The sequence below is a fragment of the Hordeum vulgare genome, chromosome 7H (assembly GCF_904849725.1).
Source record: "Hordeum vulgare subsp. vulgare chromosome 7H, MorexV3_pseudomolecules_assembly, whole genome shotgun sequence".
In the NCBI taxonomy this organism is placed as follows: Eukaryota; Viridiplantae; Streptophyta; class Magnoliopsida; order Poales; family Poaceae; genus Hordeum; species Hordeum vulgare.
Window position 1 is genome coordinate 1,678,126 of NC_058524.1, and position 72,089 is coordinate 1,750,214.

The following is a 72,089-nucleotide window of genomic DNA, read 5'->3' on the forward strand; positions in this document are numbered from 1 at the left end:
ACAACCAAAAGAAACCAACTCTGAATGCTTTGGCGACAATTGCTCTTGAGGTGGCATGATGGCCGCAGGTTCCCGAGTGAATTTCTTCCAAGATCAATTGTCCCTCCTTAGGGGAGATGCACCGCTGAAGGACGCCTGAAACACTTTCCTTGTACAACTGGCCATCGATGACAGTGAAGGACTTCGATCTGCGGACGATCTGCCTAGCTTGGACTTTGTCTTCTGGTAACTCTTGCCTCGGGATGTACGCAATGAACGGCACAGTCCATTCGGGCGTGAGAGCAAGAATCTCCATGATCAAATCAACCACGACAGGGACCTCGACTTCAGTCGGATCTGTTGAGCTTTTCGGTTGTACTGGTTCCTCTGTAAAAGGATCTTCTTTCACCGAGGGGAGATGTAGGTGCTCGAGGCAGACATCACTCGGGACTGGTCTCCGAGTGGATCCAAGTTTTGCCAATTCATCAGCTGCTTGGTTTTTCAGTCGTGGAACATGGTGAAGTTCCAGACCTTCAAACTTCTTCTCGAGCTTCCTTACTGCATTGCAGTATGCAGTCATGGTGGGGTTCCTTACATCCCACTCCTTCATCACTTGATTAGCCACCAAATCTGAATCGCCATAGACCATCACGCGACGGACGCCGAGTGTGATCGCCATACGCAACCCGTAAAGGAGAGCTTCATACTCTGCCTCACTGTTGGAAGAATCAAAATGTATCTGCAACACATACTTGAGTTTATCACCTTTTGGCGATATGATCACTACGCCAGCACCTGAGCCATTCAACATCTTGGACCCATCGAAGAACATGGTCCAATGAGCCGAGTAGATGTGAGTCGGTTGCTGTTGTTCTACCCATTCTGCTATGAAGTCAGACAGAGCTTGAGACTTTATACCCTTCTTGGCTTCGAACTTGATGGCGCAGTATAACATCTCCATTGCCCAGTTCGCCACTCGGCCTGATGCGTCTCGATTGTGGAGGATTTCCGACAACGGAGCATCAGAAATAACAGACACTGAGTGGTCTTGGAAATAATGAGCCACCTTCTTGGCAGTCATGTAGATCCCATAAATAAGCTTTTGATAATGGGGATACCTCTTCTTGGAAGGAGTGAGGACTTCGGAGACATAATATACTGGCCGCTGAACCTTGTACGCTTTGCCTTCTTCTTCGCGTTCGACTGTGAGAACAATGCTGACGACTTGATTTGTAGCCGCGATGTACAGAAGAAGAGGTTCTTTACTGAGCGGGGCAGTAAGAACCGGCTGGGTGGAAAGCAGGGCTTTGAGGTCGTCGAATGCAATTTGGGCTTCGTCTGTCCACTCGAAAGTATCTGACTTCTTCATGAGTCGGTACAGAGGTAGCGCCTTCTCGCTGAGTCGAGCGATAAACCTGCTCAAAGCCGCTAGGCAACCTGTGAGCCTTTGAACATCATGTATTCTGACTGGCGGCTCCATTCGGACAATGGTCCCGATCTTTTCGGGGTTGACATCGATCCCTCATTCAGAAACAAAGAAACCGAGTAACTTTCCGCTGGGAATACCGAATGAACACTTGGCAGGGTTAAGCTTGATATCGTACCTACGAAGGTTGGCGAATGTTTCTGCCAAGTCAGTCAGCAGGTCGGAACCTTTGCGTGACTTGACCACGATATCGTCCATATATGCCTCCACATTTCGACCTATCTTATCAAGGGGGCATTTTTGGATCATGCGCATAAAAGTTGCTCCTGCATTCTTCAAACCGAATGGCATAGTGATGTAGCAGAAACACCCAAATGGGGTGATGAAGGCTGTTTTTAATTCATCCGGACCATACAGACGGATCTGATGATAGCCCGAATAGGCATCAAGGAATGATAAACGCTCACAGCCCGCAGTCGAATCAACAATTTTATCAATGCGGGGGAGCGGGAAATGATCTTTCGGGCAGACCTTATTGAGATGCTTGAAGTCGATGCACATACGGAGAGACTTGTCCTTCTTGGGTACCATGACAACATTGGCGAGCCACTCGGAGTGGTTTACCTCGCGAATGAAGTTGGCTGCCAAAAGTTTAGCCACCTCCTCTCCGATTGCCTTCCTTTTGTGCGCGGCGGACCGACACAAGCGTTCTCGGATGGGCCGAGCAGCAGGATCCACATGCAGTCGGTGCTCAGCCAACTCCCTGGGTACACCTGGCATGTCAGCGGGCTTCCATGCGAAAATGTCCCAGTTCTCACGGAGGAATTGGATGAGCTCGGCTTCCTATTTTGGATCAAGGGTGGTGGAGATATTCGTCGGGGCAGCAGCTCGTCCGTCGGGTGGATGCTGACTTTCTTCGTGTCTCCCGCCGACTGGAATGCGGATTCCGAAGCTGGTTTCTTCGAACGCATCAAGTCAGCGGGGTCGGCTGTCTTCTTGTACTCATCCAGCTCAAGGATAGCCATCTACTAATCGGCAATCCTCGACCCCTGCTGCAGACACTCCTCGGCTCGCTGCCGATTACCTGTGACCGTGATCACACCTTTGGGACCCGGCATCTTCAGCTTCAAATACACGTAACATGGACGGGCCATGAAACGCGCATACGCCAGACGGCCCAGAATCGCATGGTATGCACTCTGGAAGTCTACCACCTCGAATGTCAGCTTTTCCTTGCGGAAGTTCTTGTCGGAGCCGAAAACGACGTCCAACGCGATCTGGCCGAGTGACTTGGCCTTTCGTCCAGGGACGACTCCGTGGAACTGCATGCGGCTCTCGCTAAGTTTGGACATCGGAATGCCCATCCCCTTGAGAGTGTCGGTGTACATGATGTTCAAGCCGCTGCCGCCTTCCATGAGGACTTTGCGCAGTCGGACTCCTTCCACCATCGGGTCGACGACCAGAGCCTGCCTCCCTGGGGTGCGCACGTGTGCTGGATGGTCCGACTGATCAAACGTGATCGCAGTCTGAGACCATTTCAGGAACGTGGGGTTGGTTGGGGTTGCCATGTTCACCTCCCTGTTCACCAATTTCAGTCGACTCTTGCTTTCTACGTCAGCAAAAATCATCAATGTTGCATGGACTTGGGGGAACGGATCCTCCTTGTCCTCATCATCCTGCTCGTTGTCCTTTTCACTCGGCTGCCCTTCGCCGAACCCTTGGATCAGGAGGCGACATTGCCGAGTGGTGTGCTTTGGGAATATGGCGTTGCCTTCTTCGTCCATCTTCGTGTGGATTAGACATGGCTGATCCAGGATGGAATTCCCGAACTGCTTCTTCTTGGGGGTGTACTGAGCTTTCCCCTGGCCCTTGAACTTGGCATTTGTAACGGCTGCTGCCTCTCCCTGCGGATTGGATGGAGCCTTCTGCTTTTGCTTCCGATTGCTGTTCCCATCTCCGTCGACGACTGCCTTATGCTTGCCGCTACGTATGCGGTCCTCTTCTTCGCCATTTTCATAGTGTGTGGCTATCTCCATCATCTTGCTCCTAGAGATGTTGCCTGTCCGACCGAACTTCAGGTACAGATCTCTGTACTGCATGCATGCCTTGAAGGCGCAGACTGCTTGGTGTTCTGTGACATTCTCCACCATGTGGTAGAGGGTCGTCCAGCGCTGGATGAAATCGCGCAGGGGCTCATTCTTCTTCTGGACACAGTGCTGGAGCTCTACGAGACCAACAGGGCGTTTGCACGTGCCCTCGAAGGTCCTGATGAAGACTCGGGATAGATCTGCCCAGCTGTAGATGCTTGATGGTGCTTGATGGAGCCAACTGGTTCAGCCACGCTCGTGCCGAGCCTTCGAGCATCAGGGGGAGATGCTTCATGGCGACCTGGTCATCTCCGCCACCGATCTGGACCACCACTCGATAGTCGTCCAGCCATGTTTCTGGCTTGGACTCTCCTGTGAACTTGCTGATTCCTGTCGCCAATCGGAAGTTGGGAGGGATGTCAGCCGAACGGATGGCCGGACTGAAGCACTCGGGACCAGAGACGACGGTCCTGCTTCCACTCGAACGGTCTCTATCGTGACCATCACGGTGGGCTCGACTCCTGTCGACCTTCCTCTGGGCGATGTACCCTCTTGCGTCGGGCCTTGGATCATAAGCGTCACCGACCGAACGCCGATCATCATGATGTCGGGGCCCGTAAGGCCCACCCCGCGGAGGGGTGCGTGAACGGCGACGATCTTCAGGGTTCATGGAACGGATGCCCCCTCCGCGTCGCTGATGAGAGTCGCGGCTGAAAACCGACCGATGCGTGTTCGCATGAACAGAACTGTTGTGGATCCTGTTGTGTGACTGGGAGACCTCCGAATTCTGCTGCTGCACCGTATGCAACATGACGCGGATCTGCTCGATCCCCCTACCAGCCTCTGAATCAGTCGGTTGGAGGGAATCGGCTATCTTGGCGGCGGCAGCCAGGTTGAGGACGGGTGTGCGGAACACCTCGATGTTGCTCTAACGAGTGCGCCGACTGGCAGAACGACGGTGTTGACGACGAGTGCCGGATGATTCGCCGACCTCATGCCCGTACCGACCAGTTCGGAGGGGACTTTCATGGGAATCAGCCATGAGAACTTCGGCTGCAGGCCCGCGACCCAAGTACTCGGAAGGCAACTCAGTCGGAACTGAGTCCAAGCACTGGGACGGCGGCGCGACCACAACCGACTCGAGGATCGCCACTTGAGAGGACAAGTTCTGTCGCACCTAGGCGTTTCGCACCCAACGCTGGAGCCGCGGACGGCGGGACCGCTTGTTGCGGCACGCGACGGGGGCGAAGATCGACACCGGGGCCGATTGCTGGAGAAGAAGGACGCCGCGGGCACCGGCACGGAAGTGCGTAGCCCCGCGACTGGGGAACGCCTCGACGTCGAGAGGCGCATCCCGAAGCCATGCCGAATCGTCGATGATGAAGGAGAGAGGGCCGAAGAGGATCTCACGACCCATGCACAAATCTCCGCCGGACGACATGATGAAAAGATGAAGTTGCAAACTCGCCGAAAGTCGCTTAGACGCCTGCCCCACGGTGGGTGCCAACTGTCATGGGTATAAGCCTGACAGTAGATGTGCAGGGTACGAAAGGATGGGCAGAGCCTTAGTTACGGTGAGGTTGTATGAGTTCAGGCCCCTCTACGGTGGAGGTAAAAGCCCTACGTCTCAGTGCTCTTGAGAGCTTAGTGTCGAGTGGAATATAGGATTACAGTAAAAGCCAACCCATGCACCAGTGGGGAAGGGCGGCTTATATAGAGTGCGCTGCCCTTCACAACGGCCCGGTGGACACGGGTGGAATAGTGGCGAATAAATGCCTACGTTACAGGTAACGTATGCCTTAAATGCTAATAATGGTGTATGAAAACGTATGACCATTGCCCTCCTGGGAGGTTACGATGTACAGAGTGGAATCCAGTCGGTACGTTAAATACGCTCCGAATGCTCGTCGCCGACTGGATGATGGGGGAGTCCTTAGTTCAGTCGGAACTGACTAAGGGCCTTGTCTTCTATGAAGGGTAGTCCTTGGGTAGGACCTATAGGGTAGGCCTATGACCCTACCCTGGGACTATAACCCCATCAGAGGGCCTCGTCAAGTCCAGAGTACCTGCGCAAACAAAAACAAGCTTGCACCCAACGCTTCAAAGGGGTTGTCAATCCCTTCAAGATTGTTTGCAAAGTGAGATCTGAAGGCGGAAAGTGCAACGAAGTAAAAAGTGTAAGGCTGAAAATATGGTGTGGAGTAGACCCTGGGGGCCATAGTGTTCACTAGAGGCTTCTCTCATAATAGCAAATATCATGGTGGGTGAACAAATTACTGTCGAGCAATTAATAGAACCGCGCAAAGTCATGACGATATCTAAGGCAATGATCATACATATAGGCATCGCGTCCGAGACAAGTAGACCGATACTTTCTGCATCTACTACTATTACTCCACACATAGACCGCTATCCAGCATGCATCTAGTGTATTGAGTTCATGACGAACAAAGTAACGCCTTAAGCAAGATGACATGGGCAGGTGGGAGCTTGACAGGCGGCCAGCGACCGACGACGGCGGGAGGGGGCAGGGCAGAACCCTAGTCGCCTGTCGCAGGAGTGAGCCCTCGCGCTCGATTCTTTTCGCTCTTCCCGGCTCAAAAAACCCTGATCTACCAGCTTCCGTATCACTTGCCACTTGAATATATTTATTCATCTCGGTTCTACTAGTTACCTCGATAGTAGAGCCGAGCCGGTCCCTCCCCCTCCTCTCCCCGAGGCGCTCCCACGGGCGCCCCCGAGAGGAACCCTAGCGCCCCCCGCCCCCTCTCCCCTGTCCCTCCCCGCTCATCGCCCCGGGGGGCATCGCCGACCGAAGGCCGCGTGGCGTTAGCGGTGACGGGGTGCTTTCTCGTGTGCATAGATGGGGGGCTTCATGGGGCGCCTCCCCTCTGCCCTGTGGCGTCGGGCGTTGGGCCGACCCTGCCCCGCCTCCCTCCCTTCTCTCGACGCTTGGTGGCCACCGGCGCCGCCCCTCCCCTCTATCGAGCGCGGCTCGGGGCTCCGTGTCCTGGGGCGGGCTGGTGGACGATCTCGCTTCCTGTCATGTTCAGGTTGGAGGTGGTTAGTGGGGGTGTGGGTCTGGGATCCCCTGCTCAGATCCGGTGGATGGTGTTGGTATGCGATGGTTGGGGTGGCCGGCGGCCCTCATAAGGTAGTGGTGATGTGGCTGGTATCATCGCTACTCCGGTGCGGGATGGCGGAGCTTCGGGTGGATCTGGCCAGGGCGTTGGTGCTGTGGTGGTAGCAGATCGGCTGCGGCGACGGCTAGCTTATCCTAGCATCGGCTCGTCTGTAGGCGGTCTATGTCGGCCTTCAACCCCTTCCCTTGTCGTTCGGCCTTTTCTTTCGTCGAAGGGCTGGCCCTCTCCCAACTGCGGTCCATCGCTCGTCTCACGCCCCGTGCAGCAGGACCGAGGTCGTCTCGCGCATCGTGCGGCTAAATCGAGCTCGTCTCGCGTATGGTGTAGCAGGACTGACCTCGTCCCCCTGATGTTGCAGCAGGATCGAGCTCGTCTCGTGCTCCGGGCTACAGGACGGGTCGATGGAGGCCAGCGCTGGCCGACCTAATGGGTCTCGGCGCTGGGGGTTTCCCAGGGGTGCGAAAGGTGGGACATTTCGCCCGTCTCTTTGGTTGGGAGTTGCGGCGTGTCTCTAGTGAGGTGGTGTCGAGACGTCTTGGATGTCGGGGTGGTGGCTCTAGTGGCGGTAGCGTGGTGCTCTTTGGCGGAGGCCGTGACTTAGTGCTGCCCGGTGGCCATGGTCGTGTGGGCGACGTGGTAGCCGAGGTGTGGCGTTCGGTGACGGTGAGTGTTGGCTGGGGTGAAAACCTGTTCTATCTTCGATGGATCGGCGGCGGCGAAGATCGTTCCCTTCTTGAATGCATTGTCGCAGCTATCAGTGCCCGTCGTGTGGCTTCAGGGGAAACTCTGATTCTTAAATCGGGCGGCGGCGGCGTTACGGCATCGTAACCTTCCTGAAGGTGTCGCCTTCGAGCCGAGAGTTCACCGTAGGCGGCTTCATCTCTTCACGGTGGCGTGTTTACGGTTGAAATCCCTGGTTACCCTCATAGTGCTAGGGTGATGTTGCTGCGCTCAGCGCCTTTGTATCCTGCCTTGGATGTGTGTGCTGTGGTGAAACGCGTTTGTATCGGATTGATGACGATCGATGCTTTATATACCTTTTAAGAGAGACTTACAAGAAATTAAGACAGTTATTAGCTTGTGTAAATTACCTTTTAAAACTTTCAATGTTGGTGATTGGACCAAATTCTTCTTGTGCACTAGCAAAGGCGACGTGATTCACCGACAACGTTGTATTATATATCAGTAGTAGCTAGCACCACATGGATTTTGGCAGCCACCACACTTCCCATCTCGAAAGTAACAAGCTGTAGTGCACGACTAAAAGTTAAACAAAAATTGGCAGGTGCCCGCTGAAGAGAGAGCATATATACAACTTAACACACCCCAAGAGTTAACCAATGTATCAATTAAGAAAAATGAGACGCACATACAACACTTAATAACCAGATATTCTTGTGTATTAGCAAAAGTTTCATGATTCACCAGCAGCAACGTATTATCAATAGTAGCTGGTGCCATAGGGATTTCCGCACGAAGCTCAATTCCCATTTCAAAAGTATCAACCGGTTCTGCAGAGTAAGAAATAAAAAATGTCACCTGCCTTTGTGTAGAGAGAGTTTATTTACAACGCAACACACCACAAGAAATAACCAAAGTAGAATAATATGCACATATATGCCAGTCAAAATGGCACCAGGATGCGGTGTCACTAATAATGTCGTATCAGTCAGTAGGCGGTGTCGCGGCTCTTAAAATTCTCTGCATTTTCTTAGTACAAGAAAATTATCTGTAAGTTCATTTTCTGCCTTTCCAACAAACCTCTTGGGCCTTCGTATGAGTAACAGTTGCCGTAGGGCTAATTTTCACAGCAGACTCATTTTAACCCAGAAGATATGTTTAACAATCCGCAAAACAGGCACCGGGCACGACGGAGTGTTTTTCCCGATGCTTGCTTAAAATACTTGTACACCTTTGTTTACTTAATGTATGGAGATTGAAGACGCTTGTAGTGCTTTAGTTTACATATATAGGTTAATTAAGCATGACACGGTACTCTAAGCCGCATCTGAGTATTTTTCTCCCCTCCCAAGGTCCCATCTCAGTCTTTGCTTGCTTAAAATATGTTTCTTATATTTTATCGTACTTGTTGTATTTTGGATTGCGTCAAGTTTTAAGATTCTGTCCATATGTACTCCCTTGCAATTAGTCACTTTCGAGCATCCATTTCAGTACAAAAATGTTGGAAGATTGATCAAAGTCTAGAAACACTTTTTAGAAACACCGAGAGTGACAAACGCCCCCATCGTGTTTCTTATTTTTAATTTGCTCCTCTACTCATCAAGATATCGTCCACTCCTTGCTACTATTGAGTTTTCTTGTCACTCCCTCTTTTTCCTTCTCCTCATTACTATTTTGCCTTGAAGCTCCCCGTGTTTATGTTCCTACACCAGTCCTGATCAGAGGGCTCATGATTCTTTTTAATTCGGTGAAATTGTTGCTTTGGATGACTAGCGTGTAAGACTTATGTGAGTTCATTCATCCTGTGTTTGCCTTGAGTGAATGCAAAGTTAAAGTAAACTGATGCAACGCTAACTGCTTGGATGATTAGGCAAAAAGGCATGAAATATTTAATGTTGATCAATTCAACTAATATAAGAGCTTTTATGTCAAACGGGCAGTTGGGCACGGGTCGAAAGTGTGCCAAACTGTCAGGTTCAACTAATGGACACTGTTGGCTGCTAACTGGATCGAGGAGGTGAAGAAACGGGAGATAACTTCAACAATTTCACAGCATGTGACCGGGCATGACAGTGTGTTTGCTGATGCTTAAAAGCCTATGAACACGCACGGCAGCAGTGGAGAAGAACTATAGAGGCATCTTATGAATGTACATGGAGATTGACGATGCATGTAGTGCTTTCGCATTACCATGAACCCCCGACAAGCACAGTACTGTAAGCCGACCGCATTTGGTGCAATTTTTCTCCCCTCCCAATCTCAACCTTGGTTATTTGGCAAGCTGATCCAGCTTGAACATTTCATTTCTAAAGTGATATGACAGGAAAAAGTGTTATGCATGAAAGTGTGCTTTTAATTCCTTGCTTCCCTGCAATCGCTTGATGTAAGAAAAAGAGGAAAGTCCACATTTCAACCCTCAACTAACCACGTGGTTTGATTTTCAACCCTGAACTCTAAAAAAATCAGATTCGACCCTTAACTTGTCACAGGGTCTAGATTACAATCCTTGACTCAGTTTCGGGTTGGTCAAGCGGTTTTGACCGAGTCAAAGCTGACTAGGCAGCCCAGTCAGCATGCTACACACACATCAATCCAATCCTATCCCCAACAGTAGGTCGGCTAGGGTTAGCAGCATCAACAATAGGTCGGCTAGGGTTAGCAGCAGCAGCTAGCCAACGGCGCCACCACCAACAGCTTGCCGGCGGGGGCGACAGAAGCAGCAGGAGCTAGTCAGCGGCAACAACAAGTAGCAACAAGGCGCTAGGGTTAGCAGCAGTAGAAGCCTAACGGGAAGAGAGTGAGTAAAGAGAGAAGTACCTACCGGAGGTGTGGCGGCGCCGCCCATTGCCGGCAGTGGAGTTGGTGGGCACAGGCGGCAGCGTTCCTCACAACTAAGGCGGCGGCGGGGTGGACTGGGTCGGGTGTGACTGTGAATGAAACAGAGAGATGGGGATTGGGTTTGATTTGATGTGTGCGTGGCTTACTGACTGGGCTGTCCAGTCAGCTTTGACTGGGTCAAAACCGCTTGACCAGCTGGAAACTAAGTCGAGGGTTGTCATCTGGACCCTGTGACAAGTTGAGGGTTGAATCCGACCGGTTTTGAAGTTCATGGTTGAGAATCAAACCACGTGGTTAGTTGAGGGTAGAAATGTGGACTTTTCTCGAAGAAAAACTGTCATTTGGTGTTGGCAAATTGTGGCACGAAAACCTTTCTGTATCATTTATACACTAAGTTGATTCAACCATTTGACATCTTTAATTTACAGAGTCACACTTCCACAATCCATATAAAATCTATAGATGGCTGCATGCATCGATTGATGCGAAGCCGGAGGTTTAACCTCCTTTTTTCAAAAATAAATCTATACTTATACTAATTCTAGACTCCTTAGAAATTACCACGTTAATTAGATTTTACTAGCCAAAAAACAGTTTTCTCAGATCGTGTAAACAGAAGAAAAAAAATCCCATGTCAAAAAAGCTTCACGTCCCTCCACCCAATAAACAGATGCTTGTCCTGCACAGCCTCTTCCAAAACTAAAACAGAGTGGCATCGTATCTATACAACTGTAGATCCGTTTCTAATTTCTCAACCCTACCTCTATGTACTTCTAATCAGAGATGTCTCCATGACGCTCACAATGCTCCAACCCAGGCTTTCTAATGTCTTGGTCGTGTCCTCCATCGGATCTTCAATGTGCTATCAACTCTCGCCATAGCCAATACAGGCCAATACAGCAGCACCTACAATCACACGTAATTTTCAGGCACTAGCTAGGCAATGGTTTTCTCCTCCCACACATCTCCAGATTTTTCATGGCGACCAAGGTGGAATGCATGGTCCGATTGGAGAAGAATCCCATGTTTGATGGAATATACACTAGCTAGCAATGGTTTTCTCCTCCCACACATCTCCAGATTTTTCATGGCGACCATGGTGGAATGCATGGTCCGATTGGAGAAGAATCCCATGTTTGATGGAATATACACTGGCTAGCTATGGTTTTCTCCTCCCACGCATCTCCAGATTTTTCATGGTGACCAAGTGGCATGCATGGTCCGATTGCAGAAGAATCCCATGTTTGATGGAATATAGGTTAGATGGGTTTCCTCTCCTGTTTTGTTTGTGTTGACACTAAGTTGGGTGGTACATGCCTTTACCCTATCCCCCTAAGATTGGATGGAACACATCCGATGTACTCCCTCCGTCCGGTGAAGAGTGTACGTTTGGCCTTACAATTTTTCCACAAAAGAGTGTATTTTATCTTTCGAATGCACTTTAAAATAGAAAAAACGCTTCTTTCTTATCACACGGTAATCAAGAACAATAACATTTTACACATAGTCTTCTTAATTTTTACATGCGGTTAGTTCACTGGGGTTGGGTAATTAAAGAGGAGATGATGGCTTGCACCTTTCCAATGCATTTTTTACTCCACTTCATAATTTGTCCTAAAATGTCAGTATGTAAAATTTTCACCGGACGGAGGGAGTATTTTTGTTAGGCAAGAATTTACATTCAGGCTAACCTCTATAGGACAGAAATTTTGGCCATACGTACTGTCATTAGGTGTGATAACTAAAATTTGTATGAAGAAACGATATGTTGTAGTTGTCCTGCTGCAATAAAATCCATGATTCTATTGTCGATGTTTCAAATGACACTTGCTGTACATATCTAGAACAACCCTGCAGTGCAAACCATAGTTTTGTGATTTCTATGGTGTTCTGGTGGTGATAATTTTACCATAAATTTCCACTTAATCAAACAATCCAATCATTGGATAGACAAGAAAAACATAGAAAGATAACTCAATTTGGTCTTAATTTACTGCAGTTCCAGACATAAAAAACCATTCCCTGGTAAATGCATCATAATCTTGAATTAAAACTATGTTTAACGTGAGAGGAAATAACATTATTGCTATGATACCGATGGTTAATGTTAGGTATAATAGTTGGATTGCATTTTGTTGCCCATCGTGTCCTTCTTAAAAGATTAATATTCTCAAAAACATAGATTGCTAAGTTTGTACAAGCTCTCCCCTAACAACTTCTTTGAGAACTGTTAGTTATGCTTTGTTTAACAAACTTGCATCCTGTTGCAACTAAAGAGTGAATAAATTACAAGGTATCTTGCTGTAGTATATATACATAGTACGGTGATCATATTTCTCTTTTCATTCCTTCATCTGCTTGAAATTAGCCGATGTAATATGTTCCCATAACATAAACCCTTAACACTGAGGAAAGACCAAAATTAATTTTGTGCGTATGCCGTGTAATTTACATTCCTAAAAGAACAAAACAAGTATAAAAATATATGAAAGGAACATAACGACAAGTATAGAAAGACAATGCTCATAAAATATAGATTTCAAACCACCTTTTGCCGAGTCAAACATAATATGGAAAATAAATACCAGTTAAGATTCTAGAATTCTCCCAGATGACTCATGTATATTCACCACTGAACGACATCCTCCACCCATCTGATTTGCAACATGATAAAGATGGACACAACAACATAGAGTTCCAAAAGTAGCTTTGTTTCCAAAAGTACTATCCTATTCAATCTTATGCTCATATAGAGAGAGAAGATTGGATTTGGAATCCACTGAAACATCTTCCGTAAGTAAGATCTTCAAATGGCTTTCTAGAATTGGCCACACTATCGAGCAAGAAGAAGTGGACCTACATAGGCGAATTAAAATGCAGACTGAGATGGACTGATATAACAATCCGATCGATATAAACGGAAAACTCAGCAAAGGATATGACACCTATTTTAGCCCCTGGAGAAAATAGCAAGTAAACTTCCCATGATAAAAATATATTAATGTTTTCAGCATATCCTAGAGTTCGGCCACATTTCAAATAGTACACTAAATCTAACTTTTATATGCAAGTTTACCTGCTGTGAACAATTCTAACACCGAATATCTAAATCGATTGGTGTGTGTGCTGCCACAAACGGGTAAACGAAAAACAGTGGCATGCCATAAATAAATAAATAAATATTTGGCCCTGAAATAAAATGGTAAAGTAACTGCAAAGCCGTCAATTAATATCATCTTAATTATATTCATTATTTAAATTTGTATAAAGTTAGTATTGTGAATATACTAGCCCGTGCGAATGCACGGGTTGACGACTAGTAAATATAAAATCTGTAGAATCTTTGATATGGACGTCCTATAGACTTTAAACATCATCAACCAGTTCTTTCGTGAAAAACAAGAGCTTGGGAAATCCGGAGTCACACTTTCACTCCTTTTTTGTTTGATCGCTCACTCCATCATGGATCGACCTCTTTAATTAAGACATACCAGGGACTTGAGACGCGGGAGAGATCCCTCTTGGATTTCCATCTCAGTTATCACTTTTACCATGATGCATAGGGAAGTTGAGTTGCGATCGGCTTCAGGAGCTCCTTCCGAAGCGCCATGACCATAACAGCTACCCTAGTTAGCAGCAATGGCTGGATCAAGGCCAGGCCAGGAGATGGGTACAGCTTTATTAGCAAAAGCTGATGAAGCCAACATACCCCTCCGTTTCAAAATATAAGTCTTTTTAGAGATTTTACTAGTGGACTACATACGAATGTATATAGACATATTTTAAAGTATAGATTAATTAATTTTGCTTTGTATATAGTCACTTAATGAAATCTCTTAAAGACTTATATTTAGGAACGAAGGAGGGAGTAGATTATAATATCGAAAGAACGAAACATCTAGTCGAGAGTACAATTTAAATTATACATCCCCGAGTCGAGTCATGAGCCAAACCGGCCCTGCGGATTACTATATTTATTATCCTCTTGCAGTTGTACAGTCTACTAAGAATCTCTTTATTTCTTAGCCTCGTGCAGTGCAGTCCACTCCATCGAGAATCTCTTTAATTTTTTTATTCTAGCATCTGTTTGCGTTAATTAATTGCATTCCCCCAAATACTCTGTCCCCCTGCTTCTCACATGCCCCGATCTGATGCAGGCTACCTTTGGCAGAGCTAGCTGTGAGAAGAGTGGGATCTGATTAATTCTTGATTGATTGATGCTGCGAGAGTTGAAGGAGGAGGTGCAGATCAAACCTCTCCTTGAGCAGCAGGTGGAGGTACCATCTCCTCCTAAGCACGAGGAAGATGAGGAGGAGGAGGCCGAGGAATTTCCTCAAGTGGACAACATCGCCTTCTCTGATCCAGGTCCTTCTACCAGAGGTTAGCCCAAGATGAGGCTCATCTCACTTGACTTGCTAATGACTGCTTACAGCTAAAAAGGATGTACTATTATTAATTGCTTACAGTTTCTCCTGCAAAATGAAAAATGAGGACACAGCTTCTAATCTCTCCCCTTCTTATATATGGTGTTTACTTGATGTAAGGATGGTCTTTACCTTCTAATCTCTCCCCTTGTGGTCTTGATGTAACGCACATTATTTGTTGATTAGTTTTACCTTTGCTTGTGTATGTTTAGATGTTTCGATCCGAGACAGAGAGATTGGGGCCCCAATCAGTGCTTCAATGGGCGCCATGAGACCCCTTGTTGGGAAGCTGGATATGCTGCTGCAAGCTCCTCTTTTACAACGATGCTCCAACTCCAAGAGGTTCAAGAGGGTCGAGGACGGGATAGGCCTCCTCAAAGATGACGTTCAAAAGATGGGCTCCTACCTTGATCAGCTGTCAGAGGTGGAGGACCCTCCCCTGGCGGCCAATTGCTGGATGAATGAGGCACGTAATCTGTCTTATGACATGGAGGATTACATTGACAGCTTAATATTTGTGGGGCCTGAGAATCCATCCCTTGTTCCCAACAACATCAAGACCACAAGGTCCAACCTCAAATTCAGATTCTGCCTCAAATTCTTGGTTTATGCCAAGACTCCCAAGACTCAGGTTGTTAGCATTGCGGAAACGCTATCAGAATTCAGGATGTATGTCCTTGAGGCAATTGAACGGCACCAGAGATACAATCTCCTTTCTTACAGCACGTTGAAGCGTAGGCTTGTGCCCGTTGGCCCTACGCTGCCAATTCCAACACAGTATGATGAAGAAGCATCGCACATCGTGATCGATGGCTGGATGAGTAAGTTTATCAATTCATTGGTGGATGACGTTGGGGCGGATCAGCAGCTCAAGGTGGTATCTATTCTTGGACCTTCATGTCTGGGTAAAACTACACTTGCCAACGTGTTGTACAGCAGAATTGGGAAGCAATATCATTGTTGTGCTTTCGTTCGGGTGTCGAAGAAACCCGATATGAAGAGGATTTTCTGTGACATTTTCTCGCAACTCCAGCTTCCGGACCACCCATGGGATTTTAGGGAGACTGACCTCATTGATAGTATCAAGAAATACCTACAAAACAAAAGGTACTACTGTTTTTCCTTCTACGGAATGTCGCCATAAAACCCTAATTAGTATGCCCCCTCAATTTTGGCATGTTGCAGGTATCTGATTATTATTGATGATTTGTGGGAAACATCAGTATGGGATTTAATTAATCAAGCTTTCCCCAAGGGTAGTCAAGGCAGCAGAATAGTAACAACTACACAGATTGAAAACGTAGCAATAGCTTGCTGTTGTTATCAGTCGGAGCATGTCTTTGAAATGCAACCTCTGGATGATGATCACTCAAAAAAGCTATTTTTTAACAGACTCTTTGGCTCTGAAAGTGATTGTCCTGATGAACTGAAACAAGTTTGTGATGAAATTACTGAAATATGTGATGGTTTGCCGCTAGCCACAATCTGCATAGCTAGTCTTCTACGAAGCCAGCCTGTCATGTCAAATGATCTCTTCACATACATCCATCAGTCTTTAATCTCTTGTTTCTCTGCAGTGCCTACTTCTGAAAGAACTAGACAAGCACTGAATCTGAGCTACAATAATCTTCCTCGTTACTTGAAGACATGCCTGCTCTACCTTAATATGTACCCAGAGGGCTACACATTCTTAAAGGACGATTTGGTGAAGCAATGGGTGGCCGAAGGTCTGATTTATGCAATAGAAGGGCAAGACATCGAGAAAGTTGCAGAAAGCTATCTCTATCAACTTATTGGAAGAAGCTTCATCCAGCCGATATCTGTCAGCTACAACAAGGAGGTGTTGTCCTGTCAAGTGCATGGCATGATACATGACCTTATTGCGCACAAGTCTGCAGAAGAGAATTTCATCGTGGCAATAGACTATAGATGTCGAAAGAATGTGTCACTTTCTCACAAAGTCCGTCGACTCTCGCTTGTCTTTGGGGACGCAAGGTATGCCAAGACACCAACAAACATCAGAAACTCGCAAGTTCGGTCAGTTCGATTTTCTGGATTGCTTGAGTCTATGCCTTGTCTTACAGAATTTAAACTTGTTCGTGTCCTAAACCTTCAACTATCTGGTCAAGGCTGCCATGATGATGATATAGCAGACCTCACTGGGATTTCAGAAATGTTTCAACTGAGATATTTGAAGATTGCATGTGATGTCTGCGTCAAACTACCGAGCCATGTGCTACAGTACCTGGGAACACTGGATATTACAGATGCAAGACTTGCTCCTGTTCCATGGGATGTCAATTTCCCACGCTTGCTGCACCTGCACCTGAGTCTTCCTGTCCAGAGAGATCTCCTGGATGGGATAGACAGAATAAGGTCCCCCAGTTTAATGAGCATTGGCAAGCTAAACAACCTGCAGGAGCTTCATCTTACCATTTCTTCACTGTCTACTTTCCAGCATGTGGCGAAAAACATAGAAGCTCTGGGTTCTTTACTCGGAGGTCATGGCAACCTGAAAACTATCGCAGTGGCTCATGCCTCATCGGTTATAAATACCGCAGCTTCAAAATCAAACATTTTATGGGATTGCATGGAACCTCCCCCCCTTCTCCAGAGATTTGAATTCTCCCCGCACAGCAGCTGCATTTTCTCACAGGTACCTCTGTGGGTTGGTAAACTTGGCAACCTATGCATTTTGAAGATTGCAGTGAGGGAACTGATGATGAATTCTGTCGATATTCTCAGAGGATTGCCTGCCCTGACTGCTCTATCGCTGTATGTGCAAACGCCGCCTGATGACAATATCATCTTTGATACGGCTGGGTTCTCAGTTCTCAAGTACTTCAAGTTTACATTCATGCGAGGTATAGCTTGCGTAAAATTTGAGGCGGATGCAATGCCTAATCTCTGGAAGCTCAAGCTAGTTTTCAATATAATCCCCCCAATGGACCAACAACTTATTCTCTGTTCAAACCATCCCCAGTGGAAAACATATGGACATGGTACGGCATTAATCAGCATCGATTATATGCCAGGCCTTAGAGAGATCTTCACAAAATTTGGGGGTGCAGCTGCTGATCTGGAGTATGTCTCGAGGACTGGCGTAATTAGTAATCATCCAAGCAATCCTATAATTGACGTGCAATTAGCGGATTCTGGCTCCTATGCTGATGAAAGCACCGAGACCGAAATAACAAGCACAAATGAGATTCTAGAAGAAAGACCAGATGAGATAATTAAATCTGGTTCTAGGAATACTAGTCCAGGTCGGTGATTAAGTCTTTGTATTCAGGTGCTATAAATAAATTGATAATCAATATGGCGGAGCAGAAATTGTTGTCCTAGCTTTCGCTTGCATAAAGGAAATGGTAAGACCCATGCATAGATCAGTTTGTGGGGGGAATATCTTTTCTTGCAAGGCGTATTGTCGTTAACCCGTCAGCTTCGGCATTCTTGTAATTCACAACTGTATTTCGGGAAGAAAGTTTTTTCTCGATGTTATTACAATACACATATTCCGCGTTGTGACTTAATACACTAACTTATTCCTGTGTTCATGCAAGTGCAAAGGAGCATACAAGATCTCAGTCTACCGCTAATTCGGAGAATGAAGACCTGAACGGCATTATCATCTGCATGTTATTATTCGTCTGAACTGTTATATTATTGATAACATATCTTTCTTAGCTGCTTTTTCCAAAGAAATGTAGACCTTATGAACATCATCATTCAACTATAAGTCTACCAAAAGACATGCTTCGGCATGGATGCTCTCCGTGTCTCCATCACAGAGCATGTCCTCTACTGAAACTCCATCCTAAGATCCGCTGCGCCTTGGGGGGCGATGAAAACTCCATGCTTTTTCCAAGTCTCTGCTTCATCCTGGTTCAGGAAAAACCGCACCCCTGTCCTCTCAGTCCATGGTGCTGATCTTACCTCGCATACTGACAAGGCGTTGTTAGAGTCGTGTCGAATATTGTGTACGAGTTGGGTTACATATGGACTTGGTGTTGTAGTGTGGATAGGATACATGTAGTGTCGTAGTCGTACACGTCGTACCCTTGGCCTTTTATATATAAGGAGACACCCCACGTTGTAACCTATGACGACTAGATAGCGACAGGATCGCAAGGAGGAGCCAGCGGCTTGTGCCTGCGCCCGGGTGACCGATGTTGCGGTATCTCGGGGAGGAGCGCCCGTAGTCATTGCCCCGGGGAGTAGGCGAGTTCGCCGAACCTCATTAACAAATCTTGATGTCGTCATCGTGTTATAATTGCTTGTTCCTTGGTGGATCGACCACGTACCTCGAATTTATTCCAAAAATGGTATCATGAGCTAGGTTATGAGGTTGTTGTTGGATTGATCCAGTGGTGGAGATGTCGTGGAAGAATCGGGCGTCGGCAAGATCGGAAAGAAATTGCTTCATTTCACGTATGCGTCGACGAGCACGAGACATGGCCTGAGGCAGCCCGAGCAACAGAAGGATGCATGCACGGGCAGCTGGGCGTGGACTCGATCTCTTGGTGCAGAAGCAATCAGACACACCATGGTAACCGGGTTTTTGTTTGGAAGCAAAAGTGCACAGGACTGAGTCCTGGACAACCTCGTGTTGGACACGGAAACCTGGAGGCGCGCTATTATATATATAGGGGCTGCTATTATATATATATAGGGGTTGTTTGGATTGTGACTATCTTTGTCATATCTTACCACATTATTTTTGCCGCACTTGCCACACTTGCCTTACTTGAGCTGCTCAAATTGTTAGCCACACATTGGCTTGCCTAAGGGAATCTTGCCACACTTTTTGTGTCTATGACATGTGGGGTTTAGTACTCATTAAAAAATGCTTGCCTTAGGTGTGGCTAGAACCAAACACCCACCTAACTTGGTCAAACTTGCCTAAGGTAAGTTGTGGCAAAGTGTGGCAAGGTGTGACTAGGAACCAAACAGCCCCATAGCCACAATGTCCGGGCACGAGACGTGACGAGGTAACAGCAGATCAATCGGCAAAAGAAAAAAGTCCATTGATACACAGTAGTACATTGGAAAGCATCAGGTTTTGGCAAAGCAATTAGCATCAAGGGTCCAAATTTGTGCTTACGAGTAGATCACGTGGAAGGCCAATTTATTTTGGTGGATTGCTACTAGTGCACGAAGGCGAGACCACGTGTGTTTTGCTAGTGTACTTCGGCATCGCGGGATAACTTGGGTATTTTTTCACACAGTCAAACGTACAAAGAACCAAGGCGCCGGTGGGTAACAGGTTTGAGGTGGAGAAGTCCGACGGGACTGGAAGCTTTGGGTTATGGCAGACAAGGGTGAAAGATTTGTTGGCACAACAGGGATGCTTGAAGGCGTTGTTGCAGGAAGCCAAGCCAGTTAAGATGGAGGCTGAGGACTGGGAGGAGTTACAGTTGAGGACAGCCGGAACTATACGGTTGTGTCTGTCGGACCAGGTTATTTATCATGTGATGGATGAGAATTCGCCGAAGAAGATCTGAGAGAAGCTGGAGAGTCAATTTATGTCCAAGATTGCGACGATCAAGGTGTATCTGAAGCAAAAGTTGTATGGTATGAAATGCAGGAGGGGTCGGATCTTGTGGAGTATATGAACGCCTTTAATCAAGTCGTGACGGATCTAGCACGTTTGGGTGCAACGATTGACGACGAGGATAGGGCAATTCTGCTTCTTTGTTCATTGCCACCATCCTATGACCATTTGATCACTACTTTGACGCACGGCAAGGAGACCGTCAAGAATGAGGATATTACTGCGGCCTTGCTATATTATCATATGAGAAAGAAGAATGTGGTGGAAGTCTCTCATGGTGAAGGTTTGCTAGTCAAGGGTGAAGAGTGGCGGAAGGGATATGAGGCACGGAAGAACAAGAAAAAGAAAAAGAAAAAGAAAATATAGTGTCACAAGTGTAAGCAGAGGGGGTATATTAAAAAGGACTATCCAGAGCTCAATGGTGGGTCAAGTGCTAATATGGCAATTCATGGTGATGAGTCAGACAACAGTAGTGATGCCCTTGTAGTATCAGACAAGCGGTCAATCAAAAGTGAAGCGGGGATGTTGGATTCAGCTTGCACTTTTCATGCGACTCCCAACAAGGAGTGATTCTCTTTGTACAAGTATGGTGATTTTGGTTTAGCCTATATGGGCGATGACACTGGTTATCGTGTTGCTGGAGTAGGTGACATCAAAATCAAGATGTTTGACGGAGTTGAGCGGATGCTTCGGGGAGTCAGGCATGTTCCGGGGCTAAGGAGAAATCTAATTTCGCTTGGAGTTCTTCATGATGATGGTATGGTATTCCGTTGTGATCGGGATAAGAATACCATGGAAATCATGGAAGATGAGGTGACCGTGATGATTGGAGAGAGGACGGCTTCGCATCTTTACAAGCTGCAAGGAACCACTATTGCAGGTGGAGTCACGGAGACTGGAGTTCCAGGAGTAGCATCGGGATCCCACGGAGGCGGCGGGTCTAAGGCAGACTCGTCGGGTAGTTCTCGGTAAGCTACGAAGAAGACAACGCAAGTGCGGAGTACATGAAAGTTTGACGCATGGACAAATTCAAAGTGGAGAAGAATATTCGTCAAGGTGGAGTTTGTTAGAGTTGTGTCGAATATTGTGTACGAGTTGGATTACATATGGGCTTGGTGTTGTAGTATGGGTAGGATACATGTAGTGTCGTAGTTGGACACGTCGTACCCTTGGCCTCTTATATATGCGGAGGCATCCCACATTGTAACCTATGACGACTAGATAGTGACAGGATCGCAAGGAGGGAGCCGGCAGCTTGTGCCGGTGCCCGGGTGATCGGTGTTGCGGTATCTCGGGGAGGAGCGCCCGTAGTCATTGCCCCGGGGAGTAGGCGAGTTCGCCGAACCTCATTAACAAATCTCGGTGTCGTCATCGTGTTGTGATTGCTTGTTTTTCGATGGATCGACCGCGTGCCTCGAATTTATTCTAACAGGCGTTCGCGCTCCGGGAGTATTACAAGTTGCTTCTTGGCACTACCTCGCCGTGGCATTGGGGTTTCTCTCTTTGACGACCTGTACTCTGACGCGGCTCCTCTCCCGGCTGACCGCTCGTCCTCTTTCACCTCTAGGGAGATTCACAATGTTTTTCTGGATATGAACAAGCTCTCCAACCCCGATGGTTTTGGCCTGGCCTTTTTACGTCAAGTTTTGGGGCATTGTCATTGATGACATTGAGCCAGTTTCCCGCTATTTCTTCTCTGGATCTACTGATCTCACTGGCATTAACTGTTCCATTCTTGTGCTTCTCCCTAAACATGAATCTGCCAGCAAACCCATCCGAATTTCGTCCCATCTTGGTTCATAATTGCACTATGAAGCTCTTCAATTAAGCCTTGTGTTCCTACCTCCAACATAATATCCACTCGTTGATGGACTCTGATCAAACTGGTTTCCGATACGTGTACACATGACTCCGCCGCCTGCAGCCCTGCTTCTTCCGCCACGCTTGCTTCCGCAAAGTCAAGGACCCCATCTTGCCGCAGCGCTGCTCTTACTTCTCTTTGACGCAACACTGAGTCACTGACTTGAACAAAACAGGTCGCCATGGCTGCCTCCCACACCGACCGAAACTTCTACTGTATGCATGACGATATCGACGACCACTGAATGAAGATTGAAGCGCCCCTGAAAAACACAGACGTAAAGGGCTGGTTTGATCTATTCATGCAGGCACCAACAAGGCGACCCGACCTGACCCTGTACGACATACTCATCACACATCAGGACATCATCCCAAGGCGAGCCCAAGATCGGTTTGGGAGTGAATTCACGAGGAAGAGATTGGGAAAGGAGATGTATATGACAGGTGGATGCAAAGGCCCGGGGTGACCCTCTTAACAAAAAATGACAGGTGGGTCCATGTTGTAAGTTATTGTAGGAGTCAATCCCGGCTGGGATCGCGACTTTCCTATTACAACAAACAAGATTTTACTCACACAGGTTTCGGATTGACTGGGATCTGCAAATACAGGGTATCAATTTCAGAGATTTAAAGGTGAGGGTTCATTTCAGTCGACCTCTACGACGTCAGGGTTTATTTTAAACTTCACTCGATGCCTGCCTGGGCGCGTTGTGCCGCCGCCTGATCAATCCGTGATCGCTGCACGTCTAGCCCGCACATGCCTCTTCTTCCTCTAAATCAACAATCCAAGACCTTGATAAGCCTAGCTCATGATATAACTTGTTAAAATAAATCTGGGGCGCTGAGTTGATCATTTAAGGACCAATCAATCACACAATCATGACACCAAGATTTGTTAAGAAGGTTCGTCGATATGGTTACATCCCCGGGGCCTGACTACGGGTGCTCCTTTCCATGACACTGTCATAATACTGCACCCCAGCCGCCCGGGAGCCGGCTCCCCCTGCGTGCTTGTGCTATTATGTTGGCATAAGTTACATTGTGTGTCTACCCTCTCATTACATAAGAGGCCAAGGGTACAAGTATCCTATTAGAACATAAATCCGTTTAGTACAACTATAAGTCTAACTGTAACCTACCTTGTACACAATATTCGACACAATTCTAACAATCTCTACATGTCATACGTCTATCCTCCTCAACAACATTTTGGGGGATTGGATACTCTGCTGTAATGGCCTCTGCTCTCGGAATTGACGAGGAGCTCCGGAATGGTCCGGACGTAAAGATTCATATATGGGAAGTTGATATTCGGGTTTCGGAATTGTTTCTGGACTTGTCGGTTTTTGTCGGGAGTGCCGGAAGGGGTTCCACCGGGGAGGTCCACCTGTCCCGGAGGACCCCATGGGCTAAGAGAGGTGGCGCACCAGCCCCTGGTGGGCTGGGCGCCCAACCTCCCAAGGCCCAAGGCGCCCTAGGGTTTGGGGGAAACCCTAGAGGGGGGCGGCCCACTTGGCTTGAGGGCCAAGTTGCCCCCCTTGGTCGCTGCCCCTCCTTGGAGGAGGCCCTAGGGCCAGCGCACCTCCCCCCTCCACCCTATATATATATGGGATGAGAGGGAGGGCGGCCACACCACAAGCCCTGGTGCGCAGCCCGCCCTCTCTCTGGTGTTTACTGGTATGTCTCAACCGGTGTACGATGACGCGAATAGGAAGATGATGGGCATGATGCACGACGAAGGAGGAGGCGGGGGCTGTTTTGAGGACGGGCAGCTGGATGACTCTGAGCCAGAGGTGCACGGCCAGCAATCAGGCACGTCCACAGAGTCCGACACACACACCCAGCCGGACATGTACATCTAGCAGCCGGGCACGTACACCGGCCAGCCGGAGTAGGACAAAGTCGTTCGTCCATCAATGGTACATCATCCAAGAGGCCATGATCTGGGGCAGGCGTTATTGCTACGTACGCATTTGAAATTCAAATTGACCAGACGTTTAGGGGATGCCAGATTCTACATTCCTGTCGACGGACTGATCCGGACCTGTCCATGAATAAATATAGTAGTATCTGTTTTGGACGGTCAGTCGTTGGAGATGCCCTAATATCTCTGGTGGAAAATAAAAGAAGAAGTGCAGCAAAAATAAAATGATAATGATTTGACCTCGGGAGCCAAAGTTCCAAACAGACCATGTATACTCCTATTCCTACAAGAGAAAAGAAAACAGAGATCTATTAAGTAGTACGTATAATTTTAGTAGACTAGAGAGAAGAAGAGTAACCTTGCTTTTGCCTTCCTGCTCAGCGTTGCTTCTCCTCCTCCTTGCGATTGGATTGGGTGGCGCATCAATTGGATCCAACGGTAACACTATCCGTTTCGAGTCAATGGGAAGTCGACCAGCATCACTTTGTCTCACTGCTAGCTGTAGTAAAACAATGCACCGCCCCTAGCTTTGCAAACAGGGTTACAGGGAGATAAGTTTAACAACCGGCAAAGCAGGTTGCCAAGCACGAATCGACAAGATGGTGTGTTTCCTCATGCTTGCTTGCTTGCTTAATACACTTTTTTTTTAACTAAACCCCAAACGCGCAGTCCTCTAATTAAGTTCGCCAGTATCGATGCAAATGCATGCTGGAGCTAGCTAGCCATTAGGGAAGGGCAACCACTATCTTGTCTACTCTGCACACTAACTGGGCACCCATGGATTTCATTTATTTTTCTCCCCACCCAAGGTTGCATCTGAGGCATGGCATGCTAGCCCAGGATCGATGCATGCCATGCCTTAGGAGTAGCGTTGAAAATTTTAAGGACCCTACTGTTAAGTGAGACCCAACAAACCCACCGACGCTATCTGCAGTAGCAGCACGGCCCAAAATACAGTGCAACTGTTAAGATTTTAGCAGTATCGCGTACTGCTAGAACACCACTATTGCTATTGGACCCCACTTAGTAGTAGCGATGCTCCTGACAAGCCCTACTACTACGGCCCATAGCGGTAGTGCCCTGAGGAATCTAGCGCTACCGCTAATCATGGCTGGTCCCACCTTTCCATCCACACCCCCCCTTTGCCCTCTCCCCTCCTTTCTCATATCCCCTCTCTAAGTTACTTCTCCACCATTATTGCCCTTCTTCTCTCTTTCTTCTACCTCTCTTCTCTTCCCATTAATGCCCCATCCATCATAATTCTCCTCCATAAATGGCCTCTAGCTCTATCTTCTATATTTATTTGTCTCTCCTTCCTTCCATACATATAGATCTAGATAGATCATCTCTCTCCCTCTCCATTAGTTAGCTAGAGTCATCTCTCCTCCCAACAACTAGATCTAGCTAGCTATTTATCCATTCATTTTCGATCCCTACAAAAATTATACATACGTTTGAGACGTATCAAGCATCCCCAAGTTTAACTCCTGCTCGTCCTCGAGTAGGGAAGTGATAAAGAATGAATTTTTGATGCTTTCATGCTGTCTAACATAGATGTCCTTTGTAACGCCTCTTATGTGACGTGAATGTTCAGATCCATTAGATTCAAAACAATAGTTTGCTATTGACGTGGAGATAATAATAATTCAAGAAAACTAGCAATGTAATCATGAACTTTCAAAATAACAAGGCCAAAAGAAAGTTATCCCTACAAAATCATATAGTCTGGCTATGCTCTATCATCATTGCACAACGAATTTAAATCATGCACAACCCCGGTATTGGCCAAGTAATTGTTTTCACAGCTTTATTTTCTTAAACTTTTTCAACTCTCACGCAATACATGAGCGTGAGCCATGGTTTTAGCACTATAAGTGGTGTGGAGTGTGGTGGAGGTTGCAAGACAAACACAAGGAGAAGATGATCACATTGACTAGGCATATCAATGAGCTGTGGAGATGCTCATCAATAGATATCAACGTGAATGAGTAGGGATTGCCATACAAATGATGCACTAGAGCTAAGAGTATGTGAAAGCTCTTAAAGAAAACTAGTGGGTGTGCATCCAATTTGCTTGCTCACGAAGACCTAAGGCAATTATGAGGAAGCCTATCATTGGAATATACAAGCCAAGTTATATAATGAAAATTTCCCACTAGCTATATGGTGGTGACAAAACGAGAGACTCTCAATCATGAAGATCATGGTGCTTAATATGCACAAGTGTGGAAAGGTGGTAGCATTGTCCCTTCTCTCTTTTTCTCTCATTTTTTTGGATGGGCTCTTTGGCCTCTTTTTTTTTGTGGGCATCTTTGGCCTCTTTTATTTCCTCACATGGGACAATGCTCCATCAATGATGATCATCACACTTAAAACTCAAAACTTAGAGCAATGATGACTCTATATGGAATGCCTTCGGTAGTGTACCGTGATAATGATCTAGCATGACATGGACATTAATGGAAACATCATGCTAGCTATCTTACGATCATGCAATGGCAATGTAGACGTGGTGGCACATGTCATGGTGGTAGTGGCATGGCAATATATTTCGGAATGACTTTGAAAAAGCCATAGTAGGTAGGTATGGTGGCTGTTTTGAGGGAGGCCAACGGTGGGTTTTGTGCACCGGTGAAAGTTGCACGGCACTAAAGAAGATAGTGATGGTGGAAGGTGAAAGTGCATCTAAACCATGGACTCAACATTAGTCATGAAGAACTCATATACTTGTTGCAAAAGTTTTATTAGTAATCGAAACAAAGCATTCAACGCATACTCCTACAGGAAGGGTTGGTAGGTATAAACCATCGCACGATCCCGACCGCCACACGAAGGATGACAATCAATAGACTAATCATGCTCAGACTTCATCACATAGCGGTTCACCATACGTGCATGCTACGGGAATCACTAACTTCAACACAAGTATTTCTAGATCCACAACACCTTACTAGCATAACTTCAATATTACCATAACCACAACTCAAAACTAGTTAAGATGAATCAAACTTCTCTAACTATTCAATGCACATGAAGGTGGAAGTTTTCGTATCCCTTTGGATAACTACCCCTTTTGAGACTACTTTCATATTATAGATCAACTACCAAGCCATGCACCGTCGTGCTCTAAAAGATATAACTGAAGCACAAAGAGCAAAATCAACTAGCTCAAAAGATATAAGTGAAGCACATGTGAGCTGAATTGTCTACCAAAGGATATAAGTGAAGCTCGACAAAATCACGGTGAGTGCATGTCTCTCTCTCTAGGTGTGCAGCAAGGATGATTGTGACACAACAAAAATAAAATATTCCTATGATACAAGACGCTCCAAGCAAAACACATAACATGTAGTGAATAAAAATATAGCCCCAAGTAACGTTATCGATGGATTGAAGACGAAAGAGGGGATGCCTTCCCGGGGCATCCCCAAGCTTAGGCTTTTACGGCATCCTTGAATCATCTTGGGGTGCCTTGGGCATCCCCAAGCTTGAGCCCTTGCCACTCTTTATCTTTTTGTCCATAAGAACTTCACCCAAAACTTGAAAACTTCACAATACGAAACTTAAACAGAAACTCGTGATAAAATTAGTATAAGAAAGCAAACCACCACTTCCTTAGGTACTGTAGCAAACTTAAATTGTACTTATGTTGATGTTGGGTTACTGTATTTTCAATCTTCCATGGCTAATACCCCCCGATACTATCCATAGTTTCATCAAACTAAGCAACCAACACAACAAAAACATAATCTGTTAACAGCAGACCAGTCTGTAGCTATCTGTATACTTAGTATACTTATGGTACTCCAAAAATTCTGAAAAATTACGACAGTCTGAAGAATTTGCGTAGAAATCAGCAGAAAAAAGAATCAACTCAAAATCTCTTACAGAAGAAAAAAAATGAAAATTATTTTCGTGAGCAGAAAGTTTCTGTCTTTTCCAGCATGACCAAACGATCATCCCCAAGACTAATCATAACGGTTTTGCTTGGCACAAACGCAAAAAGAAACACAAAAAACACAATCATAACAGAATTATGAAAGTGTGGAAAACACAAAACAGAAAGAAAAATGATAGATTCGTTGGGTTGCCTCCCAACAAGCGCTGTTGTTTAACGCCCTTAGCTAGGCATAAGGTGATGGAATCACGTATAGTCATCTTTGGTTCTCAAACCATAAGTAGCCCTCATCATAGATTCATAAGGGAATCTTATTTTCTTTCTAGAAAAATGCTCCATGCCTTCTTTAGGAGAAATTGAAATCTAATATTCCCTTCCTACATATCGATGATAGCACCAATAGTCCTTCGGAAAGGTCTATCAAGAATAATGGGACATGAAGGATTGCAATATATGTCAAGTACAATGAAATCCACGGCTACATAGTTCTTATTTGCAACAATAAGAACATCATCGATCCTTCCCATAAGTTTCTTGACAGTAGAATCCGCAAGATACAAATTAAGAGAACACTCTTCAATCTCATGAAAACCAAGAATGTCACATAAAGACTTTCGAATCGCGGAAACACTAGCACCCAAATCACACAAAGCATTGCACTCATAGTTTTTTATCTTGATTTTAATAATAGGTTCCCATTCATCATGAAGTTTTATAGGTATAGAGACTTCTAGTTCGAGCTTCTCTTGAAGAGATTTCATCATAGCATCTACGATATGGGCGGTAAAGGCTTTGCTTTGGCTATAAGCATGTGGAGAGTTTGCAATGGATTGCATCAAAGAAATGCATTCAAACAAGGAGCAACTATCATAACTGAATTTCTTGAAATCCAAAGTGGGAGTTTCATTACTACCCAAAATTTTGATTTCTTCTACTCCACTCTCCACTCCTTTATCATCAAGATAGGTGGACTCCGAATCATTGGGGCGTTTTTCAACCAAAGTGGATTCATATCCAGCCCCTTCATCAATAGGTTTGACAAGCAAAAATAAAGATTCAAGAGGAGTCACACCAAACACTTTAAGATCTTCGTGATTTGCATCACTAGAACGCACCCTTTTAAACCATTCATGCCTAGCGCGAATTTGGGCGGTTCTTTCTTTGCTCTCATTCATGGAGACACGCATAGCTTTCAAAGTTTCATCCAAGTTGACCATGGGAGGAGCACATGTAACTTTCAAAGCATCAATATCACAAGACATCCTATCAACGCTCTTAGCCAAATCGTCAATTTTGAGTAGTTTTTCCTGTATGGGCGCATTGAAAATATTTTGAGAGTTGATGAACTCTTTGATATTACTCTCTAAATCAGAGGGTAATTTGTTGTGATTTCCATAAATGTTGTTGTAGGAATTTCCATAATGTTTAGAGGAGTTACTAGGAAAAGGCCTAGGAACATAGTTTCCTCTAAAAGCATTGTTTTTGTCAAAATTGTTCCTACCAACAAAATTAACGTCCAAACTAGCGTTGCTACTCTCAATCAAGGAAGATAGTGACATGTCATTAGGATCTAAAGGAGCGTTTCTACTAGCAACCAAATTCATCAACTCATCCATCTTAGCACTAAGCGAGTTAATTTCGTCTATATCGTGTACCTTTTTGCTAGGAGGTGACCTTTCAGTGTGCCACTGAGAGTAGTTGGTCATGATATTGTCTAGGAGTTTTCTAGCGTTTCCTAACGTGATTTCCATGAACGTTCCACCTGAGGCGGAGTCCAAGATATTGCGAGAGGTAAAATTCAAGCCAGCGTAAAATAATTGTATAATCATCCACAAACTCAAGCCATGAGCGGGACAATTTCTAATCATTAACTTCATCCTCTCCCAAGATTGTGCAACCTGTTCATGATCAAGTTGCTTGAAATTCATGATATCATTGCGTAAGGAGATAATCTTAGGCGGCAGAAAATACTTGGATATGTAAGCATCTTTGCACTTATCCCAATAATCGATACTATTTTTAGGCAAAGAAGAAAACCAAGTTTTTGCGCGATCTCGCAACGAGAAAGGAAAAAGCTTCAACTTAATCACGTCATTATCCACATCTCTTTTCTTTTGCATATCGCAAAGCTCAATGAAGGTATTGAGATGAGATGCGGCATCTTCACTAGGAAGGCCAGAGAATTGCTCTTTCATAACAAGATTCAGCAAAGCTGCGTTGATTTCATACGATTCTGCACTAGTGGCGGGAGCAATCGGAGTACTAATAAAATCATTATTATTGGTATTCGAGAAGTCGCAAAATTTGGTGTTTTCAACCATGATTACTTCAACAAACAAACAAGCACACAAGCAAGCAAGAAAACCGGCAAAGGAAATGGCAAAAAGGCAAAAGAAAAAGGCAAAGGAGAAAGGCAAAGGAGAAAGGCAAATGAAAACGGCAAATGTGAAGTGGGGGAGAGGAAAATGAGAGGCAACTGGAAAAAAAAGTAAATGCAAGAGATGAGTTTGTGAGACCTACTTGCATAGATCTCTCCTTCCCCGGCAACGGCGCCACAAATACTTTTGCTACTGCAACAAAAGACCTTCCAACGGTGCCAGAAACAAGCGTGCTGACGGGAGAATATTCTTGTCTTGATACTCCTCAGCAACGGCACCAAGAATCCTTCTGCTACGGCTACGCCTTTAGGGACTTCCTTGGAAAATATGCAAAGGATTCCCCCTTTGCCTTGGAGCCTTGCGTTGGTGGTCCCTCGAAGCGGAAAGGGTGATGTAGCACAGCGGCAATAAGTATTTCCCTCAGTTTTGAGAACCAAGGTATCGATCCAGTGAAGGAATATCACAAGTACCTGCACAAACACAAAGAGCTTGCTCCCAACACTATGAAGGGGTTGTTAATCCCTTATAGATTGTTTGCCAAGTGAGAACTAAAAGCAACAAAAAACAAAGCAAAGTAAAAGCGAAAGTGGAAACGATAGGTGTGAATAGACCCGGGGGCCGTAGTGTTCACTAGTGGCTTCTCTCATGAAAGCAAGTAGACAGTGGGTGAACGAATTACTGTCGAGCAATTTATAGAACCGCGCAAAGTCGTGACGTTATCTATGGTAATGATTATATCTATAGGCATCACGTCCAAAACAAGTAGACCGATACTTTCTGCATCTACTACTATTACTGCACACGTCGACCTCTATCTAGCATGCATCTAGTGTATTAAGTTCATGAGAACAGAGTAACGCCTTAAGCAAGATGACATGATATAGATGGACAATCTCATATCTACGATAAAAGCCCATCTTGTTACCCTTGATGGCAACAACACGATGTGTGTCTTGCTGCCCCTTCTGTCACTGGAAAAGGTCACCACACGGTATGAACCCAAAACCAAGCACTTCTCGCATTGCAAGAATCATAGATCTAATTGGCCAAATAAAACCCAAGACTCGGAGAGACTTACAAGGATATCAAATCATGCATAAAAGAAATCAGCACAGACTCAAATATATATCATAGATAATATGATCACAAATCCACAATTCATCAGATCTCGACAAACACACCGCCAAAGAGGATTACATCGGATAGATCTCCATGAAGATCATGGAGAACTTTGTATTGAAGATCCAAGAGATATAAGAAGCCATCTAGCTACTAACTACGGACCCGTAGGTCTGAAGTGAACTACTCACGAGTCATTGGAGGGGCGATGATGTTGATGAAGAAGCCCTCCACCTCCAACGTCCCTTCTGACAGGGCACCGGGAAGGGTCTCCAGATGAGATCTCGTGGAAACGGAAGCTTGCGGCGGCGGAAAAGTGTTTTCGTGGACGCTCTGATTTTTCTGGATTTTTAGGAAATTTATAGGCCAAAGACCTAGGGCAGTGGAGCGCCAGGGGGGCCACAAGCTTGGTTGTCGCGGCCTCCCCCCTAGCCGCGGCAACAGGACTTGTGGGCCCCCTGTGGGCCCACTTGCTTGCCACTCAAGCCTCCCGATCTTCTTCCGTTCTGGAAAAATTCATTTCGGGGATTTTATTCCGTTTGGACTCCGTTCCAAAATCAGATCTGAAAAGAGTCAAAAACACAGAAAAACAGGAACTCACACTTGGCACTGAGTTAATAAGTTAGTCCCAAAAAATATATAAAAGGTAAACAAAACATCCAAAGTTGACAAGATAACAGCGTGAAACCATCAAAAATTATAGATACGTTTGAGACGTATCAAGACGCCTCCAACTGCCGCCTTCACCGAGACTCAAATAGCCGAGGTGTGAAATATTATCAGCCCCAACACACTCAAGAAGGTGGTCTCTGAGCAGAACTCGATCCCGTTACAGCAGAAGAAGCAGAAGGGACGGAAAAGAAAGAATAACAAGGGTGCGACCAGCCGGCAGCGAGTACGATCCGTGCTCAGGACGGGCCACCAATATCTAAGGATATTGAGACGAGGGTGCATGTGGCGGGTAGGCCGATGCTATCGACTAATCTGCTCAATGCTGCAACCAGTGCTATGCGGAGTCTGCATGACGGTGTTCTTTATATGGAGAAGCGGCGTCTCTCCGAGAATGATGTGGCATACCCGGTTTTCGTGGCCAAGGTGCCAGAGGGCAAGGGCTTTGTCCATAGCAACATCGGGCGTATGATCGTCCTGCGGTTTGATGACATCTTCGCTATGCTTAACCTTTATCCGCTGCACTACACCTTCATTCGGCTATTTTCACTCAGTATGGAGACGCGGATCATTAGAGACAAGACCCCGGACATCGTGATAGTCGGCCCCTTCTACATGCGTGCCAAGATCTTGGGTAGCGCTGGGGACCGGCAAGTCATGAGTTCATACCTCGAAGGCGTCATTCTGGCGAACGCAGATAAGGATAACTTCCTCGTGCCTTACTTTTCCGAGTAAGTCATCCCCTCATCGCCCCGTAACATATGATTTCTTAGATTTCGATCTTTCTTTTTCCCTAAAACTCCGTGTTTTGTGCAGTGACACACATTGCACACTCATCCACTTAAGCCCGAAATATTCCATGGCCACGTATTTTGACTCGGACCATGAGTCGAAGAAAGACTACACAAATATCAAGAAAGTTCTTGATGATGCTCTCCCCGGCTACTCCAAATCTGGAGGCACCTTCAGGAGGCCAATTTGTAGGTACGGCAAGCATGTGTTCACCCACGTAACGACGTTCCCGTGCGTCAAGCAGCCGCCTGGCAGTCAGAAGGATGCCTACTACGCCCTCCTTCACATGCGGGCGATCGTACGGGACTAGCATCACCGTATGCTACCAAATGATCTCAAAGAATGGTCCGCACGCTTGTCGGCAATCCGGGACCAGGACATCAGACAAGAATTCTTTCGCATCCAGTCGGAGTTTGTGGAAATCATCTATCAAGATGTCTTTCCTAGATCGGGGCAGTTCTACCTCATCTTTCAACCGTCCAACAGTGAAATAAATACAACGCTACAAATACAGGCTGACAACGACCGCACATTCATGACCATCACGAAAGACGGCGGCTTCATCCACGCTCTGGTCCCTGAGACGAGTCAAAAGTATTGATGTTATGTAGTTCTGAAATATTGATTAGCTCATGTTGTAAATTAACTTTAATGAACTTGTATGTCTCTTTAGTTTGGACAGTCGTTCAACTTATATGTAATCGATGCTTATATATTATCTGTGAATTGCTACTAACGTTTTGTTTGTCTAGTGCATCGAGATGCCGTCGTATGTTGTGTACAAGGGTGAGGTTACCGGAGTCTACGACGACTGGGAGGACTGTCGGAGACAGGTTCACTATTTCAGCGGTAACAGTTACAAAGGGTACACCACTAGGGCGGAGGCGGAAGCTAGATACGCGCGCTATCTAGCGGCGGAGAGGAGGGAGCGGAGGAGGAAACGGATGAAGATCAGTTTCATCATGATGATGCTCATCGTGACCGCAACCCTCTTCTATGTGATGGTAGTTTAGATATCGACTTGTAATGTGAAGAGAAACTCGCTACTCGCGGTCTCGACACTTGTAATGTTCTAACTTTATTCGGTATTTTGAATTCGGAGACTAATATGATGAATTGTATTCGAAGACTAATCTTCTATTGTATTTGATAAATCTGTTGTTTATATTCTGTGTGGTAATGTATTTTGTAACCTGTGCAAATATCAAAAAAGCAAAAAAAAATAATGGCCCCAGCGGTAGTACCACTTGAGCTGGCGGTAGTACCGCTAGAGGGTCAGTGAGTGAGGGTACCTTACTAATGACCCACCACTAGAAGGTGCGCCATTACTAACTTTCATTAGTGAATGGCCCCACTAGTAGTACCGCTTGGGGACCAGCGGTAGTACCGCTGGGCTCGTGCTGATTTTCATAGTAGTCGCGCACTATATTGCATTTTAGTGGCGCACTTTCATAAATATACTAGTGGCGCATCGGACAACAGTGCGCCATTAGTAACCAAGGATACTAGTGGCGCACCTGTGGGCATAGTAATGGCGCACCATGTGGTGCGCCATTAGTATTTGTTACTAGTGGCGTGATAATAGTGGCGCACCTATGGTGCGCCACTAATAGCTTTTTTTCTAGTAGTGGTGTTTGCGGTCAATAAGACCAAAGCTGAGTCCAAAGAAGAGTTGGTCAAGGTAGTCGATGCAAGGGTCAGTGCAGCGGTAGCTGACGTCACGGCTAACTTCACTTCTTCCATTACGAGCTTGATTCCGACAATTATCGAATGGATGAAGAACAATCCATATAAAAGGCCAACGAACTTTCCCCTTCCCAGATACGTCGGGAGCAATTGGGTGAACATCGCACCACCAGCACCTGCTCACGCCACCACTCATGGTTCCGTACCTGGTCCCGCTACTGTTCATAGCATCCCATTCTTTGTCTCTGGCGTGCTCGGCGGGGCTTCGTCTTTGGATGAGCTTGACGCCCTCATGGTAATTACGTGCCATACCCTCTTGACCAGCATATCTATAGCATTCAGTTCAATTGTCTTTCGGATGTTTGACCTCATAGACATGTCTTCGCAGGCCGGCGAAACCCCGTGCACCCTACTGTATGACATTAATGGCCAGAAGGTGGATATGGGAAAGGCAACGATCGTGAAGCTGAAGGACCACATGTTCCATAACTTACAGATGCCCCATAGCATCTTCAAACTTTGTGTGGCTAGTGTCAAAGCGTGATTCGAGGATTTGCCTCCTCCAGTACAAGTCGATGATGACGAGACCCCTAAACGGATTGGCGCATGCAAGAGCTGGTTCTTGACTTGGCCGAAGACTCTTCTTCGTGTCAAGGCGCCCGGTAACACACCAATGACAACTCCTCAACAAGGTATGAACACCACCCCACCTACCCAATTACATGCACCTTTCGTGGTGGGTGATAGCGGACGACGCGAGGGAAAGCCTCCATTAGTGCCAGATGGCGTCGCCTCGTCGAAGAAGCAAATGTTAATGATGTCATGGAGGAGGAGGATGATGACCCTAACCAGTATATCAATACCGCCCATGATGATGCTCGGGACTATGACTCAGGCTATGAGCGTGGAGATGACTTGATGCTGCCTGATTTGCCGGAGGCGGAACGTCCTAAGGCTGATTGCAAAAAGTCTCTCTTCATGCAATCCTCGCAGGAGACGCCTCCATATGTCGCCTCTAACCAACAAGAACAATGCGAGGGTCGTCCACTGATTAGGTTGATGACACTGAGGGTGGTGGTTAGTGAAGGTATTGTGGGATCACTACTTCCACCCGTCAAGAAGCAAAGGAGGAGACCAGACAAGAAAGGCTCTAAAAGCGCCAGAGCTGCTTCAAGCAGCCAGCTGCCTCTGAAGGCCCGGGAGGTAGACAAAATCCCTGTAGTAGGTGTGGAGCGTTTCCATGTCGCCGGCCACCCAATCCTACCCGAGAAAACGCTACAAGATATATTGAACAATGACCTAAGGAGACTTCATGATGATGTGCTGGCCAGAGAGAAAAGCCTTCTCATCTTGGAAAAACCAGGATATCCGCTTTACGTGGCTCAGGTTCCGGGTGGGAGGTTATACGTCGAGAGGATGCCCATGGATAAGTTCATCCTGCAATTTGACTACATCTACGACATGTTCCACATGACCAAGCTTAATTTTCAGTTCATCTGCATGTATGCACTATATCTCAAGTACGTCATCAAGCATGAGAACATAGAATATATCTGCGTCGTGGACCCGAACTATATGCACGAGACCTTCTTGGCAGTCTACAAAGAGCATCATGACTATGCAAGCAAGTACATGGGCGAGTTCATGATCGCTAATAAGGACAAGGAAACGATTCTCCTTCTTTATCATCCCACGTAAGTCATCCGCGGGTATCCTTTCGTAAGTTTTAATCATTCCTCTGCAAACATGGAGGCTAACTTGAGGTGTACTTATTTTGCATAGCGGGGGGGGGGGGGGGGGGGGGAGGCGTCCTCATCTGTCTGTACCCACAATACTCCCATGTTGTGTACTTGGACTCAGCGAAGAACATCAAGAAAAGGGATTACACTCACATAAAGAGTGTTCTCGATAGTGCCATTTTAACCTTCAGCATAACTGGTGGATATATCAAGGTGAGAAAGTATAGGAATAAAGGGCCGGTTTTCGGCCATAAGACCTACTTCTGCTGCATCCAACAACCGAGCGATAGTAAGGCTGATGGATTCTACCTCATGCATCACATGATCGAGTACCGAAGGTATAATCAATGCCTTCGCATGTCAGCTACTTCCAGCGATGCCAAGATTGTCAACTGGGCCACAAGCATAGGAAGGACACCGGATCATCTAATCTGAGCTGAGTTTTATCACGTACAGTGTGAACTTGCCCAAGTGATCATGAAGGAGGTCCTCGAAAAAACAGGGATGTTCTACCATTGGCCAATGAGGCGGGATAATGTCTACACACTGCTAATCGCTCAGCGTCTGGACCTGAAGCCTTTCACAAAGCTCAGGTGCTTACTCCCTGGCTATGAAGATTGGAGCGCCGACATGGAGGATTGACAGACGATGACAATATGTATGTTTATTTAGTACTATTGTCTTTCTATGAACCAGCATAGATCGCTCTAGTTAATTAGTTTGGGTATGAGGAACTTTTTTATTTATGTTTACTATACGTTGCTTGTATTTTACTAACTATGCCTCTTTGTGTTTTTCAAATACATTATGCTGCATATTATCGTTGAATTCATCAACTTATGATGCAGGTACATAGATCGGAGATGGCGAAGGACTGCTAGGCCGTATTCACTTGGATGGTTCGAGGAGTGTACGATCACTGGCCAGACGCTCAGGTTCGGGTGGACAGGTACCCGGGCGCTAACCACAAAGGCTCGACAGCAGAGCCAAAGTGGAAAATAGTTACTTGAGGTGGATGCTACGGCAAGAGAGGAAGCGAAACCAGTGCCTCAAGAAGTACTACATAGTCGCGCACTTGCTCATACTGATCGTTCCCTTCTTCTATATCATGGTTTAGATAGAGATGATGAAACTTGTGGACCATGCAACTGCATTTATTCGAGACATGACTTGTGTATCGCTATTTTCGAGATGTGATGATATTTGTGTTGGATAATAATGATGATGATGATGGTATGACGAGATTATTGTATGTGTATGATGATGGGCGAATAAGCCACGACGACGAGTCGGGCACGTCCAGTGCGGGTATGGGCACGCGCTGGACATGCTGGGCGCGTCGGGTCCGAGGACCAGGGCATGCGTGTGTGCGTGCGTTGGGTACATGGGCGTGTCCGTGCACCAGGGTAGAGTGTGAGTGTGTCTGTTGGCGAGCCGTGCGGCGCGATCGGATCGTCTGGTGCTGCTCAGCGCGAGACACGGGCGCACGCGTGTGTGTAGCGGGCGCGGCGAGAGGATGCAGGACGTGGAGTAGATCGCGGGCGAGTAGAGGCGTGGGTGCGTGCCCAGTACGCTGGCTCGGGGATATAAACCCACGGGATGATCGTTGTAACGAATGACATGGTCGAGTTCGGGCTCGAGGGAAGGAGAAAGTGTATGTGCGTTGGAAAAATCTCTGTGTCCACCACTGTCTGTGAACTTCTCTGAATCTCCTTCTTCCTCCTCTGGCTGATCGAGCCACGGCTGTTGGAGAGAGCAAGCGAGGGGTAGACGAGAGCTAGGGCAAGGGAGTGGCGGCTCCAACAATTGGTATCAGAGCCTCGGGTGACGGGAGGGCTCGCCGGACATGGCGTTGGTCCCGTACTCCGGCGGGACGGGGACGACGATGGCGACATCGGTCCCGATGCTGACGGGGGACAACTACACCACCTGGGCCATCAAGGTGGAGGCGGACCTCGACGCCGCAGGGCTCTGGGAGGCGGTGGCTCCGGCGGAGGACTCGGCGGCGGTGGTGATCGCCAAGAAAGACAAGCGGGCGAGGGCTTATCTGCTCCAGACGCTCGCCGACGACCTTCTGCTGCAGGTGGCTGCGAAGAAAACAGCGGCAGAGATATGGGCTAGCCTGAAGGCGCGCTTCGTCGGCGCGGACCGTGTGCGCGCGGCACGGCTGGGCACACTGCGCGGGGAGTTCGAGCTCCTGCGCATGGCGAGCGACGAGTCACTGGATACGTTCGCGGGGAAGATCAGTGGCATGGCGGCGCGCTACGCCGGGCTGGGAGCGACTCTCGACGACGCGGCTATGGTGAAGAAGCTCCTGGACTGCGTCCCGGATCGCCTGTACGCGGCAGTCGCCGGGATGGAGCAGTTTTGTGACATGCCGACATTGCTGTTCGAGGACGCGCTCGGACGCCTGAAGGCGTTCGACGAGCGGCTGTGTCGGCGCGGGCAGACGGACGGCGAACAGCTCATGCTCACCGCGGCACAGTGGCGTGCGCGTGAGCGGCGTCGGGATGGTGCGCGTGGAGGGGACGACAACGACGGCACGGCATGCACAACATCGGGCGGCACGGACAACCGTCGTGGGAAGTGCTACAAGTGCGGCGTGAGGGGACATTTTAAGAGGGAGTGCCCTCTACTACGGAAGGAGCCGGCCGCGGGGCATGCACTGATGATGGACGCCGACGTCGAGGACGCCGGGCTGCTCTGAGCCGCGGCTTAGGGCGTGAATGATGGGCGAATAAGCCACGGCGACGAGCCGGGCACGTCCAGTGCGGGTATGGGCGCGCGCTGGACATGCTGGGCGCGTCGGGTCCGAGGACCAGGGCGTGCGTGTGTGCGCGCGTTGGGTGCATGGGCGTGTCCGTGCACCAGGGTAGAGTGTGAGTGTGTCTGTTGGCGAGCCGTGCGGCGCGATCGGATCGTCTGGTGCTGCTCAGCGCGAGACGCGGGCGCACGCGTGTGTGTAGCGGGCGCGGCGAGAGCATGCAGGACGTGGAGTAGATCGCGGGCGAGTAGAGGCGTGGGTGCGTGCCCAATACGCTTGCTCGGGGATATAAACCCACGGGATGATCGTTGTAACGAATGACATGGTCGAGTTCGGGCTCGAGGGAAGGAGAAAGCGTATGTGCGTTGGAAAAATCTCTGTGTCCACCACTGTCTCCGAACTTCTCTGAATCTCCTTCTTCCTCCTCTGACTGATCGAGCCACGGCTGTTGGAGAGAGCAAGCGAGGGGTAGGCGAGAGCTAGGGCAAGGGAGTGGCGGCTCCAACATATGATACGACGAGAATAATGTATGTTTATAGAGCATGCACAAATACGTAAAGGAGAATTAAATATTTGAAAGCAGGAATATTAGCAGCGGTAGATGTGTAGTGACAGCGCTGGTTTAGCAGCAGTGCTTGTTGTTTTCCAGCGCTACTGCTAGCCGTCCTTACCAGTAGCGCTACTGATACTACTTAGTTGTTGCGCTTTAGTAGTGGCGCTGTCACCAGCGCTATTGGTATGGGTAATTCCAACGCTACTACTAAGCTTTCTTCTAATAGTAATCCTCCACAAATCCTGTTGATTGGACGGCGTGTGATTTTCATCTTGTGTTATGTGGAAACTTGTGAAAATATAACTATATTGGTAGATGTGGTGTGAAAGACTTACGAGTTCATTGGGCTATTGAACGAAATGCAAAGTTGATTCTCACTGCGTGCTAGACTGACAATTTGAAATAAACTACAAATGCAGCGCCAGCTGCTTGGACCGATGAGGCTGATAACCGAGAGACAAGGCGTCAAAGGTCCAGAGTTCATTAGTGCATCAAACGTAAATTTTTTTTTCTTTCAAATTGGCACTGCAAGCATCCACAGCGAGCCAAACTACTACCTGTACTGCTTGGATCAATGAGGTGGAGAAACTGGAGATAAGTTTGAACAACTTTCGAGATTGAGGATGCTTGCAGTGCTTTAGTAATAGATTAGTGAACTCTAAGCCGCCCCAGTTCTTTATGTTTTCCTCACCTCCCAAGGTTGCATCTGAATCTTGCTCGTCTACTGGCAGCTTACTGAGGTATCAAGGGCAATGGAAATCATTATGCAGTGCACAGTGCTTTCAGTTGAGCCTCCTAACGGGTCTAGGTAGCTTAGCTTAGCTGAACTTCATCCCTGCCATGGATGTTCTCACCCGTGAAAACTCCATGATGTGATCTTGCAACCAAACGCACACCACGCACACCCACACCCACAAACAGGGATGTTCTTATTCGTGAAAACTCCATGATGTGATCTTGCAACCATACGCACACCACTCACACCCACACCCAAACCCACAAACAGGGATGTTCTCATTCGTGAAAACTCCATGATGTGATCTTGCAACCATACGCACACCCACACCCACACACCCACAAAGTGAGAGAGAAAAAGAGCGATGGAGGTTGTGGCGACGGTCGCGGCCACCTCATTCGTGGAGTGGCTGGTGCCGAAGCTCTTTGATACCTTGGTGGAAAAGCACAAGCTCAGGAATGATCTCAAGATGGACATCAACTACATCAAGAACGAGTTTGCTATGATTTCGTCCGTCATCCAGGATGATGATCGCAGCAGCGGCTGCCGTGGCCGCCGTGAAGATGTGAATATGGTGTGGATCAACATGGTGCGTGAATTGGCGCACGCCATAGAGGACTGCATCGACCGCTTCATGCACCGTGTGACGGCCGACCCAGACACTGGGAGACTGTGTCAGGCTGTCCACCGGGCGAAGACGGTAAGGGCCCGAAGCAAGTTTGCTGAGGAGATCCGGCAGCTCAGGAAGACATCGGAGGATATATTCAAGCTGAGAGTCACATACAGCAACACTAGCAGCAGTAGCACCTCCTCACCAAGGCGTTCCTTGTCGTCTGAGCAGACAGACATGCCGATGCCGCCGACTGCAATTGAGGACGACGACGATGGCAGCCATTCAGCAGCATCCACGGCCGTGCCCGTGGGTATGGATGGTCCCCGCAACGAGATTCTGGATCTTATCCAGCAGGAGCAGCAGCTGAAAGTGATTACCATTGTGGGGTTCCATGGTATGGGGAAGACTCTTCTTGCAAATCATGTGTACAAGGCAATCGAGAGCCAACACGAATACGAAGCAAGGGCTTGGGTCCCTCCAAGGAAACTAGGGGAGAGCTGGGCACCCGCCCAAGTTCTCAAGGACATACTCTCGCAGCTTGGCCACCTTCCCCTGCCCACCAGTGGTGGTCTCGCCCAGCTTAAGGCAAGCATCAAACAATGCATTGGCACCAAGAGGTAGCTCATTCATTCTCTATTTTTCTCTGCTTGCTTCATCTACTATTGATGTCTAATTGGTTTATTATATGTTTTATATATTTGGGTACCTAGGTTTTTCATTGTAATTGATGACTTGCGGAAACCAGCATATTGGCGCGATATGAAAGTGGCCTTTGCCGGGTTAAGCGGCAGATTTCTGGTGACAACGACCATTCAGCGCGTGGCAAATATCTGCAGCAGCTCAGTTGTTCATGATCATGTGTACACAATGGCAACTCTTGCCGACCAACACTCAAGACTATTGTTCTTCAAGGAAGCTTTCCAAGACGACGATCCACCACCCGATGCCAAGGAGCTCGGCTCTGCAGTGCTCAAGAAATGTGATGGTCTTCCCCTTGCACTTGTCACCACCGCTAGGTTCTTGCAAAGCATGGGCAGTCCAACACCCATGAAATGGGCAAAGTTATGCGCTGACCTGGGTACACATCTGGAGAGAGATGAGCTATTTGCAAGAATGAGGCGTGTGCTTGTGCAGAGCTACATCAGCCTTGATAGCGAGGTTGACAGGATATTCTTGTTATATTTGAGTACCTACCCAAGTGGCCGTCCTATCAGGAGATCAACCCTCATATGGAAGTGGTTAGCCGAGGGGTTTTCACCAGGAAACATTACAGGCAGCAGTGCCCTCGACGCCGCTGCCAGCTGTTTTGAGAAGCTAGTTGACCGGAGTATCATCCAACCTATTATTGATGCCGGTGGTAACAGCACAGAGGTGAAGACATGCCATACGCATGGCATGATGCTGGAGTTTGTCATCCGCAAGTCCATGTCTGACAACTTTCTTACCTTGTTGTGTGATCAACCGTCTGCTCCACCCCTACCCAGTAAAATCCGTCGGCTGTCTCTTCATCATGCGAGGCCCAGAGAAGTGAATGATTTGTCTCTTGTCCGGTCATTGACTGTCTCCGGCGAGACGCACCCATCAATCCTAGACTTTTCCAAGTATGAACTCATGCGGGTTTTGGATCTGGGAGAGTATGACCATCAGTTGGGGGATACCGATCTCAAGTTGGTATGCAGTAGCCTGTTGCTGCTGAGGTACCTAAGCCTCGGAGCCGCTGTCACGGCGCTTCCAAAAAATATCAAGAAGCTTAAGTTCTTGGAGACGCTCGATGTAACAAGGACAAAGATAGAGATTCTGCCAACACAAGTCATGGAGCTGCCACGTTTACTTCGTCTGTTTGGGAAGTTCAAGCTCAAACAAGATGTAGGAGCCCGCAGAATGAGTAAGCTACAGGCTTGGTTGTCAGCCAACAGCAAATTGGAAACAGTAGCAGGATTTGTCGTGGACAGCAACAAGAGCCAAGGATTTGCACAGCTCATGGATCATATGAAGCATTTGACAAAGGTGAAAATATGGTATGAGTCTCACGCCGATGCCAGCAGCACAAGTACTCTTTCGAAGGCCATCAAAGGGTTCATCGAGGAAGGCACCAATTTCACAACTTCACATGCACTCTCACTCATTCTCAGTGGTGAAGGGTCTCAAGACTTGCTGAATTTCACCCTGGAAAATGACAAGTCCTACTATCTTAGCTCACTCAAGCTACAAGGGGACAGCATATTCAGCCTCCCTCCCTTTGTTACCATGTTGGCTGGTCTCAATAAACTGTGCCTTTCATTCCCTCATCAACTGAGCAGTGACATTATTGCTGTCCTGAGCAGAATGTGCGGCCTGAAGCAGCTGAAGCTGACTGCAACTCAACTGGACAAGCACATCATCGGACAAGATGCATTCAAAATCCTGCAACACCTATGCATCACGGTGGAAGTGATGACTGAGCTGGAAATCCAAGATGGAGCTCTGCCATGCCTCAAGTCGCTCCGGCTGCTATGTAAAGATCTAGATGGCTTTTCCGGCACATCGGCGATCAAGTACTTCAAACATCTCCAGGAGATTGCTCTTCATCGTGAAGTGGGTGGTGACACAAAACAGAAGTGGAAAGAAGCAGCAAGGGAACACCCAAGACGTCCCAAGCTCTTGTTTGTCTAGACGGCACATCCACATCCAGGTAATGAATTGTGTCGTACTTGCCTTGCATTGAGCTTCCTTCTCAATTCTCCACAGTGGCACAGTTCACATCCTGGTAATGCATGACACTTTTTTATTGTGCAGGCAGTACAGGCTGCAACTTGCTAATGGCACAGTTCACACTCTGGTATGCCGCTTATTGGTTGATGGCCATTCATCAACATGATCAAGTGCGTCGAATAATTTAGTCCTCTTTGCGCTCGTGTCGATTAAATGCGTTCCCCGCCGTTCGTACTTTTATGTTGTGTCACCACTAGGACTTATTTATTTTTAAAGAATCAAAGTTAATGACCTGTTAAGCGGAGCAAACCATTTTCTTTTCAAGAACTATGGTGACTTCCTGCTGTAATAAATAAGTTTACTCTGTTTGTTGTTGGACATGTATTTGGCTATTTCGGTTCTAGTCAACTTAATTGGCTTCTACGGAGTATTATCTCTTACAAATTTAGCACTACAAATATCCTAGTACTTGTTTGGGATAAATTCTGAAATCTTAATTATTGGCTGGTAAGGTACCTATCTATCCTGTCTTTCTATTTAACAAGGATAATACACACTAGACTGTGTGATACTCGATCTACGGCATCAGAAACCCCTAGCTACCTAGGTATAGACCGAACAGGTAAGTATGAAGACGCGACAACTCCACTCCAGCTCGCGACCTCTACCGCCACCGCCGCCTCCAGCTTGATCGATCATGAACATCAGGTACACCAAGCTGGAGCTGGAGAAACCAAGCAAGCAAGCCATCCAGCGCTCATTGGTTGACAATCACACACCAAACCAATCCGATCAATCTTGGAGTGATATGTGTAGTTAGTTTGTAAAATTTACTGGAGAGGTTAGAAATTTGATGGCTGTCATAGTTGCTGCTTTAGTTTAGAGTACATGGATAGCTAGAAATGATGTCTCCAAAAACATGTTTCCTACTGCTAATGGTTTTTCAACTGTCATGTTGGTTATCATCTGGATTGGTGTGCCTAACAGCTACAGCTATCGGGAGTCATCTCCTGAAGATGATGAAATGTTGCTGATAAGTTTGTCCTGAATCTGAATGCACATGTTCGGCTAAATAAATACTCCCTCCGTTCCTAAATATAAGACCTTTTAGAGACTACACTATAGACTAGATACGGAGCAAAATGAGTGAATCTACATCCTAAAATATGACTACATACATCCGTATGTAGGTCACAGTGGAATTTCTAAAAGGTCTTATATTTAGGAACGGAGGGAGTAAATGAATAAACAGTACGTAGCAATTAGCACAAGGCAGTGGAAAAAGATGGACAATCAGAACTGACTGATAGAGACTGCAATTGTGTAGTCCTCCTCTGCTCTGCTGTGTTTTCTCAGCTCTGAAGCAGAGATGGAGACACCAGCCGGGTAGGCGGCGACCGGCGACCGAATCCTTCCGGCAGCAGCTGCCGCGGAGGTTGCCCGACGCTGGCAACGGCGCCATCCCGTCCCAAAGCTCGGATGAAGACACTCATGGGAAAAGTGAGAGGGCCTTATCCTCTCGCCCTCGTCGCTCCCGCGAGCCGCCGCTCCGGGTAGGTGAGGTCAGGCATGGTCCGGGAGGTGCTTGAGCTGCTTTGGCTGGCGGCGGTGCGATCCGGGTTGCGGCGTCATTGGCGGGTGGAGCGGATCTGGATTGTGGTTGTGGACGTTTCCGATCTCTCTGTACATACTGATACTATTACTTCTATATACTCCCTTCGTTTCTAAATATAAGTCTTTTAAAGATTTCACTGCTAAACTATATACGGAGCAAAATAAATGAATCTATACTTTAACATATGTCTATATACATCTGTATATATTTTTTCAAAAGAAGTACTCCATCCGTTTCTAAATATAAGTCTTTTAAGCGATTACACTAGGAGTCTACATACGAAGCAAAATGAGTGAATCTACAGTCTAAAGTATGTCTATATACATCCGTATATAGTCTACTAGTAAAAAATTTAGAAATACTTATATTTAGGAACGGAGGGAGTAGATGACAAGTAGCATGTCCGTTGGGCAGTAGCCTTTTGTACATTCATTCATTCGGATACCAAAAAAGAAGCAATTTTTTTTTTGGAAAATGTAGGGACATATGCTACGTATTGTCAGCAACATACAGATATATGATCATGTAACTGAATAAAGGACCACAGTAAATGTTCTTTGAAATTCAGACATGTCAAAGTTGACCGGGACCAAATATACAATCTGTCCAACAACATACATTACATGGTGAACTTCGGTACCGTAGAAAGCCCATCAAATTGACATGCACAAGAATAAACTCATGTGTTATTACTTATTAGAAGCAAAAGTACCGAGAGGAGGAACTTGTTGGAAGCACTTCAACAACTTCAGGAGACGGAGTCCATAGCTCTAGCAGTCTGTGTCTGCTACACCCCACAGCAACACCTGAGGATCCAATCCAATCCACCGGTAGAAACTAATAACAAAATATATATTACAGGTTCCTAATAGTCCAAAATAAAGCAACTAGTCAAACAACCATCGAACTTCTAACATCTCCAGTAATCTTCAGCAATTGAACCACACAAACTATTAGAAGGAACATGAAAAAAAAATCAGTGTGCACTTAGTCACACTCTTCAAATATGTGGAAACAGGGTGCACTTAGTCACACACTTAGAAGGAACATGAAGTACCCAAAAGTGACAGATCACAGGTGAACATATGCGATCTGGTACAACTCTGGCAGCCCTCGTGTGGCCCTCCCCCTAGGGTGACTCGGGGGGAGCCCAGAAACCTAGCCGCCGCAGCCAAGCACTCCCTCCTCCTCTTCCTCCGTCGCCGCCGCGGGATGCTGCCGGGCTAAGCCCCGGGGCCGACGGCGGTGGCAGGGGATCTCCTCTCTCACGCGTCTCTGGGTTGGGGCGGGATCCCTAGGCGTGTGGCGGCGCGGCCGATCTGGATTCTGCGGCGCGGCGGATGGTGGGCCCGTCCTCGGACGGGGGTGGCTAGGCGCGGCGGGCGGCCCAGTCATGGATGGCGGCGTGGGCTGCGGGCGCAGCGGCCGGCCTTTCTAGGCTGCGGCGACGTGCAAACTTTCTTCAGATCGGCAGCGGCGGCGTGGAGGGCCTGGTGGTTTCGTTGGCAGCACATCCGGTCAGATTTGTTCTGACCGATGCGACCGGCGGTGGTGGTCATCTCTTCCGTCAGAGGTGGTCGGCCTGAGGCTGGGTGTTCCGATCTCCGAACCCGTGATCCAGTATTGGTTACGAGTCGGGGAGACATAGTTGCCGGTGAAAACCGAGCCGACGGCGAGCGATGGCGGCGTTCTACGTCGTTAACTTGATGAAGGCATCGTTGTGTGACTTATGTTGACCCACTCGTACTGCTGTGGGGGAAACCCTAGGATCTGGTCTTCCAGATCGGACGATGACGGTACTGCGGTGGCGTTTCTCTCTTGTGAGCATTGTTTGTGGAGCAGTGCTGATGGTCAGAGGCATGAGGTGGTGCGCCTTCGTCTTGCACGGAGCTTCGGTGGAGATGTCAAGTCATGCCTGGCCGACAGGTGCTACGCTTTGTCATGCCTGTTCGGCAGGTGCTACGCACGACAGATCTTCCAGAGACTTCAAGCTGTGTCGGCTGGTGGTACTTGGCGACATGGAGCTGAGGTGTACCGGTGGCGACCGTGACGTGCTCAGCAGTTCGCGCGCAGGGTAGTTGTCACGCCCAAGATGCGACCCTATCCTCAATTTGGTACGAGGGCCTCGTCAGGGATAGAAGCGCATCTCGTCGTGTCGCAAGAATGGATATCGTTACAAGTACATGTACTGAAAAGAAGAGATATATAAAGAGTTGGTTTACACTCGCCACAAGCTACATCAGAGTCACATCAGTACATTACATAATCATCAAGAGTAAGAGCAGGATCCGACTACGGACTAAAACAAACGACAAAAGAAGAACGACGTCCATCCTTGCTATCCCAGGCTGCCGGCCTGGAACCCATCCTAGATCGATAGAGAAGAAGAAGAAGAAGCAACTCCAAATGACAATCAACGCACTCACGTCGAGTAACATTTACTTGTACCTGCAACTGGTGTTGTAGTAATCTGTGAGCCACAGGGGACTCAGCAATCTCATTTCCAAAGGTATCAAGACTAGCAAAGCTTAATGGGTGAGGTATGGTTAAGTGGTGAGGTTGCAGCAACGGCTAAGCACATATTTGGTGGCTAACTTACGAGTACCAGAAATAAGAGGGGGGAAGATCTACGCATAACGGACGTGAACTACTCGTGATCAGAAGAATGATCCTGAACACCTACCTACGTCAGACATAACCCCACTGTGTCCTCAATCGGAGAAGGAACTCACTTAAGAGACAGTCACGGTTACGCACACAGTTGGCATATTTTAATTAAGTTAACTTCAAGTTATCTAGAACCAGTGTTAAGCAAAGTTTTCCACGTTGCCACATAACAGCGGGCACGGATTTCCGAAAAGATTTAACCCTGCGGGGGTGCTCCAACTAGTCCATCACAGATTACCACAAGCCGCATAGAAATCCTCAATCACGAAGCTCGCGATCTCGTCGGATTCCCTAGTGGAAAACCTCAACTCTGATATTACCCAAAGCATCACCGGAATCCCGATGCACAAGATATCTCGTCGAAGGTAAAACTAATCCAGCAAGGCCGCCCGACGTGTCGACGATCCCGATAGGAGTCGCGTACCTCGTTCTCAGGGCACGACAGATGAGCGATGGTTACCACGCCAAACGCCGAGTTGCCCCGGGTAGCGTTAATAAGCTGCTCTGTTTTGGACCAACACTCATGAGGAGCACTGGCCCGGGGGTTGATTAAAATAGTCCGCGGGTGCCGGCGGGTCCCTATGCATTATTATTAGGTTATTAGGCAAATGTAGTACCAAAGTTGGGCCTTGCCAGACCAGCTTTAATCTAAAACGAATTATCAAGGGGGTCCCCATAACAACCCCGATCGTGTTAGGAGCGCTCATTTATGGAACATAACACCGGTAGCCGGTAACTAAGGGGGCAAAGGTGGAACAAAAGACCAGGCTAGAAAGGCCGAACCTTCCACCTTTTACCAAGTATATAGGTGCATTAAATTAAATAGCATTTAATATGGTGATATAATAAGGAACCCATGTTTTCACATGGAAGCATCTGCACCTGCAACTAGCAACGCTAACACAGGGTTAAGCAAGCAGTAACATAGCCATTCAGTGGTTTGCTAGGTCGAACAGGTTGAAGGTTTCATGGCATTGTTGAGAGGCTGATATTAAACATGTGGTAGGCAACGAGACATAACGACAGAAACGATTTAACTAGTTTGGCAATGATAGTAATGGTATCTGGGGAAATGATCATCTTGCCTGAGATCCCGCTTGGAAGAAGAATGCCTCCGTGAAGCAGACGAACCGAGTAGTCGAACGGGTCCTCACATCCGACACGCTTGCGGAACTCTATCGAGACGGGGAAACCGGAAACAAGCATCAACACACGAAATTCACCACACGATGCACAGCACATATGATGCATGAGCTACTGAATACATGCAAGTCACGGCATGGCAAATCACACAATCAATCACTACACATTAAGTGAAGTTCAAGATGCACGAGTTGCATATTGACGAAACTCCACGTTAATTATTTAGTTCACTCCCGGTTATCTACACGGCAATATTAATGTTGTCAAACATGCAAGAGGTGAAGCGGAAATTAAACTACCTATCTAGGCATTTTAAGTGAGGTCGGAAATGACATATAGCACCTCTGAAACGACCTCACATGTTAATTTACAATTCTGTCCAGATCTGAATTAACACCTTTAATTAGTTTTTAAATAGCAAAACAAATAGGTTCACGTGATTCTACGCGTCAAGGCAAGCAATCTACACATAAAGAACATCTCCAACGTAGCTACGGATCAAAAGTTACAAGCACCACAAGATATGATGGCATGAATGCAATATGTGTGCAACGGCGGCTACGAGCACTTCATCACATGCAACCAGCAAGAGAAAATGAAACTACACGAGATTCTAAGCACGTTTCATGTAGGGCACGATCAAAACGGAGCTACGGTTCGAAAACTACGAGCAAAACAAGAAAACGCTACAAACTGCCAAAATCAGCCACATAGCATTTTCTACGCCCCACAACTACGGCTACACAACTCTGATTTGCTCAAGCAAGGCATGGCACGGAAGAGGGCAAGAAGCACTACTACAAACTACTAACAACAACTAACATGGCAGCAAGGCGCACTAGGAAAAAAAGACACAAAATGGCATCTCACGCACTATTTCAGACTTAGTGAAAATAACACCTCATGAAAGTGCAGTTTTCAGCCTGAAGGCATATTGACAGCAGCAAAAACCTAAGCTACAGGTCTCCAAATGGCATGAAACTTCACAGCAAGCTAGAGAAACACAAGGGGTACAACTAACTCCATTGGACCAACCCCAAAAGAGCTACAGATCACAAGATGCAAGCAAGACAAGACAGCAACAAAATATAACAGATTCCAGACTTAAAAATATTTCAGCACGTCTAAAACAGCACTATTTCTAGCAACTTGAGAGCAATCAAACCACACCTAAACATGCATTTCTATTGCAACCAAAAATACCAGGGACTAAACAAAACATCCAAGATCAACTCTCTAGTTGACAACTCCGTCAAACAACGCACGGAATAAATCTTACGAATTAAACAAAAGGGCATCACGGCAAAATATCTCGCAAACTAACTTGCTCAAAACTTAAAACTAATTGCACAGAAAAATCCATGGGATTTTTCTACCCCGGAAACATATAAAATACGTGGGGTTTGCAACACAAAATAATGTCAAACATTAATGCGAGATAAAACCTATATACGGGAAAATAAACTACCGGCAAATCCCTACACGCATAAATATCAATGACCACTCTAAAATACATGCAAAAATAATTCCTAAACCATGGCCATTTAATCTACGGTATACGGACAGACCGGACACGCGCGAAAAAAATAAACTACGGGCAAAACATTATGGGCAGCACACTATTCTAGGCATACAGCACGTTAACGACGTCAAATAAATATGCAAGTTGGATAATCTTCTTCTACTCGCAAAACTACGCGAAAACGATATAAAGATCACCTCGATCCGACTAACGGATTAAAAGATACGGCATTTATAATATACGAATATTTACTGGAATTCATTAATTCCTAAAAAAACATAATAAACCTAGTGGGCCGAACAGGTGGGCGCAAGATAGCAAAAGGGTGCACGGGGCGAAGGGCAGAAGTCGGCTCACCTTGGGCCTCCAATTGGGCCGGCCTGGAGCTGCTGGCTTGGGGAAGTCGACTGGGCCGGGGGCGCCCAAGCTGGCCTCGGCGAGAGGCCCAGGCGCGCTGGAAGGGGCGGTCGCCCACGTGGGCCGCGGGGAGCGAGGCGGGCCTCGGGGCGAGGCCCAGCTGGGGCACTCGTCGTGCTCCTCGAGCGCTGCTGGCTCCCGAGCGCCACAGGGGACGCTGGCGGCAGCGAGACCCAACGGGGCCGGCGACACCCAGCGAGGCGAGGGAGGCGAGGGGCGCCGCGGATGGCCGGATCCGGGGCGGCGGCGGGGCTACAGCCGGCCGGCGGCGAGAGGCGGCGGCGCTGGGGCGAAGAAACCCATGGCGCCCGGTCCCTTGGCGGCGAGAGACAAGGGGCAGGGGGGCTCGGGCTGCCGGCGGCACCACGAGGAGGAGCGGGGCGGCGGTCGGCTCGGGTCCTGCGGCGAACTCAGACGGGGAGGCGACCGGGGACGGCGGCGCGCAGGCGAGGTCGCGAGGGGGCGCGGCCATGAGAGCAGGGAGCTCGGGGGAGCTTGCGGGGGCGGCGGATCTGGGCCAGGACGGGCCGCGCGCGGGTCTGGCGGGCCGGCGGCTGGGGGAGGGAGACAGGGAGCAGGTGGGGGCGGCTATGGTTTCGGGACGGCGCGGATTCCGAGGTGGCTAGGGTTAACTGCCAAAAATTTAGGAGGGGGGTCTATATATAGGCAAAGGGGGGCTAGGTTAGCCGGAATCGGGCTCCGGATCCAACCGCGGGGTCGGATTCGGACGATTCCGAATGCAGGAACGGTTACGTGGCCGTGTAGAGTGGATATCCGGAGACGAGAGGGAGAACGGGCGGCGCGGCGACGATTTAAAAACATCGACACACGTCCGACGGTAGACCGAATACGCTGCCGCTACGGTCGACCGTTCGGGTACCAGACGGTCTCCGATCGCGACGAAATTCGATAGGCGGCCTAGCTATAACTAATCGCGACCGCATGCCAAGTTTCACGTCGATCAGAGAAAGTTTTAAACGCACTTCAAAAACAGGGTTTCGACGGTGCCGCGGGCGCGTGCGTGTGCGGTCAGGCTCGGAACGAACGACGACGATAACCGGCAACTAACAACGGATGCAAGTTTTGAAAACGGGCGGCAACGGAGACGCCGATGCAATGCAGATGATGCGCATGATGCGATGATGAAGCGGCAACTGAAAACCCCACACGACGAAAACGGAAAGAAAAGGGGAAGCTTCTGGAACGTCGGCATCGGGCTGTCACAGTAGTGGTGCCGTTGGGCGCCGTGGTGGCGTTGACGAAAGGTAGACCAGGCAAGGATGATGCGTCAGAACAGCTCTGAAGATGGAGTAGTGGCAGTTGGCGGCGACGGCCTCTGAGAGCATGTCGGACCGGTGGGTGCCCCATACCCGGCAAGTGGCTTGGTTGAGGCCTCAAGTCTTAGATGTTAGGCTTGTCTGCGAGGTCTGTGGTATTAGGCCCGGACTATCAGCATCCCTTCCTCAGATGGATAGGAGTAGCGACAGTTGTCGCCTAGACAGTGGTTTTAGACTTATTGTTATATTTCTTTGTAAGGTCTTTTATGAATAATTAATAAAATGGATGCATGCATCGTCCAGATGCAGAGGCCGGGGGCAATCCTCCTTTTCTAAAAAAAGGGTGCAAAAGGAATAAGTGGTACTAGAGTATGCCTGGGTCAACGAAACGGAGAGACCCCCGCGTCGGCCCCGCTAGGGCGACTCGGGCGGCGCCGAAACCCTAGTCGCCGGGGGCGCGGACTCCCTCCTCCACTCCCTCCGTCGCCGCCGGGGGACACCACCGGGCAACTCTCGGGGGCCGACGGCAGTGGCGGAGCCATCCCTCTCTCCGGCGTCTCTAGGGGTGGTGCGGGGCCCCTGCACGGACAGAGACATGGCCGATCTACGGAGCGACGGTGATGGCTGCGTCGACGGCGGCGGTGGTCGTCCCTGCCTCGGGGCAACGGTGGCTGCAGGCACATCGGCTGGTCGGTCATGGGCAGTGGCGTGCGGTGGTTGGCCTGGTTCGGGTGGCAGCGACGGGCTATGCTGTGGCGGCGCGTCATCCAGCTTCAGATCAGCGGCGGCATCGAGGTCCTGGTGGATTGCTCGACGGCATCCGATCAGATCTATTTTGGCCGATGCAGCCGACAGTGGCGGTCATCTCCTCCGTCGGAGGTGGTCGGCCTGAGGCTGGGTGGTTGGATCTCGCGATCCGTCATCCAGTCCTTGCTGCGAGTCGGGAAGACATAGTTGCTGGTGAAAACCAAGCCGATGGCAGACGATGGCGGCGTTCTGCGTCGTTACCCTGATGAAGGCATCGTCGTGTAACTACTGTTGACCCACTCGTAATGCTCAGGGGGAAACCCTAAGATCTGATCATCAGATCGGACGATGGCGGCACTACGGTGTCGTGCCTCTCTTGGGAGCATCGTTTCTGGAGCAGCGCTGGATGACAGAGGAAGGCGGTGGAGCAACTTCGTCTGGATCAGAGCTTCGGTGGAGATGTCAAGTCATGCCTGGGCGACAGGTGCTACGTTGTGTCATGCCTGCTTGGCAGGTGCTACGCACGATAGATCTTTCAGAGCCTTCATGTTAGGATGGACGAGCGCAGGACGGTGACGCCGTTGGGTGCCGTGGTGGCGTCGACGGATGGACGGACTGGCAAGGGTGATACGGATCTCTCTTCTCAAGATGGGATAGTGGTTCGATGATGATGGCGGCTTCTAAAACGTGTGCAAGTGGTACACGATTTAGGTTTGCTGCACCGTTTGTTATTCCGATATGTTATAGGGATGGATCGGTGATGACGACGGTTTTTGATATGGAGAGTGAGAGCACTCAACATTATCATGTTTGTAGGTGTGAGTGGTGGCTTCGGCTGGCTTGATGTATGATCTTGTTAAACCTTTGTGGAATAATTAATAAAAATGGTTGTAGGCATCGATTGATGCAAAGGCCGGGGGTTGAACCTCCTTCTCTAAAAAAAAGGAATAAGTGGTCCACAGTTTCTGTAGCACTACAAAACATCAATATATTTAAAGAAGCTAAACGTTACAACTCAACTACATGCATCACTGAAAGAAATAGGACCAATCTCAATATTCAGTATGCACCTAATGATACACACCAATATTCAGCTTCCATATCACTTATCCCATGAATAGATTTATTAACCTCAACAATATTACTCCTACTTCCTAAATTCACCTCGGTTCTGCTAGCTACGTCACAATGAGAGCATCAGAATTTTTTTAGACAGTTGGCTTATGCAAATTACCTGTGTGCCATCTTCCGCACGTTGCTCCTCTTAAACTGCCACTCCTTTCATCTCATTTTTAAAACTTGCCATGTTACTGCTCAGGCCATTCTCACTGCTGACAAGATCATTTTGCTCATGAAAGTTATTTGTATCTTCTGTCTCTTGATCATCATGTTGGTTATTTCTATCTTCTGTCTCTTGATCATCATGTTGGTTATTTGTATCTTCTGTCTCTTGATCATCATGTTGACCATCACCGTTAACTTGTTCTGGCAATAAGTGATGTCACATGTATGCCGTGAAGGAGTAGTATACATAAGTCAACACTAGTACTTAAACCAAAGTACTAGCAATTAAGCAGAATAAGATCACTGACAACAACAAATAATTAGTTACCAGGATATTCTTGTTGTGCACTTGCAAATGTGTTGTGAGTCCGCGATAACGTTGTATCATCGGTGGTAGCTGGAGCTACAGGGAGTTCTGCAGCATCCTCAGTTCCCATCTCGGAAGTAGAAACTTGTACTACACAATAATAAAAAATAAGAAATTTATAAAGAGAGAAATAACTCAACATGCACCAACAATTAACCAAATACTCCCTTGTAATTAAGGAAAATAAGTTGCACGTGATACACTTGCTCACCAGACTCTCCATTAGAAATGGCCTGGGGCGTTATTGTCACTGCTAACATCATATCAGTAGGTGACGCCGCAAGTCTACCAGACTTCTGTGGAGGTTCACTTTTTGTAGCAACTTCTTCGGTCATCGTATCAGTAGTTATTGCTGCAGGGTAAATTTGCGGAGCCGGCTCATTTCCCATCTTAGAAGTAGCAATTGGTACTGCACAGTAAATACCAGGCATGAAGAAAGAATTTTTATATAACTCAATGCACCCCAAAATTAACCAAAGTAGTAATTAAGGAAAATAAGATGCACCACAACACTTGCTCACCAGACTCTTCATTAGAAACAACACTGGGAGGCATTGTCACTGATAACATCATATCAGTAGGTGGTGCCGCAGGACTCTCAGTATTCTGTGCAGGTTCACTTCTTGTAGCAACTTCTTGGGTCATCGTATCAGTAGTTGTTGCTGCAGGGCAAATTTGCAGAGCCGACTCACTTCCCATCTCAGAAGTAGTAACTGGTACTGTACCACATGATATGTGGGTGAAATGATGATATCATATCAACTTTCAACCTTTTCAGAGTTCATTTGTAATGCTTTTCAATTTCGTGGTTATTTAGCTAAAAAAATCATTAAATGCATGAAAAATACCAGTCATTTAGCTCAAAAAAATCATTAGATGCATGAAAAATAGAAAATTAAGTTATAAATGGTTGAAATTTTAGGATGTGTTTTTGAATGGTGCGTATTGAATGCACAAAATGCACAAAAAGTCTGGAGTTGAAATAAGTATAAAATAAAATGTCTTTGTAACAGATGGGTTTTCGTGTGAAACCTTGATACTTCGAAGGAGATGGTCCAGTTTGAACACGAAATGCATCCAGTTTTTCCCGTAACCCTCTTAATTTTTTAGCACAAGCTATGTGGGTAAAATGATGAAACCCACATTTTCAGAGTTCATTTGTAGAGCTTTTCAATTTCAGGGTCATTTAGCTCAATTTTTTTTATTAAATACATGAAAAATAGCAAATGAAGTTAGAAAGGGTTAACTTTGGCTTGGTTAACCTTAGTTGTGACTCTGGCGGGGACGGTGCTAGCAGATGTAGTCGACGGTATGATTGGACTCTTGGCTAAAGTGGGGTTCTGAAATTTTAAACCCCCCCTCCCCTGTGGACCGCCTTTTTTAGTTTTGTAGAAAATAAAGAAAAATGACAAAATCTGCAAAAAATAAAATCCTTTGAGATGTAGTTAGGTTTCAATGCCTAGTTGGTATAGAAATTTTGAAATATGAATTTTGACCGTTTTTGCAAAAAGGAGGGAAATGTAAAACGTCCATAATTTTTACATACGATGTTGAAAAAAAAGTTTAATATATAAAAAGAAACTAGAGAAAAATTGGGACTTGATGTCACCGGGTTTTGCCCGGTGAAGTTTTCTAGATGCTCAAAATTCCAAATTAAAAAAAGTTATTTCAAAACGAAGATATTTTTAGAAAAACCAAAAAAAAATAATTTTATTTAAAAATAAATAAATGATGTCATATTTGGATTTCTCGCATTTTTCTGATAATAATGGATATATTATTTGTTGAATTTTGATTTACATAATTAAAGATATTAACTATGCCATATTAAATGAATAAATGGCAAAAAACAAATAAAATAATGTTATTACTTATTTTATATATATTAAAATTCAATATTATTATTACTTATTTTGTTTATTTTAATAATTGTTTGGATTTTAAAAAATTAAATCATGTGACATCAAGACTTAAGGGTTGATAGAATTGATAGTTTAGTATTGTCAGAAAAACAACAAGTGCACACTTGGAAATTAGGGACGATAGAACCAGAAAGTCAAGCGTGCTCGGGCTAATGCAGTGACGAGATGGGTGACCGGTCGGGAAGTTACACGATTTGAAATGAGTGATCCACGATCGGAGCCGTGAGGATGGGTGATTAGAGATTAAATTGTTAAATAATTCAAAGATTTGACAATTGAAATAAAACATAAAAAGAATCAAAAATTATTCAAAATCGCCCTCGCTCCAAGCCCCGGTACGGCCCCCGAACCGGGACGAGACCGGGACTAACGGCCCAACCGAACCGGTGCTATAAACCTTTTTTTTGTATTAGTGACGGTCCACATTTAGAATGTAGGAAAATTAAATCAATGAATATCCAACGTTGAAATAAATCTGTATATGCTTCAATCTAAATAGCAAAGACTATATATGATCCACATCTCATTCAATCTTGAGCTGAGGAATTGAAGGTGAGGATTCGATGTAACAGTCCGGAGGGTCAGGGAGTGCCTGAAGCTGAGCCGGATTCCTTGTCTCCAGCATTTGCACCACCTGGTGCATGGTTGGCCGCAGCAGCGGGTTGGGCTCCATGCACCAGAGCGCCACGCGCACAAACTGCTCCACCCTGTCCTTTTCCTCCAACGTATCAACTTCCAACTCGCCGTCCAAGTCCAACATCGATCAGCTCCGTCCTCCGTGCGATCACCAGTTGCGCCGCCCAACCGAACACCTCCGCGAAGGATCAGAACCATAAGAACAAAGGATTTCCATTTATAATAGTTGTGGTCAGGTTGAGAAGGAATTTGATATGGTTGGTGATGTGATCGGACTAGATGGGGTGGCAAGGTGCGGGCGGCGCGGTGTCGACGCCGGCGGAATGGAAGTGAAGAGAGGGGCGAACTGAGATCCAGAGAAGGGCGAGGTGTTGGGGAGAAAATGGAACCACCTACCGACGGTGATCACCGGAGACAAGAAAGGAGAGAGGGAGAGACGCCACACAGATTTTGCCGGTGCACGAACACCTTGCCGTCCGAACGGCAACCCTTATATTCCGGTGAGCTCGAACTCCCCCTTCGCCTATTACAATGTCTACCACACGGGTTTTATACCAGGCACACGATGGACACGGTCTCCACGCTCCTGCCTGCTCGCGCCCACGACCCAACGTGATGTGGCCGCGTCCTCCGCGCGCGCCTACGACGCACCGAACGCCCCCGGTCGCTGCGCTCCCCCTGGACCTAGTCTGTAACGGCTCCCCGCGCGCACGGCACCACCCTACCCTGGCGGCCCGAGCACGCCACGCACGCACGCACGCACGCACGCACTGCCCGCGGACCCGATGCGCCAGAGAGCGCCGACGCGTGCCCATACACGCACCAGGCGCACTAGCTAGTCGCCGCGGCTTATTCCAACACAACATTCTCCCCCTAAGCCGTGGCCTAGAGGAGCGCTGGCTCGTCGTCGACGAGCTCCCCCAGCATGGCTTGCCCCGGCGCCGCTGCCTTCTCCCGCCTCGGACATTCCCGCTTGAAGTGACCGCGCTCGTTGCAGTGGTAGCAACGTCCGCGGCGATTCGCGACGCCACGCTCCTGTCGTCGTCGTCGTCGTCCCGCGCACCACGTCGCCGACGCTCCTGCGCGCGCCACTGCTCTGAAGTGAGCATCAGCTGCTCCCCGCCATGATCAGCACCGTCCTGCCCACGTCGACGTAGCCGCTCGTCGAAAGCCTTCAACCGGCCGAGCGCGTCCTCGAACGTCATGGTAGACACGTCGCAGAATTGCTCTATACCGGCCACCGCCGCGTACAAGCGATCCGGCACGGCGTCGAGCAACTTCTTCACCATCGCGGCGTCCTCCAGGCTCGATCCAAGTCCCGCGTACCGCGCCGCCATGCCACTGATCTTCCCGGCGAATGCGTCCAGGGACTTGTCGTCGTCCATTCGCAGCCGCTCGAAGTCGCCGCGGAGCGTGGCCAGCCGCGCCACCCGCACGCGATTGGCTGCGACGAAACGCACCTTGAGAGAGTCCCACACCTCCCTCGCGGTGAACTTCGCCGCCACCTGCATCAACAAGTCTTCCGACAGCGCTGTGAGCAGCATCGCCCGCGCCGTCTTGCACTTCCTGGAGTCCACCGCCGCTCCGTCCGCCGGCTGCACCGCGCCCCACATCCCCCCAGCATCAAGGATCGCCTCCACCTTGATTGCCCAGGAGGTGTAGCCCGTCGGCACCAGCGGCGGGAGATGCATCGACCCCGACGCACCGCCACCCCCATACGGGACGATCGACATGGCCGCCGACACGTGGTTGGACAAGGCTCTGATACCAAATGTTGGGGAGGAAATGGAACCACCTACTGACGGTGATCACCGGAGACAAGAAAGGAGAGAGGGAGAGACGCCACATAGATTTTGCCGGTGCACGAACACCTTGCCGCCCGAACGGCAACCCTTATATTCCGGTGAGCTCGAACTCCCCCTTCGCCTATTACAATGTCTACCACACGGGTTTTATACCCAGGCACACGATGGACACGGTCTCCACGCTCATGCCTGCTCGCGCCCACGACCCAACGTGCTCTGGCCGCGTCCTCCGCGCGCGCCCGCGACGCACCGAACGCCCCCGGTCGCTGCGCTCCCCCTGGACCTAGTCTGTAACGGCTCCCCGCGCGCACGACGCCACCCTACCCTGGCGGCCCGAGCACGCCACGCACGCACGCACTGCCCGCGGACCCGACGCGCCAGAGAGCGCCGGCGCGTGCCCATACACGCACCAAGCGCACTAGCTAGTCGACGCGGCTTATTCCAACACAACAGGAGGTGCCATGGAAGATGAACGGCGGCGAGGTAGCGTTAGAGGTGGCCGAGGACGAGTGGGAGCGGGCGTCGGGGAGGACGCGGGAGCCGGCGAGGCGCCGGAGCTGAGTGCAGCGGAGGAGGGAGAGGAGGCATCGTGCTCGGCCATGGTAGCTTGGAAAAACTGATACCAAGTTGGAAAGATATTTCCTTGATTGATTCTGAGATTACAGAGATGGTTTATATGGGGAGAGTTAGGATGTCCTAAAACCCTAAAATAAACAAAATCTGCAGAAACTGTTTAGTCCCGGTCCGTGTTAAGACCCGGGACTAAAGGGCCTGCCCCTGAGGGCGCTCCAAGGCGGCCACGTGGAGCACCTTTGGTCCCGGCTTGAAACAGTATCGGGACTATAGGTTAGGCCTTTAGTACCGCCTCTTTGGTCCCGGTTGGTGAATCGGGACTAAAACCCCTTACGGGCCGGGACTATAGACCCTGTCCCCACTAGTGATCGTGCTCGGCCATGGTAGCGTGAAAAAACTAATATCAAGTTGGAAAGATATTTCCTTGATTGATTCTGAAATCACAGAGATGGTTTATATGGGAGAGTTAGCACGTCCTATACAAGTGGCCTTGGCAGACGTGGTATCCCCTGATCTTATAAACGTGGTACATAAAGCTACGACAAAAGACTTTGTCTAACACTCGAAGCCATTGGTGGCCTGGTGGACCTCCTTCCAGCTGAACACTCTCACACCAGAGTACAACGGCCGCCGGCTATCACTGTTCCTGAGGAGGTACGTAGTAATGTTGTGCCACGAGGAGACACAGCATGCAAACGGTGACGCGCGTGTTATATGGATCTCTTTCTCAATGGGCCCAATGACTCATTGGACCTTGACTCACGTCCTGATTGGGAACGTCTAGCTCAAGCAAGGCTGGTGGGCCCCTGTCGCGCAGTGCTATATGTAGAGGAGGTGGGGACCATGGCACGGGTTACGAGATTCGCTGCCGCCACTGATTCCCCACTCTCCAACCCTAATCCGATCTAGAAGGATGCACTGAAGCGACGGGAAGTCCACCGCCGTCACTATCGGATCTCTCTCTTTCCCCACCGTCGTCCCCATCTCACGATGGTCGCCGGAGGGAACTCATCGAGTACTCCATAAGGTAACATACCTCTACTCTCATCGAACACATCTAGCCTTGTCGATCCACGGGATCTATCAGCGCGATCTTGTAGCTAGGGACGTACGTAGTGTCTTTCTTCTCCTTGTCGCTGTTGGCCCGTCTTCTTGTGTGTGAGATGTATTCCCATTCCGCACTTTGATTAGTGCCCTTGTCGCGACGTTGTCCGCCTGCCGACCGCTCGTGAGCGCCCCCGTCGATCATCAACGCCGCCGCACAATAGCAGTGGCTTAATTAGCCCTCCACAGCTCTGCGCCGCCACTGTCGGTGAGCATGAGGCGTCCGTCGGCGGTGATGTTGAGGACAGACCGGACGTCGCGGGGGGCGCGGAAGCCGAAGGCGGAGGGGCTGGTGATGTACCGGGGCGGCGTCACCTGCGGTGAGGTTATTATTGGTTTGCGCCATGGACACAAGCATGGCAACCAAGGTGGCGATCGAGGCGGAGGAGACCATAGCGAAAGCGGGGCAGCGCGGCAAAGAGAGCTTCGTACGAATTATCCTTGATTTATAAGCTGCAATGACAAGCAGGGTCGTATGAATATGATAGTCATGGGAGGGAAAATTTCCTATTCAGCGCCCGGCCGTGCATAAACCAAACGGTTCAACGTACGGATACAGGTCAGTTTGACTAAACTACGAAATTTGGGTCACTCCACTGAACCATATATTTTGTTTGGGTCGCCACTAACGTGAGCATCATTAACGTACGTACGAGACCACCATGTATATTTTCATCTTCGGTTCATAGTTAGTATTTTCTCGCACTATTTTTTACCAGGTAACCTTCTTCTAGCTTATGAAAACTAAGGCTCGCATGTCATACACACACAAAAAAATATGGCTAACAATTTAAGCACCAAAGCTAAGGCATGTTTGGCCAAAACAGCTAGTGTGGCAAACTATTAGACCAGCTACCGGTTTTAACTACCATGCTGTCAATTACTACGAGTTGTAAACCCGATCGCCATAACGAAAATAAGAAAAAGCGGCCGTCTGAAAATATTAATAATCGTGGTAGTGTAGTGTCACCATACATATATAATATATCAATGAAATGAAAACAAACAAAAGCAAGAAATTGGGTTTTCCAAGGAAGAATAAATCAGTGTCACATGTATTACTCTTAAAAAAGGAAAATATGTTTTTAAAATCAAAAGACAGAATTTATACATAATTTACAGAAACTTTGTGTTTTATAATAATATAAAAGAATAAATATATAATAATGCAAGTTCCACAAAAAGGGAGTTTTCTAAGAAGAATTGAATTAGGGGCATCAATTTACCATTAAAAAGTAGTACAAAAATCAAATATTGACAAAATTTTACACATAAAAAAGCTTTTTAATGATATCCAATAATAAGCATAATAGTGGAAGTTTCTACGTAAAAAGAAGTTTTCTAAGAAAGATCAATTAGCGGTATTGATATTAACTTTTTTTTTAAAACAAAGCATAAAAATATACTTCTTCCGTCTCAAAATAAGTGTCTTAAGCTTAGTACAAATTTATGCTAGAGCTAGTACAAAGTTAAGACAGTTATTTTGAAACAGAGGGAGTATATAAAAAACAGGAAATATATAGGAAGCATCTAGCCGAGTAGAAACATCGACTTACCTCAAACAGGGACATGCCAAAATTCCACCACTGAGAAAGAAAAAAACGAGAAACTTTTTTTGCTATATGTTACTCGATCACTAAAGGGACACATCAGCGATCAGGTGAAATCCTGCGCTCCACTAATTACCCCATTTTGATTTTTCTGCCTTATTATCCTCCACCACTCATTTTCCTTGCCCCGCTCATACTTTTCCCCATACCTGTCCACTTGATTTCTTCTTACTTTTTCTTCCCTTTCCAATTCATGGATGCTTGGGAACACACGGGTGGCGTTTAATGATGAAGCCACACTCATTATTTGCTATGGTATTAAAAGGAAAATATTACCCGCATTGCGATTTTATGGACGCTAAGAAAGGAAGACACTCATTGCTTACTTGACGAGCGATTATTAGTGGACGTACAGTTCTAAATATGGGGCTCATCAAAAGGGTGGGAACAGGCATAAAGATTAATATTTGGGAAGATAAATGGATCCCGTCTAATCCGTCACTACACCCCTTGTGGAAACCTGATAATACTCACCTAACTCTAGTGTATGACCTCATTCGCGAAGATGGAACACGGGATGATCGTCTCATAAGAAACTCTTTCCTCCCTCATGTTGATGCAATCTTCTCTATTCCTCTAGGTGGTTTGGACCGTGACACTTTAACCTGGGCATTCGAGAAACATGGTATCACTATTAGAAAACAGGGCTTTAGTCCCGGTTCGTAAGGGCCTTTACTCCCGGTTGTGCAACCGGGACAAAGCAATCTGGACAAAAGCCCCCCTGGTGGTGTCAAAACCGACGGATCTCAGGTAGGGGGTCCCGAGCTGTAGACCTTGAATCGATGGGTTACAAGGGACGAAATAGACAATGTTTATCCAGGTTCGGGCCCTCTTGAGGAGGTAAAACCCTACGTCTTGCTTGACTATATTGATGTGTTTGAGAAATACATATTTGATCTACCTCAAGATCGTATGAGCTAAAACCCTAGATGAATCAACCTGGTACAAGATTGAGGACAAGAGATGAACTAGGGTTATGAGAGGAGATGGTGCTGATGTAGATGTTGATTAATATTGGTCTCTCTAAGATGAGAGTATTGTTGGTGATGATGATGGTTCCGATTTCCCCTTCCGGGAGGGAAGTTCCTCTCGCGGAATCGCTCCGCCGGAGGGCAAAAGTGCTCCTGCCCAGGTTCCGCCTCGAGACGGCGGCGCTTCCTCCCGAAAGTCCTCTCCCCATTTTTTCCAGGTCAAAAGAGAGTATATAACAGAAGATGGTCGCCAGAGGTGGGCTGGGTGGACCACAAGCCACCAGACCGCACCAGTGGGGCTGGCGCGCCTTGGTGCCTGCTGGTCACTTGGCAACCCCCTATGGTACTTCTTTCCTCCAATATTTCTCATATATTTCATAAAAAATCTCCGTGGAGTTACATCCCATTTGGAGATGTGTAGAATAGGTATCTCTGAAGTAGCTTTTTTAGGTTCAGAATTCCATCTGTCGGGATTCTCCCTCTTGGTGTAAACCTTGTATATTATGAGATATAATGCATTAGAATTACTCCATAAAGTGGTACAATGCATAAAAACACTTTAAATAAGAGTAAATAAACATGATGCAAAATGGACGTATCAAGTTCCCGAAGCTTAGACCTCGCTTGTCCTCAAGCGAAAGCCGATAACAAAAATCATGACCACATGCTTTGAAAGAGAGGTATAAAAACAATATATGAACATAGTAGCATCATGCTTATTATTATAACAGCAAATAAAACTTTATAAAATATTGCATCACAACACTTTCATCATAAAGACTTCTTATAAACAAATAACAATTCATCACAACATCGAAGTATGAAGCATAAACTCTATTAAAAAATAATAAATTATGTTTTTAGTCAACTTTGCAACATAATTCATCACATTTTCACAAAGGGTCACATATCGGAGCTTTTAAGCAAGTCTACATACTTACTCATCATTTAGTCTCTTATGATTGCTAACACTCACCGCATACATATGGCCATGCCTTTTGTGAAAGTAAAACCGTGTCTCTTGCAAAAAAATGAAAACGCGTTTTTTTCCTTTTCGAGAGGCACGTCGCGAAGGCAAAACCGTGCCTTTTGCTGAAGCAAAACCGTGCCTCTCGTAAAAAAACAGAAATTCATGTAAAAAACACATTTTTTCGCGAATATATATATATTTTTTATCCAAAAGTTACGAAAGACCGTTGAAAAACCATAACACTAAAAAAATAAAAAAACACTCAAAAAAGACGAAAACGCGTGCGAAAAAAAAAACAAAATCCGAAGGGAATGCTCAGAACGCGACACGTGGCGGCGGCTGAAAACGCGCCAAGTGGCGGCTCGCGGATGCGATCGCTGAAAGGCTTACGAGGGAGCGCTCGCTAACTAGTTGCTTCCCTCTTTCAAACAAAGTGTGGCTCATTCACAAACAACATGGGCCAGGCCAATTATAAGATAAACAAATATGCTACAGTATATGTTTCGTCATGAATCTTTTTTTACTTGTTTTTGGTTTCTTATTCTCAGTTTTTTTCCTTTTCGTTTTGCTGTTTATCTTTTCGTATTGCTTTTCTTCCTTTGTTGTTGTTTATGTTTCATTAGTTCATTTTTTCCTTTTTTCATATATCTAATTCTTTATAAAATGTTAAGGATTCAATAAATTTGTTCACGAAAGAATTATAGCTTGGAAGTTTAAATTATCTTCTTGTTCCAAAAAAATTGCAAAACTAAAAACATATTCCCACCTTTTCGAAAACAATTTGTGTTTTAAAATTGTTCAAGGATTTGAAATTTTATCGCATTTGACAAAACAAATAATAAAAAAAATTAGAATGCTCGTTTAAAAAAATAAATTCGCTACAGTCAGCTGCAAGTATTCAATAATTGTTCAATTTTTTTAAGTGTTCACATTTTTGATAAATGTTCAGATTTCAAAAATTATATTGCGTTTTGATTTGTTCAAAAAAAAAATTCACAACTTTTGCAAAATATTCACGTTTTAAAAAAAGTTTTCCCTATTTAGAAAAAATGTTTCTATTTTGACCTGCTGGGTTTGTATTGCGCCCTAGGCACTTATGGACGACCTGCAGGCAGGTACTTTGTTAGGCATCTATTTAGAAAAAATCCTGGATTTAGAAAAAATCCTGGATTTGTTAGCCATCTCCTTTCTCGATGGCTTGCAGGTACTTTGGCTCCTGCCTCTTGGGGATGTTACAGCGGCGGCATGCCTCCTTGCCCTGACTTTGATATGACAGTGAGTGGGGCCGGGCCACTCTGTCTATTCGAACCGTCGCGTCGGTGCGAGGATTGAAACGAGTGGGTGTTTCACTCATCATGGCAGGCAGGTTTGCTCTGATTCATGCACCCATAGCTATAGGACATGAATGGGAAACCGCCTGCAGGTCATGGGGATGCAAGTCATAAGAGCGGTGTGGGGTCAACAGGAGCCATTTCAAGTTGGCCTGCATTCTTGCGCCGCTGCTTCCCAACACTTGTGTGCTCCACCGCCATAGCAACGTTTTTCATCTTCCGACACCCCAGCAACGAAATATGGGCCCTCATGTGCTTTCATTGGCGCCCGCAACAACGCGCAGGTGACCAGGGAAGCGCAGAAAAAGCGGAAAGTGGTGAATACAACTTCACCACCTCAAAACCACCAGAATTTTAACATCGCGAACTTCATAACGTTATGGGAGTGTTTTGTCGGGGTTGCTCGCATTTTGACCTCTTCCTACGCTTCTTTTGCGTCAAGGGCTAGCTAGATGAGCGGTGGCTCCCTTCGTGATATCGGAGGGCCGGCTGGTTTTCAGCTGCATCCCTTCTTCTCCCTCAACATCCCGAGATCAATGGGGGCCTGACACAAGAAGTGGTTCTAGTGTTCGGTCACGAGATGGTGTGTATATATTTCTTGCACCTCTTTGGTTACCTCAGCTGAAAGGTTGAGATTTAGTCAGCAGCAAATCTTCCTTCACACGGGAACTGTATGGTTTATCAAATTAGAAAAAAAAACTCCTAGGCTCAACAAGTAGGTGTCTTCCACCCTGACGCTAGCAGAAACGTGGACCTGCACACACACAAATAACTTTGCTCCCAGCAAGTACAGAGAGATGGTCAATCTCTCCGGCCTTATAGTTTGCAAATGATCAAAACACAAACGGAAAAAGTGATAGTGATTGCAAGGGAAAAGTAAATGAAAGCGGTAAATGATGGAGGTGTAAACAATGATGATGATACCGACCGGAGTCACATGATGTTCACTAGTGATGTCTCTCTCCCAAAAGACGATAAACAACTATGCTTGGGGTAAACAAATCACAGTCGAGCAATTGACACAATTATGAACGCACCGCAATGCTAATTATGCTACTTGATAGTTAGAGACTCAATAGTAATGGGCAGCACACCAAGACAAGTAGACCGTTTACTCATCAGCATCTACTTACTAATCATCCATCTTGAAATATCTATTCAGAACATCTCTCCGGTATTAAGTTGCGAGCCCCACCCAAAGTGTAAACTCAAAGCAACGTACAACTGCATTAACGAACTATGCGTAAGGTAAACAATCCTTGCAACCGTGGTCACAAGCACCGTTGTTTTCTCCCTGGTGGCAACAACACATCCCGTAGTCTCATGCTTCTGTCACTCAAGCTAGACATCGAGGGGCATGAACCCACAATCATGCATAACGCTCCCTCTTGGAGTTACAATCTATTACTCGGCCAAAGCAATAAATAGCAACGGAGAACATGCATGAATCACTAAATAACATAATATAAAAGGATAATCAAATATATAACTCATAACAATCTGAACATAATCTCATAAACCATCGGATCCCAACAAACCGAGCATAGCAATAGCAAGAAAATTACATAGATGCCTTGATCATGTAGGGCAACTCACAAGGACTAACCATTGAAGCACAAGGCTGAAGAGAAGACATCACATAGCTACTGGTCATGGCCCCATGGTCCAAGGAGGATTACTCACGGCACGTCCGAGAAACGTTCATGGCGGTGGAGAAGCTCCCGGAGATCAATCCTCCCTCCGACAGGGTGCCGGGAAGAGTTCTCCTGACACCCCGATCTCGAAAGCACTGCGGCGATGGAACGATGGAGAAATTCGCGATTCTGGAAGTTCTCGAAGGGTTTCCTCACAGAGAAATAAATATAGAACAAAGGAGGGCACCGGAGAAGATGGGCCCCCCAGGCGGCCTCCTGGCGCGGCCAGGAGGTCGCCTGCATCTCGCTCTACAACTCCGTCATGAAGGTCGTCTTCATCACCACCTCCGCCGCCAACGTATGGTACAGGCCCCGCCACCCGCAGGTGCGCTGCATCTACGACCGCGACCAGGACACCTTTCGCCATGTCTTTCTCGTCGCCGCAGCCTTCGTGCTCGCCCTGATCTTCAACGAGCGCTTCACCTTGCACGAGGTGATGTGGCCTCATCTCTCTGCCAGAACACGATCTTCAACGACCAGAACACGGCGTGTACGCACGGGGAACCGGTGCAGAACTGCTCATCATCGGGGTGTATGTCGACGACCTGGTGATCACCGGTGCAAGGGAGCAGGAGGTGCTCGGGTTCAAGAAGGAGATGCAGCAGCTCTTCTACATGAGCGACCTGGGCCTGCTTCGCTACTACCTCAGCTTGGAGGTGAAGCAGGAGCCTGGTCGTACCACAATCACGCAGACGGCGTACGCACGCAAGCTGCTCGACAAGACTAGGCTCACCGGCTGCTACTCGGTATGCACTCCCATGGAGACACGGTGCTCGCTGAGGAGGGAAAGCAAGGAGGCTGCGGTGGATGCCACACTCTACCGCAGCGTCATCGGCAGCCTGAGGTACCTTACACACACACGCCCGGATATTTCATTCGCTGTGGGCTTCCTAAGCAGGTTCATGGAGGCACCAGCAGCGGATCACTATGCAGCAGTGAAGCAGCTCCTTCGATACATAGCCGGTACACTAAGCTATGGCTGCATGTATCGTTACGGCGACGGCGAGCTCCTGACAGGCTTCAGCGATTCTGATCACGCCGGCGATGTGGACACCAGGAAGAGCACCTCAGGCGTGCTGTTCTTCCTTGGAGGAAGCCCTGTCAGCTGGCAATCCCAAAAACAGAAGGTTGTCGCTATCTCATCGTGTGAGGTGGAGTATATCGCGGCAACATCTGGCTTGCGCGCCTCATCGGTGAGCTGATGAACCAAGCAACGGCGCCATTTAGTTTGTTCATCGACAACAAGTCTGCGATCTCTCTCTGCAAGAACCCAGTTCTCCATGATGGCAGCAAGCACATCGACCTACGGTACCACTTCATTCGGGACTATGTTGAGAAGGGATCGGTGGCCGTGGAGTTCGTCGGTACCCGGGAGCAGAAGGCAGACATATTGACGAAGTCGTTGGGCCGTGTTCGCTTCGAGGAGCTGCTCGGCAAGATTGGGATTGGCGACGTCAAGATCGTTCGACAAGGTTGAGGGGGAGATTGTTGGCTTAAACCCTGTCTACCCCTTACTCTGCACTCTCCTCTTCTTCAGATAAGTGTCGATAGACACATTCAGTTTCGACAGAGTCTAGCTAGATGTTCGTTTTTCTGTTAGCACTTTTCTCTCGCCAGTTGGTTGCGATTTGCGTGTCGTGGCTCAGTCGTAGTAGGCCTAGCTCGAAGCTCGGATCATGGGGATGGACGTGGTCAGTAGTGGAGCGCTTAGCTCGGGCATGATCAGTTGTATTCGCGATGAATAAGAGGAAGAAAGATACCGAAAAGCTGCAGAGGTTTTAGCAGCACAAAAACTTTCTTCAGATTAACACACTGCTTCTTCCTCCCTGCCCTCACTCGATCGCTAGAGTTGGGGCGACATCCCTTAGGGATTATTTTGTTGTCGCTCCATCCGCCGCCCTCTGTGTGTCCAGTTGACGACCTCCGCGGTATGGTGTGGTTGCCTGGTGCCCTATTTTCTTGCTTTCCGCTCTTCTTCGGTTTCTTTTGTTAGTGCATGGCGCGCGGCTCCACGCGTAAAGATCTCACATACTTGGTTCTCCGGCGATTCGGATGGGCTGCCGTCTTGGGCAGTTGGGTTCGAGATTTTTCTGGAGTCACTGTCCTGGTGGTCGAGCATGGTGTGTTGTCTCTTGCCTCCACATCCACTTGTGCAAACATAACTTTGTGTAATGTTTTTAGCCGGCGAGGTTGCCACACTATCGGCTTCAACTTCTTCTAGTCTAGTGAGGCCGGCCTGTCGTCTGCGTCCTCACGGTCGGACAGTGATAATAGGTCTGCCATGTCGACGCTGCAATCCGAGACCATTTCATCCATGAAGCAATCTTTGGGTTTGGGTGCGTGGTCGATGTGGCAGTTGCTGCATACCATGCATGGCGATGAGTTGTACGTCCTTTGCGGAAGCGTACAAATATGCATCCCGTCATGGCAATGAGTTTTTTGCTTTGCCGAGAGGAGCTCTCGGCAACACATTCGCTCGGCGTAGGACGTGTGACCTGCCAGTCAGGCGGTGGACACGTGAAAGCGTGATATTCCTTTAGTTGGCCGAGAGCAGATCTTGTCGTAGGACGTGAGACCCGCTGGTGGACACGATTTGTTTGCTTTGCATCCGCTCGGCGCAAGACGCGGGACCCGCCTGTCAGGTGATGGACACATGACGGCTTGATATTCATTGTAGCATTTGTTGAGAGCAGCTATGTTACATTCATCACACTAAAGGGCTGGCCTCACACACAGGACCACCCTGCTTTATTTTCCAACCGGGCCACACCCCTTTCCGTTACTTTTATAACGGAAATACAATTTTTTGATAGAGCATAGTTGATGGGAAGGAAGGGACGCGAGCTGGGAGCAATAACAGGAAACCCGCTAGAAATACTCGTACTAGTAACATTTCCTATGGGGCGAAAACCTGTTATCACTATGACATCTCTAGAAATTGGGTCACTGTGATAGTTGGACGAAAACAAAATCCACACGCACACTTGAATCACTAGTAAAGGACCAGATGTTCACGGGTAAAGCTCAATGATCGATCGGACACCCAGAATCGGGGTGATTTTGAAGTCACTGAATCCTGCCGCCATGATTATCTTCTTCCACTCCTGCTCATCTCGTTCGATGCCATTGACGAGCATGATGTAAAGATCGAACAAGACTTGTGTCTCTTTGTGCTTCAGGTCTTGCGGGCCCCCACCAACCACCATGTCTACAATTATCACCTTTCCGCCAGCGTCTTTTGGAGCGATAGCTTTATTACAATTTTTTAGTATTTTGATGCAGTCATCGTCGCTCCAATCATGCATAATCCACTGAAACAATTGAAGTTTGTTACGAGATTTGCATTCGAAAATACCACAGTGTACTTGGGTCAGTATGCACCCGAATGGCAAAAGCTTATTAAAAATAGCAGAAAATCAAGAAATTCTGAAACATTTTGTACTAACAAATATGGCTGAATGCTATACTCATATGTGAAATTTCTAGAAGAATAACATGCCTGCTGGTCTGGGAGGAAAAGGACATAAAATATACTAGAATAGTTGTATTTTTTAGGGCACGGTTTTGTCTAGAATACCTCCGATGTCGTCTCTTGGTCACTACCTCAGACATCCAAAATCATGTTTGTGATAAAAATATTTGAATTTTTCGACATCCAGGGGTGCATGTGCACGGAGTGGCAAAAAATTCACTCCAGTTAGGCATTGTGATAATGAAAATTGACAACATTATGACTATTTAGCTACATCTTTCCTAATTTGCCTAAATGGACATTGTCTCTAATTCAATATGGCAGAACCTCAGTCTCAAATTAGTTGACTTCTTGTATCTAGACAAATTGGAGTCAACTAATTCGGGACCAAGGAAGTAGTACAACCTCCGTCCCAAATTACTTCTCTTAAATTTGTCTAGCCACGTGCCCGTAGCTAGATAAAGTTAAAATACGATTAATTTGAAACGGAGGGAGTATGGATTATACTCCATTAGCAAAGGGCCTGTTGTAATTAAGAAGCTGCAACAAGATGAATAGATACTAAGACCAAAATAAGCGAGAGAATTGTTGACGCACCTTTAGGAAGACAACATCTGCCGGTGGAATGCTCTCAAACATGTCGCCCGCAATGTACTGCACGTCGGTGCCACTAGGAGCCTCGGCAATGACATGGCCGAGGTCCATCACGCTGCACTTGATGTGGGGGAATGATTTCGAGATTGCTTGTGCCGCCCCACCATGGCCTCCGGCAACGTCGACCAGGGAGCCTATACCCTCGAAGACGCTGCCGCACTCCCTGATGGCGATGTCCATGAGGAACCGGCTATCGGAGGCCATGGCGTCATTGACGATGGTGTTGAATGCCGCATTATGGTGCTAATAATAGGCTAGGTGTATAGGCATCGTAGTTTACTTTTACGCACGTCGGATGTGGCAGTTTTTTTTCTCAATTTCATTTTCGTTTTATTTCATACCTCGAGCTGTCGAGCGTGGAGCTACGTGGACATCACACGTTGTTTATTTTATCTTCAATAAGATGGCTGCATGCATCGATTGATGCAGAGGCCGGGGGCTCGTTTCCTCCTTATCAAAAAAATAATTATGGAGGACTATTTCCCAGAAGGTTTTGCCGTGCTTCAACTTGAAAAGGTCTGGTTCTGGCAGCTTGTGCTGGAACCAGGTCCCGAGTTCAGAGAAGGAGGAGACGATGTTGGGCTGGAGCTGCAGGTTGATGGCGGGGACAATGTTCACCGAGGCCGAGCTGACGAGGAGGTGGGACACTGCTGTGAGCGTGTAGACAAGCTCCACTTGGACGTCGTCCCTTGGACTGGGCTGCTGGACGCCGAAGACGCCGGAGACAGTGAGCACACGCATAAGGCGGCGCAGG

General features: G+C 47.4%; 3 protein-coding genes across 3 annotated transcripts in view; 2 read left to right on the forward strand and 1 right to left on the reverse strand.

The window, feature by feature from the left end:
• The first annotated feature begins 14,329 nt into the window (after window positions 1-14,329).
• Window positions 14,330-18,133, forward strand: LOC123409737 (disease resistance protein RGA5-like). Its single transcript, XM_045102598.1, has 3 exons — window positions 14,330-14,534; window positions 14,791-15,685; window positions 15,764-18,133. The coding sequence occupies exons 1-3, from the start codon at window positions 14,372-14,374 to the stop codon at window positions 17,850-17,852; spliced, it is 3,147 nt and encodes a 1,048-aa protein (XP_044958533.1). The 5' UTR covers window positions 14,330-14,371; the 3' UTR covers window positions 17,853-18,133.
• A 22,123-nt stretch (window positions 18,134-40,256) lies between these two features.
• On the forward strand, window positions 40,257-43,994 carry LOC123407985 (disease resistance protein RGA4-like). Its single transcript, XM_045101228.1, has 3 exons — window positions 40,257-41,480; window positions 41,574-43,534; window positions 43,639-43,994. Exons 1-2 carry the CDS (start codon window positions 40,615-40,617, stop codon window positions 43,513-43,515), a joined length of 2,808 nt encoding a protein of 935 aa, XP_044957163.1. The 5' UTR covers window positions 40,257-40,614; the 3' UTR covers window positions 43,516-43,534; window positions 43,639-43,994.
• A 26,226-nt stretch (window positions 43,995-70,220) lies between these two features.
• The window catches only part of LOC123412931 (O-methyltransferase ZRP4-like), a 2,048-nt gene continuing 179 nt past the window's right edge, over window positions 70,221-72,089 (reverse strand). The window contains exons 1-3 of the mRNA XM_045105891.1: window positions 71,813-72,089; window positions 71,279-71,578; window positions 70,221-70,520 (exon numbers count right to left, since the gene is read on the reverse strand). The exon at window positions 71,813-72,089 is cut by the window's right edge and continues 179 nt beyond it. Coding sequence (XP_044961826.1) covers window positions 70,221-70,520; window positions 71,279-71,578; window positions 71,813-72,089 — 877 coding nt within the window. The remainder of the gene's footprint in view (window positions 70,521-71,278; window positions 71,579-71,812) is intronic.

Excerpts from the sequence above, each read along its gene's own strand:
- LOC123409737 (XM_045102598.1), top strand. The coding sequence starts at position 14,372 with ATGCTGCGAGAGTTGAAGGAGGAGGTGCAGATCAAACCTCTCCTTGAG. Across the intron at positions 14,535-14,790 it reads TCCAGGTCCTTCTACCAGAG|ATGTTTCGATCCGAGACAGA; the intron begins GTTAGCCCAAGA and ends GTGTATGTTTAG. Across the intron at positions 15,686-15,763 it reads AAATACCTACAAAACAAAAG|GTATCTGATTATTATTGATG; the intron begins GTACTACTGTTT and ends GGCATGTTGCAG.
- LOC123407985 (XM_045101228.1), top strand. The coding sequence starts at position 40,615 with ATGGAGGTTGTGGCGACGGTCGCGGCCACCTCATTCGTGGAGTGGCTG. Across the intron at positions 41,481-41,573 it reads CAATGCATTGGCACCAAGAG|GTTTTTCATTGTAATTGATG; the intron begins GTAGCTCATTCA and ends TTGGGTACCTAG.